Source organism: Lolium rigidum, chromosome 3 (assembly GCF_022539505.1).
Source record: "Lolium rigidum isolate FL_2022 chromosome 3, APGP_CSIRO_Lrig_0.1, whole genome shotgun sequence".
In the NCBI taxonomy this organism is placed as follows: Eukaryota; Viridiplantae; Streptophyta; class Magnoliopsida; order Poales; family Poaceae; genus Lolium; species Lolium rigidum.
Window position 1 is genome coordinate 295489355 of NC_061510.1, and position 72089 is coordinate 295561443.

The following is a 72089-nucleotide window of genomic DNA, read 5'->3' on the forward strand; positions in this document are numbered from 1 at the left end:
TGGGGGCAGATGCACAGGTCGGCCGTAAAAAATTCGAAAAATTCGAAAATTTTCGAACACAGCCGATGCAGCAGGCATCGACTTAAGGATATAACACCCGATGCATGGCCATCGACTCAAGGGGAGTAACTGTTACGATCAGAGGGTCAATAGAGCACAAAGGGAACTCCTCAATGGAGCAGTTTGGAAGCTCAGATCCTCTCTTCAAGAACAGTGTCAGGAGCAGCATGGGCGTGCGGATCAGGTCAAGGATGGATTGCATCAGGTCCACCAAAGGAAAGGAGCCTATCTGGCCGGCAGGAACTGAAGAAACTCGGGGGGCAGCTCACCTTGAGGGCTCTCTGCTTTGGGAAGCCGATTTATGTTTAAATCGGCTAGCTCGGCATAAGGAGTTCCCTCGGACATGATCGAGCCCAGGTCCATACGGCTCTGTTTTGCCTCGGCTAAGACTCGGGGGGCAACAAGCTTGGAAGATGCCCTGTTTTTAAGAGCCGATTAGAGTCACCTCGGCTGCGGCTGCATCATGGTCGTCTCAGGGAGGAACTGGGAAGGAAAAGCCGTCGTCTAGTACGGAGCCCGGACTATGCTCGTTGCTGCAAGAAAGGAAAGAAGTCCGACGCGTCGCTATCGGTCTTAGCATGACAAACGGAAGGAATGAAATTGGAGCGATTAAAAGATGAATGGAAAGAACAATTTCATTAATTCCAAGGAGCGGCTTTACAAGAAAGAGCCGATGGCTCTCAAAAGAGGGATCTGGGTGCCTAGTGCACCTGCTACTACTAGTCCTATACTACTAGTCGTCGTCTGTCCTCGTCATCGCCGCCGTCGACATCGTCGGCGCTGCTCCCGAGGAGCTCCTCGTCGCTGCTGCCCCAGCCCTTGGCCGGAGCCTCTTCCTCCTCGTCATCATCATCATCCTCGCTGTCCGCCCGGGAGCGGAAGCGCTTGGTCGGCGGATACCCGATGGAGGAGGAGGAGTCATCCTCCTCCTCTTCCTCTTCGTCATCATCTTCGTCCTCGCTGTCCGCCCACATGCGGGGGCGCTTCTTCGGCGGGAGCTTGGCGGAGGGGAGGCCTTGGCCTTCGCTGCTTCTCCTTCTTTCTCCTCCTTGTCGGAGGAGAAGGGATTCACTGCGGGGTGGAGGCTGTCCTCGTTCTTCTTCTTCGGCGAAGATTGGGGGAAGAGTTTTGAGAAGGAAGAGGAAGAGGAAGACATCGCTACAGGAGGAGAGGGTTTTTTGGTGCCGATAGCTGGGATGGAATAGGGGATAAAGAGAGCTAACCAGATCGGCACGGTTAAATAATGAGAAATCTGGTGAAGGTTTAATGCCATTACGGCTTCCAAGGGATCGATGCTAAAGGCGTCGAGATTTTTAGAGAAGCTGAGAAGACAGGGCATAATGATGACGGATGCTGTAACGGCTCTGCTCTGCCATGACATGACCCTTCGAAGGGAAAGAATAATGATTTTGGAAATGCTATTTCCAAAACCAGGGGGGCATGTGTTATCACCAGATTTTAGACAAATCCAGAGGTGGGCCGGGCTTGGAAGATTACATGTGGAAGATTTCTAAAGCGGCCTGGCACGAAGGGTTTTGGGCTGAATTGCCCGTGTATCTTTATTTAGTAGTTTATTATTTTAGATAAGAGATAGAGTCTTACTCGTGCACGGTTTAGTGCACGCCCTCATTAGAAAGTCCCCTGGACTATAAATATGTACCTAGGGTTTATGGAATAAACAACAACTCACGTTCAACCCCAAAAACAAACCAATCTCGGCGCATCGCCAACTCCTTCGTCTCGAGGGTTTCTATCGGGTAAGCGACATGCTTGCCTAGATCGCATCTTGCGATCTAGGCAGCACAAGCCCACGTTGTTCCATGCGTTGCTCGTACTTGAAGCGCTTTTGATGGCGAGCAACGTAGTTATCATTAGATGTGTTAGGGTTAGCATTGTTCTTCGTTTAAGCATGCTTACGTAGTGCAACCCTTGCATATCTAGCCGCCCTCACGCCTATCTCGGGTGTGGGGGCGGCACCCGCTTGATCATTATTTAGTAGATCCGATCCGTTACGATTGCTCCTTGTTCTACAAGGATTAGTTTAATATACTGCAATAGTTAGGCCTTACAAAGGGGGAGGATCCGGTGGCACGTAGGGTGGCGTTCGCAAGTCCTAAACGGGATGTTCCTAGGATCAACTTCATGTTGGTTTTTGGCCTTGTTTAGGATCGGCTTACGAGCACCGTGCGTGGCCGCAAGGCCCAACCTGGAGTAGGATGATCCGATTATGCGGTGAAAACCCTAAATCGTCGTAGATCTCATTAGCTTCATCTTGATCAAGCGGGACCACCAAGTATTCGTGCACCCCGTACGGATCATGGGTGGATCGGCTCTTTGAGCCGATTCACGGAGATAACTCGAGAGCCGATCGAGGCTCGTATTTAACGTTTACATGTATGCCCTGCGGGAAACTAAGCGAGGCATCCTCATCACCTTCTCGACCAGGTATAGGTCGGGTGGCACGCCCTTGCACTTCGCAACGCCGCGTGTGACCAGAAGAGCATTGCGGGCCGTCGCTCGGAGGGGTCTCAGCCAGCCGCAGCTCTAGGCTCTTCCCGGCTCTACGGTGTTGACAAGGCCGCTGCCCGCCGGTGGGTTTTGGAAGTCAACACCTTCTCGTGTTCAGCAATGAGTTCAGACACAATCTTGTGAAAGATATCCACTTCACGCTCGGCCATCTTCTTGTAATTGAAGACCTCTTGTTCTAGCTTCTCCATCCTGTCTTCCAAGCTTCCTTCTCCTTTGGGACCCTAAACATCTTTGATCCGCAGTTTTCCCTCGACGAGCATCAACTCCTTTGGGTGCATCCTCAGCTCCTCCATGTACAAGTTGCCAACATCCTTGCAGGAGCTGTCCTTCGGAGTTCCCGATGAAAACATGATGGCTCTAGATCTAAAACAAATCCTGGCAGAAACAGCTCGAAACAAAACACGTCGAGAGAACGATATACGGACCTCCAGGGGTCCGGGGGATTTTATAATAAAAATTTTCAGATCAAACGGAAAGTACCAGGTCGAACCAGAGTCGGAAAGGGGCAACGAGGTGGCCAGACCATAGGTCGGCGCGGCCAGGCTGGGGCCCGCGCCGGCCTGTGGTGTCACGCCCTCGTGTGTCTTTTCCACTCCGTTTCGCTCTCGTAATTTTTCATATTTTCCAAAAACAACAAAAATAATGTTCGGAAAGTAAATCGCGAACTTTTCATTACCAGTACTGTTACCTATTCAAAGTCGAGTTCTGGCGGACTGTCAATTTGTCCTTTGATGAAAGCCTCCGGTGTTTCCACTTGAATAATATCAACATCAACATTATAAGAATCACCTGAGATATAGTGCTTGAGTCTTTGTCCATTCACTACTTGCGTAGCATTGCCTTGGAGAGAGCTAATTTTAATTGCTCCTGAACGATACACCTCCTCAACAACATATGGTCCTTCCCATTTCGAGAGTAATTTCCCTGCAAAGAATGCGAGACGAGACCGATACAATAGGACTTTATCCCCAATATTAAACTCTCTTTTGATGATCCTTCTATCATGCCATTTTTTAACTTTTTCTTTAAAGAGTTTAGCATTTTCATAAGCTTCACTTCTCCATTCATCTAGAGAACTTAATTGTAGCAACCTCTTATCACCGGAAAGTTTAGGATCTTTATTCAATTCTCTAACAGCCCGATAAGCTTTGTGTTCTAGTTCTAAAGGTAAATGACAAGCTTTTCCGTAAACCATTTTATAAGGTGACATTCCCATGGGGTTTTTATAAGCGAGTTCTATAAGCCCATAGTGCGTCTTTCAATTTACTAGCCCAATTCTTTCTAGATTTATTAACAGTTTTCTGCAAGATAGATTTAATTTCTCTATTTGAAAGTTCTACTTGACCACTACTTTGAGGGTGATAAGCGGAAGCAATTCTATGATTAATACCATACTTAGCAAGAGTTTTTCTAAAACCTCCATGAATAAAATGAGAACCTCCATCAGTCATAATATATCTAGGTACTCCAAATCTAGGAAAAATAATATCTAAAAGCATTTTTAAAGAGGTCTCACCATCGGCACTTTTTGTAGGTATGGCTTCCACCCATTTAGTAACATAATCAACAGCAACAAGTATATGAGTGTTACCTTTTGAAGAGGGAAAAGGTCCCATGAAGTCAAATCCCCAACAATCAAACGGTTCAATAACAAGAGTATAATTCATAGGCATTTCATTGCGTACTGGAGATATTACCAACCCTTTGACATTCATCACAAGATAAAATAAACTTCCTTGCATCTTTGAAGAGAGTTGGCCAATAAAAACCTGATTGTAGAACCTTTTGTGCGGTTCTATCTCCGGCGTGATGTCCTCCATAAGCACTGCCATGACATTTACTCAATATCTCTTGTTGTTCATATTCGGGAACACACCTTCGCATAATACCATCCACTCCTTCTATATATAAGTGTGGGTCATCCCAGAAATAATGCCTCAAGTCATAAAAGAATTTCCTCCTCTGCTGAGCTGAAAAGGTTGGAGGCAAGTACTTGGAAACAATAAAGTTAGCATAATCAGCATACCAAGGACTGTCTCGCGAGCTCACCTTTATTACAGCCAATTGTTCATTTGGAAAACTATCATTAACGGGAACGGGATCATAAGCAATATTTTCCAATCTAGACAAATTATCAAGCAACGGGATTATCGGCACCTTTCCTATCTACAATATGTAAATCAAATTCTTGCAAAAGAAGTACCCATCTAATAAGCCTCGGCTTAGCATCTTTCTTTGTCATAAGGTATCTAATTGCAGCATGATCAGTATGAATTGTAACTTTTGAATCAACAATATAAGATCTAAATTTATCGCAAGCAAAGACTACAGCTAACAATTCTTTTTCAGTAGTAGCATAATTTCTTTGAGCAGCATCAAGAGTCTTGCTAGCATAATGAATAACATTTAATTTTTTATCTACTCGCTGTCCAAGAACAGCGCCTACAGCAAAATCACTAGCATCACACATAATTTCAAACGGTAAATTCCAATCAGGAGGTTCAACTATAGGAGCAGTTGTTAAGGCTTTCTTTAGAGTTTCAAAAGCTTCCTTACAATCATCATCAAAAACAAAAGGTACATCTTTTTGAAGAAGATTAGTAAGAGGCTTTGAAATCTTGGAGAAATCTTTAATAAATCTCCTATAAAACCCAGAATGACCAAGAACACTACGAATACCTTTAACATCCCTTGGATAGGGCATCTTCTCAATAGCTTCAACTTTAGCTCTATCAACTTCAATACCTCTCTCAGAAATTTTATGTCCCAATACAATTCCTTCATTAACCATAAAGTGGCATTTCTCCCAATTAAGAACAAGGTTAGTTTCTTCACATCTCTGTAAAACTTTATCAAGGTTTCGCAAGCAACTATCAAAAGAATTCCCATAGACGGAAAAATCATCCATGAATACTTCCACAATACTCTCACAAAAGCCATGAAAAATAGCAGACATGCATCTTTAAAAAGTAGCAGGAGCATTACATTAACCAAAAGGCATACGCCTATAAGCATAAGTTCCATAGGGACAAGTAAAAGTGGTTTTCTCTTGATCTTTAGCTTTAACGACAATTTGTGAAAACCCGAATAACCATCAAGAAAGCAAAAATGAGTATTTTTAGATAACCTTTCTAACATTTGATCAATAAATGGTAAAGGGTAATGATCTTTCTTAGTAACTTTATTAACTTTTCGATAATCAATGCACATTCTATACCCTACAACTACTCTTTGAGGTATGAGCTCATCATTATCATTAGGCACAATAGTCATTCCTCCTTTCTTAGGAACGCAATGCACAGGACTAACCCATCTACTATCGGCAATAGGATATATAATACCAGCTTCAAGAAGTCGTAATACCTCATTTCTTACCACATCCTTCATTTTAGGAATTAGAAGACGCTGAGGTTCAACAACTGGCTTCGCATCATCTTCCATATTAATGGCATGTTGGCAAATAGAGGGAGAAATCCCCTTCAAGTCATCAAGAGTATAGCCAATAGCACCTCGGTGTTTCTTCAATATTTGCAATAATCTTTCTTCTTCAAACTCCATAAGCTTAGAACTAATAATAACGGGATATATTTTCTTATCATCAATATGAGCATATTTAAGATTATCGAGGCAAAGGCTTTAAATCAAAAACAGGATCTTCCTTTGGTGGCGGTGTTGTACCCAAGTCTTCCACTAGGTAAATCATGCTTGAGAATAGGTTGGCGAAGAAAAATCTCCTCAAGCTCATCTCTTTCTTTCCTAAAAACTTCACTCTCGCTATCCTCCAAATGTTGCTGCAAAGGATTATTAGGAACAAGAACAATAGATGCACACCTGCTCCATTTTAAAATCATTACTAGGCAAATCAGCTTTATAAGGAGTTTTAGTAAATTTAGAGAAGTTAAACTCATAAGATTCACCAGCAAATTTAGTCAAAGTTTTCTCTTTCTTGCAATCTATAATAGCTCCACAAGTATTTAGAAAAGGTCTACCAAAAATGATAGGACAATAATCACTAGCAGCGAGAACCAAGTACCAAAAAGTCAGCAGGATATTTAATCTTACCACATAGAACTTCCACATCTCGAACAATACCAATTGGAGAAATAGTTTCTCTATTAGCTAGCTGAATAACCACATCAATATCTTCAAGTTCACAAGAATCAATTTCGTGCATAATCTCCGTGTAAAGCTCATAAGGTATAGCACTAACACTTGCACCAATATCACATAAACCATAATAGCAATGATCACCAATTCTAACGAGATAGCATAGGAACACTAGCTTGTTTGGGTTTATTAGGATGTGAAACAATATTAGAAGCATCTTCACGAGAAAATAATATGACCATCCTCAACATTTTCGGTCACAAGATCTTTAACTATTGCAACAGCGAGGTTCAACTTTTATTTGTTCTTCAGGTTCTCTAGGTTTCTTTTCACTTTTATGAACCGCACTATTTATAACAGAGTACTCTTTCATTTTAGCAGGAAAAGGAGTTTTTTCAATATAAGCTTCAGGAATAACACGATCAGCAGTTTCAATTACAACACACTTATTAATAGATGAATCAATTCTATCCTTGTATGGTTCATGATACTTATCAAAATTCTTCTTAGGCAATTCATAATGAGAGGCAAAAGCTTTATAAAGGTTTGCAGCAACTTGAGAATCAAGACCATATGTAGCACTCATATTACGAAATGTATCAGTATCCATAAAAGCTTCAATGCATTTATAATCATAAATTATACCTGATTCTCTATCTTTGTCGTTCTCCCAACCTTCGGTATTTTCTTGGATCCGATCAAGAAGGTCCCTTTTAAACTCTTCTTTGTTGCGTGTAAATGATCCAGAACAAGAAGTATCCAACAGGGTCTTGTCTTGAAATGAAAGTCTTGCATAGAAATTATCAATAATAATATTACCAGGAAGCTCATGAATGGGGCATTTGAGCATCAAAGACTTCAATCTCCCCCAAGCTTGGGCAATACTCTCTCCATCATGAGGCCAGAAATTATATATGCGGTTCCGATCTTTGTGAATTTCACTTGGAGGATAAAATTTGGAATAAAATAAAGGCACAATGTCCTCCCAATCAAGAGAATCACCATTCTTCGACAATTTATACCAATGCGCCGCTTTACCGGACAGCGATATAGAGAATAGTTTCTTCCTAACTTCATTCATAGCAATACCTGCACATTTGAATAACCCGCATAATTCATGCAAAAACGAGTAAATGATCACCGGGATGGACAGTTCCATCCCCTTCATAGCGGTTATCCATAACATGTTTAATAATTTTCGTAGGTATTTTATATGGTATTACCTCCTCACCTGGCGCCTCATCCACTACCGTTGCAGTAGTAGTAGATTTCCCAAATAGAAATTGAAGAGAAGATCTCTCCATAATGACTTATAGCAACGAGCGGAAATAAAATCAGCACAAACGAGTAAAGGTTTTCCTTACCAATTCCGCTTACCAATAGCGCTTCACTCCCCGAGCAACGGCGCCGGAAAATAGTCTTGATGACCCACAAGTATAGGGGGTGTATCGTAGTATCTTCGATAAGTAAGAATGTCGATCCCAACGAGGAGCGAGAAGGTGTTGACAGGCAGTTTTGATGAAGGATTCATCGTAAATGCTCACGGACAAGTATTCGGGGGGTTTTGATGTAACGGATGAATAAAGTACGAGTAGGTAAAATGCGAGAGAAATAATTGCAGCGAGTGGCCCAATCCTTTTTAGCACAAAGGACAAGCCGGTTTGTTTACTTATAATGACCAAACGTTCTCGAGGACACACGGGATTTTAGTCTAGTGCTTTCGCTACATACAGCTGATTAATCTTCATTGTTTTGATAAGTGTTGTGTGGGTGAACCTATGCTAATGTACCGCCCTTCCTAGGACTAATACATACTTGTGATTATACCCCTTGCAAGCATCCGCAACTACAAGAAAGTAATTAAGATAAATCTAACCACGGCCTTAAACTCTGAGATCCTGCGATCCCTCCCGCATCGATATACCAACGGGGGTTTAGGTTTCGTCACTCCGGTAACCCCGCGATTGGCAAACGAGTACAAGATGCATTCCCCTAGGCCCATAAATGGTGAAGTGTCGTGTAGTCGACGTTCACACGACACCACTAGAAGAATAACACCACAACTTAAATATCATAACATTGAATATTACTCAACCATAGTTCACTACTAACATTTAGACTTCACCCATGTCCTCAAGAACTAAACGAACTACTCACGAGACATCATATGGAACATGATCAGAGGTGATATGATGATGAATAACAATCTGAACATAAACCTTGGTTCAATGGTTTCACTCAATAGCATCAATAACAAGTAGAAATCAATACCGGGAGAGTTTCCCCTATCAAACAATCAAGATCAAACCCAAATTGCTACAGCGGTGACGATGTCCAGCGGTGGACATGGCGGTGATGATGGTGGAGATGATGATGATGGTGATGGAGATGATGTCCAGCTCGATGGCGGTGACGATGGCGTCGATTTCCCCCTCCGGGAGGGAATTTCCCCGGCGGATTCCTGCCCGCCGGAGAGCTCTTTCTCTCTCGGTGTTCTCCGCCCCGCGAGGCGGCTGTAACCCTTCGTGAGGATTCCTCTGTGGCTTAGGTCTTCGGGACGAAGGGTTTCGCGAAGAAAAGGAGGCGAAAGAGGCCAAGGGGGCCCCACACCACATGGTGGCGCGGCCAGGCCATGGGCCGCGCCACCCTATGGTGTGGGCCCACCCTGGGTCCAACCGGCTCCCCCTTCGGCTTCCTCCGTCATCCGGAAAAATAGGATCTTCTGTAAAACTTCCTTCCACAGTTGATCTTCCGAAATATTGCATCCTGACGGTGCTTTTTCCAGCGAGAATCCTGGCTCCGGTGCTCAATCTCCAAATAATCATGAAACATGCAAAATAGATGAAATAACATAAGTATTGTGTCCCAATATGAAATATATCAATGAATAACAGCAAATTATGATATAAAATAGTGATGCAAATTGGACGTATCACTCCGCGTCAAGGAGGAGGAGCCGCCGCGTCTTCCTCCTCCTCCACCCCTGCCATCATCGTCAACCTCCTCCTCCACCCCTACCCGGCCCCTCCCTCTTCCTCTACCCGGCCCCTCCTCCAACAGCATCGTCGGTGAGCTCCACCTCTCCCCTCCCCTCCCTCTTCCTCTCCCGTGCGGGCACAAAGTGCTCGATGAAATTACTTTGTCTCTTTGTCCCTGGTTGCCTCCTTAATTGATGCCTTATGATCCAAATTACTATATTATTGGATTGAGTCATATGGCTACTGCTTGTTTGCTCTCCAAATTACCAAGTGATGAATATATAATCCCTTTGGAGCATCTGCCCCATGCTATATATGTGTATTTGACCATGCTTATGATGGATTTCTTTTAAGGACTCTAGCTAGATTAGAGGGGAAAAAGTTGCTGCTTTGTTGTCTATGATAATGGATCATCAAATGTTTCCCTTTGTCCCTGGTTGCCTCCTTAATTGATGCCTTATGATCCAAATGACCCAAGTCCCTTGCATGATCCCATTTGTCCCTAATGTTGCTTACGATGAATAAATTCCCTCTAATCACCATTTGGAGATCAAGACTAGTTCTTGATTTCCATTAGCTAGACTCCAATATTAAAAATGTCTCCCAAATATGGAGATAAACATTTTAACATTACCCCAATGTTATTTCTCTCAAATGGACAGTTTCTGATGGTATGCTTGCTCCTCACCGTACTTTATCAATTCCCTACTGATCCTAAGTACCCATGAATATCTGGCGGTGTTCTTCTGCTGTTTAGTTACTGTCAACACATGTGTTTGCATGTGTGTGTGAGCTGCTTGCAGATGTTTATCCAATGTTGGCCTTTATTCTTGGTAGCTCAAAGTGTCATGCACTTACTGGATCATCAAATGTTTCCCTTTGTCCCTGGTTAATTGCCTCCTTAATTGATGCCTTATGATCCAAATTACTATATTATTGGATTGAGTGATATGGCTACTGCTTGTTTGCTCTCCAAATTACCAAGTGATGAATATATAATCCCTTTGGAGCATCTGCCCCATGCTATATATGTGTATTTGACCATGCTTATGATGGATTTCTTTTAAGGACTCTAGGAAGCATCACTTGGTTACTACCAAGTGATGAGTAATCCCTTATGGTACCCCAGCTTTGTTTTGAACTCAACTGAGTAATGATAAATTTCTATTTCTTGTTGGCTTTGATGAAAATAGAGATATCCACAGTAGGGGATCATGTAAATGAATGCCAATGTGGTATCCTTTGAAGAAAATGGACTATTTCTGATGGTTTTAAAAGGCTAGGTGGTGCTAGGTGATTAAGTTGGCTACCAAGACTTGTCTCATCTGGTTAGGCTGGGATATGCTATGTGTTGTTGCTTGTTTAGGCATATCTACCACTTACTGTATTTACTGGTTCTTGATTGGCCTCTCTTTTGCCAGCATCACTTGGTCTATATACCAAGTGATGAATAATCCCTTTGGAGCATCTGCTCCATGCATGGTATGTGTGTTTGAGCATCTTGACTTATGTCACCATGGTTGCTGGTTTGTTGGTGTTTTGTACTTGCCGATGATTAGATGGTTGGTCGATCACTCGTACACTCGGGGGTGGAGCAAGTGAGCCTGGTGTGATGGCACAAATATCAATATTTTGTGCATCCTACCTGGCCTCACTTACTCCATCCCTGGATGTTAATATTTGTTTCGACCAACAAAGTATGAGGCATTCCATTTAGTTCATACTAAATACTTCTTAATTTCATTGGCCTTTCTTCCATTTTAGTGCCGATGATTAAATTGTTTGGTCACTTCTACACTCTGGGGTGGGGCCAGTGAGCCTGGTGCGATGGCACAAATATCAATCTCTTGTGCATCCTACCTGGCCTCACTGACCCCATCCCGGAATGTTAATATTTCTTTCGACCAAAAAAGTATGAGGCATATGATATCTAGTTGAGATACCACTTGGCTCTTTCTTCCATTTTAGTACCGATGATTAGAATGTTTGGTCACCTATACGCCGCAATATACTTTGTAGACGGGCCCCCCTTTCCCCGGCCACCGTTCCGTGAACGAGTCCTTGACGAGTGATACGTCTCCGACGTATCGATAATTTCTTATGTTCCATGCCACATTATTGATGATATCTACATGTTTTATGCACACTTTATGTCATATTCGTGCATTTTCTGGAACTAACCTATTAACAAGATGCCGAAGAGCCGATTGCTTGTTTTCTCGCTGTTTTTGGTTTCAGAAATCCTAGTAACGAAATATTCTCGGAATTGGACGAAATCAACGCCCAGGGTCCTATTTTGCCACGAAGCTTCCAGAAGACCGAAGAGGAGTCGAAGTGGGGCCACGAGGTGCTGCCACCATAGGGCGGCGCGGCCCAGGCCCTGGCCGCGCCGACCTGTGGTGTGGGGCCCTCGTGTGGCCCCCCGCGTTGCGCTTCCGCCTACTTAAAGCCTCTGTCGCGAAACCCCCAGTACCGAGAGCCACGATACGGAAAACCTTCCAGAGATGCCGCCGCCGCCAATCCCATCTCGGGGGATTCTGGAGATCTCCTCCGGCACCCCGCCGGAGAGGGGATTCATCTCCCGGAGGACTCTTCACCGCCATGGTCGCCTCCGGAGTGATGAGTGAGTAGTTCACCCCTGGACTATGGGTCCATAGCAGTAGCTAGATGGTTGTCTTCTCCTCATTGTGCTTCATTGTTGGATCTTGTGAGCTGCTTAACATGATCAAGATCATCTATCTGTAATACTATATGTTGTGTTTGTCGGGATCCGATGGATAGAGAATACCATGTTATGTTAATTATCAAGTTATTACCTATGTGTTGTTTATGATCTTGCATGCTCTCCGTTATTAGTAGAGGCTCTGGCCAAGTTTTTGCTCTTAACTCCAAGAGGGAATATTTATGCTCGATAGTGGGTTCATGCCTCCATTGATATCTGGGACAGTGACAGAAAGTTCTAAGGTTGTGGATGTGTTGTTGCCACTAGGGATAAAACATTGATGCTATGTCTAAGGATGTAGTTGTTGATTACATTACACACCATACTTAATGCAATTGTCTGTTGTTTTACAACTTAATACTGGAAGGAGTTCGGATGATAACCTGAAGGTGGACTTTTTAGGCATAGATGCGGTTGGATGGCGGTCTATGTACTTTGTCGTAATGCCCAATTAAATCTCACTATACTTATCATGACATGTATGTGCATTGTTATGCTCTCTCTATTTGTCAATTGCCCGACTGTAATTTGTTCACCCAACATGCTTTTATCTTATGGGAGAGACACCTCTAGTGAACTGTGGACCCCGGTCCATTCTTTTATACTGAAATACAAATCTGCTGCAATACTTGTTCTTTACTGTTTTCTTGCAAACAATCATATTCCACACAATACGGTTAATCCTTTGTTACAGAAAGCCGGTGAGATTGACAACCTCACTGTTTCGTTGGGGCAAAGTACTTTGGTTGTGTTGTGCAGGTTCCACGTTGGCGCCGGAATCTCTGGTGTTGCGCCGCACTACATCCCGCCGCCATCAACCTTCAACGTGCTTCTTGACTCCTACTGGTTCGATTAAACCTTGGTTTCTTACGAGGAAACTTGCCGCTGTGCGCATCACACCTTCCTCTTGGGGTTCCCAACGGACGTGTCGACTACACGCATCAAGCAAATTTACGGCGCCGTTGCCGGGGAGATCAAGACACGCTGCAAGGGGAGTCTCCACTTCCCAATCTCTTTACTTTGTTTTTGTCTTGCTTTATTTTATTTACTACTTTGTTTGCTGCATTATATCAAAACAAAAAAAAATTAGTTGCTAGCTTTACTTTATTTACTATCTTGTTTGCTATATCAAAAACACAAAAAAAATTAGTTACTTGCATTTATTTTATCTAGTTTGTTTTATTTACTACCGCTAAAATGGCCACCCCTGAAAATACTAAGTTGTGTGACTTCACAACCACAAATAATAATGATTTCCTATGCACACCTATTGCTCACCCTGCTACTACAGCAGAATTCTTTGAAATTAAATCTGCTTTACTGAATCTTGTTATGCGAGAGCAATTTTCTGGTGTTAGTTCTGATGATGCTGCTGCCCATCTCAATAATTTTGTTGAATTGTGTGAAATGCAAAAGTATAAAGATGTAGATGGTGATATTATTAAACTAAAATTGTTTCCTTTCTCATTAAGAGGAAGAGCTAAAGATTGGTTGCTATCTCTGCCTAAGAATAGTATTGATTCCTGGACTAAATGCAAGGATGCTTTTATTGGTAGATATTATCCCCCTGCTAAAATTATATCTTTGAGGAGTAGCATAATGAATTTTAAACAATTGGACAATGAACATGTTGCTCAAGCTTGGGAAAGAATGAAATCTTTGGTTAAAAATTGCCCAACCCATGGACTCACTACTTGGATGATCATCCAAACCTTCTATGCAGGACTAAATTTTTCTTCTCGGAATTTATTGGATTCAGCTGCTGGAGGTACCTTTATGTCCATCACTCTTGGGGCGGCTACAAAGCTTCTTGATGATATGATGATTAATTACTCTGAATGGCACACGGAAAGAGCTCCACAAGGTAAGAAGGTAAATTCTGTTGAAGAATCCTCTTCCTTGAATGATAAGATTGATGCTATTATGTCTATGCTTGTGAATGGTAGGACTAATATTGATCCTAATAATGTTCCGTTAGCTTCATTGGTTGCTCAAAATCCTAGGCCATATCCTGCTAATAGTAACTCTTATGGTAGATATGTTTCACCTAATGAGGAAAAGATGTTAGAAATTGAAAGATCCACCAAGAACTTTATGCAATCACAATATGAGCAAAATAAGTTGTTTACTAAAACTATGAATGAACAATCTACCTTGTTGAAGAATATAGGAAATCAACTTGAAAATCTAAATATGGAGATTTCTGGGTTACAAACTAAACTTGCAAATGCTGAAAACCGAATCTCATACATGTCTGCGTCACAATCTTCTTTAATTAATAAAATGGCTGCTAAACCTGAGGATATTGAAAATAAAATTGTTACTACAGCAAATGCCATCCAAGTTAGAATTAATGAGAATATAAGATTAATGGCTGAACTGCGTGCTAGGTGGGATAGAGAAGAAAATGAAAAACTAGCTAAAGAGAAAAATGTAGCTAAAGTTTGGACTATTACCACCACTAGCAATGCTAATGATTCACATGTTGCTGCACCTCCTACTATCAATGGTAAAATAATTGGTGTTGGCAATGTTTCTACTCCTAGTGCAAAGCGCGCAAAATTACCCGAAACTCGCTAAAACTGCTGAAACCGCTCTGTGATAAAACTGCTGAAATTTTTTCCAACCTTGGGGATGATAATCCCATTGCTTTAGATTGTAATGATTTAGATTTTGATGATTGCCACATCTCTGAAGTTATAAAGTTCTTACAAAAACTTGCTAAAAGTCCTAATGCTAGCGCTGTAAACTTGGCTTTCACAAAACATATTACAAATGCTCTCATAAAAGCTAGAGAAGGGAAACTAAAACTTGAAACTTCTATTCCTAGAAAGCTAGAGGATGGTTGGGAGCCCATCATTAAAATGAGGGTCAAAGATTTTGATTGTAATGCTTTATGTGATCTTGGTGCAAGTATTTCTGTTATACCTAAGAAAGTCTATGATATGCTTGACTTGCCACTATTGAAAAACTGTTATCTGGATGTTAATCTCGCTGATAATGCTAAAAAGAAACCTTTGGGGAGAGTTGATAATGTTCATATTATGGTTAACAATAACCTTGTCCCCGTTGATTTTGTTGTCTTGGATATTGAATGCAATGCATCTTGCCCCATTATATTGGGAAGACCTTTTCTTCGAACCGTTGGTGCTACTATTGATATGAAGGAAGTGTTAAGAATGATTGTGTCACCTCTGAACATGTTAATTTTTATTGTGCACTAACCCTCTAATGAGTTGTTTCGAGTTTGGTGTGGAGGAAGTTTTCAAGGATCAAGAGAGGAGTATGATACAATATGATCAAGGAGAGTGAAAGCTCTAAGCTTGGGGATGCCCCGGTGGTTCACCCCTGCATATTCTAAGAAGACTCAAGCGTCTAAGCTTGGGGATGCCCAAGGCATCCCCTTCTTCATCGACAACATTATCGAGTTCCTCCCCTGAAACTATATTTTTATTCGGCCACATCTTATGTACTTTGCTTGGAGCGTCGGTTTGTTTTTGTTTTTTGTTTTGTTTGAATAAAATGGATCCTAGCATTCACTTCGTGGGAGAGAGACATGCTCCGCTGTAGCATATGGACAAGTATGTCCTTAGGCTCTACTCATAGTATTCATGGCGAAGTTTCTTCTTCGTTAAATTGTTATATGGTTGGAATTGGAAAATGCTACATGTAGTAATTCTAAAATGTCTTGGATAATTTGATACTTGGCAATTGTTGTGCTCATGTTTAAGCTCTTGCATCATATACTTTGCACCCATTAATGAAGAAACACTTAGAGCTTGCTAAAATTTGGTTTGCATATTTGGTTTCTCTAGAGTCTAGATAATTTCTAGTATTGAGTTTGAACAACGAGGAAGACGGTGTAGAGTCTTATAATGTTTACAATATGTCTTTTATGTGAGTTTTGCTGCACCGTTCATCCTTGTGTTTGTTTCAAATAACCTTGCTATCCTAAACCTTGTATCGAGAGGGAATACTTCTCATGCATCCAAAATCCTTGAGCCAACCACTATGCCATTTGTGTCCACCATACCTACCTACTACATGGTATTTCTCCGCCATTCCAAAGTAAATTGCTTGAGTGCTACCTTTAAAATTCCATCATTCACCTTTGCAATATATAGCTCATGGGACAAATAGCTTAAAAACTATTGTGGTATTGAATATGTACTTATGCACTTTATCTCTTATTAAGTTGCTTGTTGTGCGATAACCATGTTTCGGGGACGCCATCAACTATTCTTTGTTGAATATCATGTGAGTTGCTATGCATGTCCGTCTTGTCCGAAGTAAGAGAGATCTACCACCTTAATGGTTGGAGCATGCATATTGTTAGAGAAGAACATTGGGCCGCTAACTAAAGCCATGATTCATGGTGGAAGTTTCAGTTTTGGACATATATCCTCAATCTCTTATGAGAATAATAATTGTTGCCACATGCTTATGCATTAAAGAGGAGTCCATTATCTGTTGTCCATGTTGTCCCGGTATGGATGTCTAAGTTGATAATAATCAAAAGCGAGAAATCCAAAATGCGAGCTTTCTCCTTAGACCTTTGTACAGGCGGCATGGAGGTACACCATTGTGACACTTGGTTAAAACATGTGTATTGCAATGATCCGGTAGTCCAAGCTAATTAGGACAAGGTGCGGGCACTATTAGTATACTATGCATGAGGCTTGCAACTTGTAAGATATAATTTACATAACTCATATGCTTTATTACTACCGTTGACAAAATTGTTTCATGTTTTCAAAATAAAAGCTCTAGCACAAATATAGCAATCGATGCTTTCCTCTTTGAAGGACCATTCTTTTTACTTTTATGTTGAGTCAGTTCACCTATCTCTCTCCACCTCAAGAAGCAAACACTTGTGTGAATCGTGCATTGATTCCTACATACTTGCATATTGCACTTGTTATATTACTCTATGTTGACAATTATCCATGAGATATACATGTTACAAGTTGAAAGCAACCGCTGAAACTTAATCTTCCTTTGTGTTGCTTCAATACCTTTACTTTGATTTATTGCTTTATGAGTTAACTCTTATGCAAGACTTATTGATGCTTGTCTTGAAGTACTATTCATGAAAAGTCTTTGCTTTATGATTCACTTGTTTACTCATGTCATTACCATTGTTTTGATCGCTGCATTCATTACATATGTTTACAAATAGTATGATCAAGGTTATGATGGCATGTCACTTCAGAAATTATCTTTGTTATCGTTTTACCTGCTCGGGACGAGCGTAACTAAGCTTGGGGATGCTGATACGTCTCCGACGTATCGATAATTTCTTATGTTCCATGCCACATTATTGATGATATCTACATGTTTTATGCACACTTTATGTCATATTCGTGCATTTTCCGGAACTAACCTATTAACAAGATGCCGAAGAGCCGATTCTGTTTTTCTGCTGTTTTTGGTTTCAGAAATCCTAGTAACGAAATATTCTCCGAATTGGACGAAATCAACGCCCAGGGTCCTATTTTTCCACGAAGCTTCCAGAAGACCGAAGAGGGGTCGAAGTGGGGCCACGAGGCGCCGCTACCATAGGGCGGCGCGGCCCAGGCCCTGGCCGCGCCGACCTGTGGTGTGGGGCCCTCGTGTGGCCCCCCGCGTTGCCCTTCCGCCTACTTAAAGCCTCCGTCGCGAAACCCCCAGTACCGAGAGCCACGATACGGAAAACCTTCCAGAGACGCCGCCGCCGCCAATCCCATCTCGGGGGATTCTGGAGATCTCCTCCGGCACCTCGCCGGAGAGGGGATTCATCTCCCGGAGCACTCTTCACCGCCATGGTCGCCTCCGGAGTGATGAGTGAGTAGTTCACCCCTGGACTATGGGTCCATAGCAGTAGCTAGATGGTTGTCTTCTCCTCATTGTGCTTCATTGTTGGATCTTGTGAGCTGCTTAACATGACCAAGATCATCTATCTGTAATACTATATGTTGTGTTTGTCGGGATCCGATGGATAGAGAATACCATGTTTTGTTAATTATCAAGTTATTACCTATGTGTTGTTTATGATCTTGCATGCTCTCCGTTATTAGTAGAGGCTCTGGCCAAGTTTTTGCTCTTAACTCCAAGAGGGAATATTTATGCTCGATAGTGGGTTCATGCCTCCATTGATATCTGGGACGGTGACGAGAAAGTTCTAAGGTTGTGGATGTGCTTGTTGCCACTAGGGATAAAACATTGATGCTATGTCTAAGGATGTAGTTGTTGATTACATTACGCACCATACTTAATGCAATTGTCCGTTGTTTTACAACTTAATACTGGAAGGGGTTCGGATGATAACTCTGAAGGTGGACTTTTTAGGCATAGATGCGGTTGGATGGCGGTCTATGTACTTTGTCATAATGCCCAATTAAATCTCACTATACTTATCATGACATGTATGTGCATTGTTATGCTCTCTCTATTTGTCAATTGCCCGACTGTAATTTGTTCACCCAACATGCTTTTATCTTATGGGAGAGACACCTCTAGTGAACTGTGGACCCTGGTCCATTCTTTTATACTTAAATACAAATCTGCTGCAATACTTGTTCTTTACTTGTTTTCTTGCAAACAATCATCTTCCACACAATACGGTTAATCCTTTGTTACAGCAAGCCGGTGAGATTGACAACCTCACTTGTTTCGTTGGGGCAAAGTACTTTGGTTGTGTTGTGCGGGTTCCACGTTGGCGCCGGAATCTCCGGTGTTGCGCCGCACTACATCCCGCCGCCATCAACCTTCAACGTGCTTCTTGACTCCTACTGGTTCGATTAAACCTTGGTTTCTTACTGAGGGAAACTTGCCGCTGTGCGCATCACACCTTCCTCTTGGGGTTCCCAACGGACGTGTCAGCTACACGCATCAACGAGACAACAACGCCGACCTGCCTCTCCGGCGCAGAACCACGCTAATCCCAGCCGCCTCCCTTGTGGCCGCGTCTCCTGCGCTCTGCGCTTTTCTCCATGGCCGGACTACGATTGGACACACGGAGGGAATAATGATAATAGCCATCACCACTATCGTCAGACTCCACAGGTGTAGAGTACTTTGCAGCAGATGCCACTTTTCTTCTCTCGTCGTCCAGTACGTGAACGAGTCCTTAATGGAAAGACGGTGCCGGCCTCCCTAGCATCATGCCGACCCCTGTTGCCGTGCTTCAGGCCGTGTCTCACGCGCCCTGCACTCTTCGCCTTCTTGCCCGGTGAACGAATAGACTAATCGTTGGAATAAGGAAGCCGATGACGGCCGATCGCAATCTAATCTTGCGACCGGCCGTCATCGGTTTCCTTATTCCAACGATCAGTCTATTGGTTCACCGAGCAAGAAGGCGAACAGTGCAGGGCGCGGGACACACGTCCTGAAGCGCGGCAACACGGGCCGGCATAATGCTGGGCAGGCCGGCACGGTCTTTACATCAAGGACTCGTTCACTGGACGGCGAGGGAAGAAAAATGGCATCCGCTGCAAACTGCTATGCACCTGTGGTGATGGCGATTATCATTATTCCCCCGGTGAGTCCAATCGTGGTCCGGCCATGGAGAAGAGCGCAGGAGACGCGGCCACAAGGGAGGCGGCTGGGACTACCGTGGTTCTGCACCGGAGAGGCAGATCGGCGTTGTTGTGTCGTCAAGAACCCGTTCACGGAACGACGGCCGGGGAAAGAGGGCCCTTCGGCAAAGTATACTGCGGTGTATACTGCAACTATGGTTTCTGACCATAGTATTTGTGTTGATCAACAATGTATGAGGCACTTATTCCATTTTGTCATTCCATTTGCTTTGAGATTTTCAAAATGCCGATGATTAAAATGTTTGGTCACCGTACACTCGGGGGTGGCGTAAGTGAGCTCGGTAAGATAGCACAAATATCAATCTCTTGTGCATCGGACTTGGTCTCACTTAGGCCATCCCTGAATGTTAATATTTGTGTTGACCAACAATGTATGAGGCATTTATTCCATTTCTCTTGTGCATCGGACTTGTTGGTCTCACTTTCTTCCATTTTCATCATAGTAGGAACTGGATGAAGACCCCGATGCAAGCGAGCCTGGTGGGTAGATATGAGGGAGCAAAGGAGTAATCGGATGAAGACTACTTTGTATCTCGAAATTGTGAATTTTGTATGAATTAAGAGTTGTATGCAAAACATTTGACACTTGCCACTATATATGTATCTCGATCGGGCTCTAAGTACTGTGATGATGATGTATAATGTTGCTATGTTATATGTATCCATATTATATCTGTCTATTTGTCTATATTATACATGTATACTGTGTACAAAACCTGTATAAAACCTGTATAATACACCAGGGAGCACAAAATCGAGTATACCTGTACATTGTTCAGTGGCGCACCAAAATAGAATTCAGTGGCGCACCTATTTCTGTGGCGCAGCTGGACCGTATGCGCCACAGAACACCTTAATTCTGTGGCGCATGGTACGATGCGCCACAGAAACCCTATTTTTGCGGCGAAGTTTCTGTGGCGCACCGCCCGTGCGCCACAGAATCATGTTTTTGTGCGCCACTGATGAAGCTTTTCCTACTAGTGCATGCTATAAATTCTGCATACATCGTGGATAATGCAACTATCGTCTGTTTGGAGCTTCTCCACGAAATAGCTCCCCCTGCAAGGGTGAATACAAATCCAGATGTGGATTTTTTATCATCTTTATCCCCCGCAAAATCTGCATCTGAATACCCTCTTATTTCTAGGGAATCAGGTCTTCTGTATGTTAGCATGTAACTCTTTGTGCCTTTCACATAACGCAATGCCTTCTTTACCATTTTCCAGGTGTTCAAAACCTGGATTTTCTTGATATCTACCGAGTACTCCGGTGATAAATGCTAAGTCGTGGCGAGTGCACACTTGTGCATACTCGTAGGCTTCCAATAGCCGAAGCATATGGAACCGCTTTCATTTGATCGAGCTCGTATTGATTTTGGGGACTTTGATGTTTCCCAAAACTGTCGCCCTTGACTATAGGGGCAGGTGTGGCACTGCACTTATGCATATTATACTTACTTAGAATCTTTTCTAAATAAGTCTTTTGCGATAGTCCTAATACTCCATTGTTCCTATCTCGGTGAATTTCTATGCCCAAAACACACTACAAGAAATGTGTTGACTTGTGACCTTCTCTCAGTGACCCTGGGTAAAATTGTCATGATTATATGACGATTTCTCAACAGATGGTCGTAAGCCGTTTGAGAGGGTCAAAACCCTAGAAACTTACGACGATTTAGCTGAAAAACGACGTAGTTTTAGTAGGTGAAATCGTCATAATTTAGAAGACACAACTTAGGACCTTCTTTTTAGACGATGATGACCAATTTAGATCGTCGTAATTGCTAATACGTGATCCGTTCAAATGATAGGATGGCCACCTCACCAATTTCACCTACATGTCATGTCCATGTGTCAATTTCCACTTATGTGTCTAGATATCACTAGTTTGGAACCTAACACTGACGTGTGGGACCTATAGGTCAATAGGATATTCTATTAGGAATACTATATGGGCCCTCGAAGCTGGGTCCCGGAGACAGTTACACTCGTTTGGGTAGGTACTGTTGACTGCCAAAACCCACCGGCGGGCAGCGGCCTTGTCAACACTGTAGAGCCGGGAAGAGCCTAGAGCTGCGGCTGGCTGAGACCCCTCCGAGCGACGGCCCGCAATGCTCTTCCGGTCACACGCGGCGTTGCGAAGTGCAAGGGCGTGCCACCTGACCTATACCTGGTCGAGAAGGTGATGGGGATGCCTCGCTTAGTTTCTGCAGGGCATACATGTAAACATTAAATACGAGCCTCGATCGGCTCTCGGGTTATCCCGTGAATCGGCTCAAAGAGCCGATCCACCCATGATCCGTGCGGGGTGCACGAATACTTGGTGGTCCCGCTTGATCAAGATAGAGCTAATGAGATCTACGACGATTTAGGGTTTTCACCGCATAATCGGATCATCCTACTCCAGGTTGGGCCTCGCGGCCACGCACGGTGCTCGTAAGCCGATCCTAAACAAGGCCTAAAAACCAACATGATGTTGATCCTCGGAACATCCCGTTTAGGACTTGCGAACGCCACCCTACGTGCCACCGGATCCTCCCCCTTTGTAAGGCCTAACTATTGCGGATATTAAACTAATCCTTGTAGAACAAGGAGCAATCGTAACGGATCAGATCTACTAAATAATGATCCAGCGGGTGCCGCCCCCACACCCGAGATAGGCGTGAGGGCGGCTAGATATGCAAGGGCTGCACTACGTAAGCATGCTTAAACGAAGAACAATGCTAACCCTAACATATCTAATGATAACTACGTTGCTCGCCATCAAAAGCGCTTCAAGTACGAGCAACGCATGAACAACGTGGGCTTGTGCTGCCTAGATCGCAAGATGCGATCTAGGCAAGCATGTCGCTTACCTGATAGAAACCCTCGAGACGAAGGAGTTGGCGATGCGCCGAGATTGGTTTGTTTTGGGGTTGAACGTGAGTTGTTGTTTATTCCATAAACCCTAGGTACATATTTATAGTCCAGCGGACTTTCTAATGTGAGCGTGCACTAAACCGTGCACGAGATAAACTCTAACTTCTAAACCGATACACAATCTATTATGCTAAGATACACGGGCTAACTAGCCCAAATTCTCCGTGCAAGGCCGCTTCATAGACCTTCCATATGTAATCTTTCAAGCCCATCTTGATCGCGGCCCACCTCCTGATCGCGGTTAAATCCCGGTGATAACACATGCCCCCCGGTTTTGGAAATGGTATTTCCAAAATCATTACGCTTCCGTCGGGTCATGTCGTGGCAGTAACCGTCGCAATATCCGTCACCATGATGACTTGCCTTCTCAACTTCTCCGCGTGATTTGGCAGTCTTTTCTCTTTCTTTCAAACACCACTTCCTCGGAAACTGCTCGTGGCATTGAATTTTCACCATATCCCCTTTTATTTAACCGCTATGAACAGTTCCGCTCTCGCATCCTCGCATTAGCAGTCCAAAAGTCCTCCTGCACCATCATGTCTTCTTCCTCCTCTGCCCCTATCGGACCCCTCCAGCCCAGTCCTCCATGTCCCGCGAGCCGACGCCGGAGCACAACCCGGCCGGCGGTCCATGCGGCCAACACCCGCCGCGCCATTGCGGCCGGGGAGGAGTCAGACCATGACTTCTCCATCTGGTCCGAGGACGACCGGTCCTCGACGGACGGGGAGAGCGACCTCCGTTTCCTCGCCGACGGGGAACCGGAGGAGGAGAGCGATGACGATCGCTTCTCCTGGGACGACTTCACCTCCTCCGAGGGGGTGATGGAGGAAGAAGAGGAGGAGGAGGACGACGACGACGACGACTCCCTCGAGGGCTACCCACCAGCGAAGCGCCTTCGCATGTGGTGGGACGACGACAGCAGTGACGACGAAGACGGAGACGAAGCCCCCGTGGAGGGCTACGGGAGTAGCGACGAGGAGTCCATCGGCAGCAGTGCCGATGAGAGCTCTGAGGATGACGGCGAGGGCGATGACGGCCCGTAGATAGGACCCCTAGCATAGGGTCAGTAGTAGCAGATGGGGCAATGTATCCCCTAGTATTTCCTTTTGAGAGCAATTAGCTCTTTATGTAAGAAATCTCGCCTATCAATGAAGAACTGTTCCCCAATCTGATTTTGCCGATTTCCTCTGAGTTTGATTGAGCCGATTTACCTCTCCTACTGACCTTGCCGATTCGCCCCCTTTGCCAATGTGTAATGAGCCGATAACAACGCATCGGTCCTTCGACATTCATCCTTCCATTCTTCAACTCCTTAGCGAGCGTTCATCGCTTTGTGAAGAAGGTTGCAACGAGGATCAGCCGATGGTACTTCAATCGGTCCTTCAATAGAGCACCTACCGGGCCTGTTGCCCCCGAGTCTCAGCCAAGGCAAAACAGAGACGAGGATACACAAATGAGCTGCATAGACCTGGGCTTGATCGTGCGTGGGGAAGTTCCTTATGTAGCGTCAGCCGATTTGAACACAAATCGGCTTCTCTGAGCGGAAAGCCTTCAAGGTGAGCTGCCCCTCACGCTTCTTTAGTCCTTGCTGGCTAGATCGGCTCCTTTCCCTTGGTGAATCTAATGTCATCCATCCTTGACCTGATCCATCCGCCCATGCTGCTCCCGATATTGTTCTTTGAAGAGAGGATCCGAGCTTCCAAACTGCTCCATTGAGGAGTTCCTTCATAAAAAATCTCCCTTTGTGCTCCATTGACCCTCTGATCGTAACAGTTACTCCTCTTGAGTCGATGGCCATGCATCGGCTTTCATGTCCTCAAGTCGATGCCTGCTGCATCGGCTGTGCTCGAAAATTTTCGAATTTTCACTTTTTATTACGGCCGACCTGTGCATCGGCCCCCATATTCCAATACCCATCACCAGAAGATGAGATGCTTCTTATCTACCTGGGTGCCCCCCCGAGCCGATTCTGTCAAGAGAATTGAGGGTATCGGCTCTGTTGGACAACATGTTGAACCCAGGCAGAATGGTGGGTGAGGATAATTTTGGCCGATTGCTGGAATCGGCCTCCACGTTGCTTGCTCGTTGAAGGTTTTGTAAGTTCCCTTCATAAATTTTTGGGGCCGATCACAAGGATCAGCCTCTCCTGGTTTTCTCATTGGTTTGATCTTGCTACTTGGTCAGGCTGGATAAAACCAACCCAACCTCGGACTTGATGCGCTTGCTGTCGTCCACCTTGAGTGCTCCGTAGAGTCGTGGAGCGCTAAGCTCTGTCGGCAAGACAAGTACCATGTTTGTGCCAGCCGATGTCTCATCATCGGCTTTCCTCTGTTTGGGGCGCCACTCCATTTTCCGTGGACGACCCTCTTCATCCAGGGTTCGCTGAACTTTTGCAGCCAGATCAGGCCGTGCTTTCCTTAGCGTATGCAGGTACAACCTTTCGGCTTCCTCCAGGCCGCGCAATCGCTGAACCCTGCGCTTTTGGGAACGGCTGAGTCCGTCAGGGCACCACCTTGGCCGGTGGTACCTATCTTCTTCCACTTCTCCCTCGTCTTCTGAATCCTCAAGATCTGCCCAACGAGGTGACTCAGCGCATTTGCCTTGTGGCGGGAGAGGCCCTAGGCGCTCGAACACAGACACATTGGCTGCCTCCTTCTTTTTCCGATTGCATTCTGGGCAATTGCCGATTGTGGGCAATCGGCTCATTCCTGAATCCCAGCAGTGTCTGAAGAAAGGGCAGTCCCAGTGCCTGGCGTTGTCATCTTGCTCCCTTGATGCTTCCATGGCACAGCGCTCGTGCTCCTCCTCATCGCGATTCTGCCGACGATGTCTTCTGGCTTCCCTAGCCAGACGATCTCCTCTATCATCATAATTGGACCGTCGGCGTTGGTCATACTGACTCACATATTTGTTGAGGAGGTGACCAGAGAGGGGTCGCTGATACCTTATATTCTTCACCTCTCCCTCGGTGACATAGCGCTTGCCATCATGACGGAGCCGATCGCGTGGAGCGGCCTCCTCTGTATCCTTGCTATGAGAGCAGCTGCCCTCATCTCCATCTTTGCCGCAGTGGTTTCCGGGTCCTACCATGTTGATGCTCGAATGAGGGACCCGGCTGGCAACCTTCGTGGTAGGTGATTTCTACCATGTTAACGGCGGGGAAGGGTTGGGTGTCGACCTTCATGGCGTACTGGCTGAAAATTAGCCGCCCCTTCTCTATCGCCGCTTGGATGTGCTGACGCCACACCCGGCAGTCGTTGGTGGCATGGGAAAGCGAGTTGTGGAATTTGCAGTACGGCTTTCCGTTTAGCTCTTTCGCCGTGGGGAACTTGAGACCTTCGAGAATCGTCAACTGTTTCTCCTTGAGCAGGAGGTCGAAGATTTGTTCGGTCTTGGTCACGTCAAAATCAAATCCCCCGGGCGGCCCCGGTGGCTTTACCCATTTGCGAGCCACGGGGTTCCCCACGAGTCCACTCAGCTACTGCTATCTCTTGGCCTCCCGCAGGCACTTCGTCTTCCTTCGTATCGACCATAACTACTGCACGCTTGAACTTGTCTTGGTACAGGTCGGGGTGGCGCTGTTCATATGCTGATAGTTTCTGAACCATGTGCGCCAACGAGGGATAATCTGCTTGGGAGGCCATGTCCTTGAGCTGTGTTGCAAGGCCTGCTATCGCCAACTCGATCGCTTCCTTTTCAGCTTATACGAACCGAATAACATCGGTTCCTAAGATTCCCGAAGCGCTGGATGTATTCTGTCACCGTTTCCCCGCGCTTCGACGTAGTTGTGCTAGATCGGCAATGCCGGACTCGGAAGCTTCGAATGGTATTGCATATGGAACTGTTCTTCCAATTGCTTCCAAGACCGGATGGAGTTTGCTGGCAAAGAGGTGTACCATCCAAAAGCCGATCCCGTGAGGGACCGTGGAAAGAGCCTCACGCGTAGCTGATCCGACACCGAAGCCGGTCCTAATTGAGCCAAATATCGGCCGACGTGCTCGATGGAGCTGGAGCCATCCGATCCACTAAATTTGGAGAAGTCGTGGAGCCGATATTTAGGTGGCAGCGGGATCATCTCGTAATCGTCGGGTACGGCTTGGAATAGCCGATCGCCCTTCTTTTCGGCATCATGCCGAACCGGTCTCTCGCATGGTACCGATCCGATCCGCCGTGCTGGCCGTAGGAGTTGCGCTCCGAAGATTCGCCGGGGTGGCGTACTTGGCCTGCCATGTTTGCTTTTCCAGCTCTCGAGCCAGCTCGCAGGAGCTGGGCTCGGGAGTTTCGTCGGTGTGGCGTATTTAGTTAGCCACGTCCGCTCCGTCGCCGACGTTCCTCCCGTCTTCGCCGGAGTCCCCGATGTTGTGGCCTGGTTTGTGAGTGCCCGAGTCACCACAATCCGGCACATACATGCACGCGTATCCATGAGGGATCTCCTTAGGCGCCTCCATTAAGAACCGGTAGTCACTAGGGTCGCCACCAATCCCGTAGACGAGGAATGCCGGTGTAGTCGGCACTTCAGCAGGTGCTGCCAACGCATATGGCAGCGGTGGACGGGACCGGAATGGCAACTCTCCTTGATGAGTCCCGAGAGCTGGTCCCGACGGCGAGTACCGGTGGCTCATGATCTCCTGGATCACGCGCGAGCGACACGCTCCAACGCGTTGACCAAGTTCTCGGAGTGGCGGTGTAGCGAGTGAGCCACCAGGTAGTTGATCTCCTGCCGCAGACCCCTGGTGCGTTCCTCCGACGGGGTAGAGAGGTCTATCCCATCGAGCGCACCTTGCGGTGAGAACCCCTTCCATCTGATGCCACGGGAACGGGTTCTCTGAAAAGAGCCGATGAGGTCGGCTTCGAGGGTGGCCTTGATCTCGTTGTATTGCTTCTTGAGGTCATCGGGCGGATCCTCGTAGGTGATCGGCGTGCCGTCCGCCATCTCGGATGTAGATGGCGATGTGGTTGATGTAGACGATAGTCCCACCGGGCGTGCCGAATGTGTTGATCGCCAAAACCCACCGGCGGGCAGCGGCCTTGTCAACACCGTAGAGCCGGGAAGAGCCTAGAGCTGCGGCTGGCCGAGACCCCTCCGAGCGACGGCCCGCAATGCTCTTCTGGTCACACGCGACGTTGCGAAGTGCAAGGGCGTGCCACCTGACCTATACCTGGTCAGGAAGGTGATGGGGATGCCTCGCTTAGTTTCCTGCAGGGCATACATGTAAACATTAAATACGAGCCTCGATCGGCTCTCAGGTTATCTTGTGAATCGGCTCAAAGAGCCGATCCACCCATGATCCGTGCGGGGTGCACGAATACTTGGTGGTCCTGCTTGATCAAGATAGAGCTAATGAGATCTACGACGATTTAGGGTTTTCACCGCATAATCGGATCATCCTACTCCAGGTTGGGCCTCGCGGCCACGCACGGTGCTCGTAAGCCGATCCTAAACAAGGCCTAAAAACCAACATGATGTTGATCCTCGGAACATCCCGTTTAGGACTTGCGAACGCCACCCTACGTGCCACCGGATCCTCCCCACCTTTGTAAGGCCTAACTATTGCAGATATTAAACTAATCCTTGTAGAACAAGGAGCAATCGTAACGGATCAGATCTACTAAATAATGATCAAGCGGGTGCCGCCCCACACCCGAGATAGGCGTGAGGGCGGCTAGATATGCAAGGGCTGCACTACGTAAGCATGCTTAAACGAAGAACAATGCTAACCCTAACATATCTAATGATAACTACGTTGCTCGCCATCAAAAGCGCTTCGAGACGAGCAACGCATGAACAACGTGGGCTTGTGCTGCCTAGATCGCAAGATGCGATCTAGGCAGCATGTCGCTACCCGATAGAAACCCTCGAGACGAAGGAGTTGGCGATGCGCCGAGATTGGTTTGTTTTGGGGTTGAACGTGAGTTGTTGTTTATTCCATAAACCCTAGGTACATATTTATAGTCCAAGCGGACTTTCTAATGTGGGCGTGCACTAAACCGTGCACGAGATAAACTCTAACTTCTAAACCGATACACAATCTATTATGCTAAGATACACGGGCTAACTAGCCCAAATTCTCCGTGCAAGGCCGCTTCATAGACCTTCCATATGTAATCTTTCAAGCCCATCTTGATCGCGGCCCACCTCCTGATCGCGGTTAAATCCTGGTGATAACAGGTACGAAGTGAAATTCGTGATGGAAAACACCCGCGGAATCGAAAGCCGAAAGAGCCACCGGCCGCCTATCCGCGCGCCGTGGCGAAATGAAAATTTCCCTAAGTGCCCGCGCACATCTCCCCCTCGCGCCATCCACCCTCCTCTTCTATAACCCTAACCCATCTGGACAGCTGCCCCCGCCGCCACCCACCCTTCACCCATTCGATTTCATTCGCGTACTTCTTTCTACCGCAGCTAACCCGCCAAGGCCGCCACCGCCGCGTCAGATCCGGAGGCCATCGTGACCCGCGACCCCAAGCTCTCTGCCGCTGGATCAGGCCGCCCCTGTCCTCTCTATTTCCCTTCTCCCCTCTCTTTCTCTCCCATTAATTTCGATATCTCAATCTCTCTTTCTGCAGGCAGCCCAAGACCTGATGGAGGGCCATTCACGGGCGGAAGCTCGACTTGCAGATCATCAGCCAACAGCCTGTTCACCCATCGCCCCTGGAGTACCTCAAGAACTGGACACCGAGCTTGTAATGGCTACCGGGCTACCTACCCTCTTCGGCCACATCTGCCTGCTCGAGATCCGCGTCCCAAGCGGCTTCGCTGTCGAAGACGACTTCTCCACTGCCGAGGTGACCACGTATGACCTGCTGTTCTCACTACAAGAAATATGGTGACTCGCGACCCTCCATATTGGTCACTGAAAGGTCATTGTGCACCATCTATGACCACGTCATGACCAATAACTGTTAGTCGCCAGTTGAGCGTCACTAACGGCGCACAACGACCTTTTTATTTAATTGGTCGTAGAGGACTACGACCAAAATTGATGGTCATAGATTCCATGACCAAAATGTTGGTCACCGGCTGTTTGGCCTATCCACGTCAGATCCAACGTGGCAAATCCTACGTGTCATATGCATGACCAAATCAAATGGTTGTGGATCAAAATCAGCGCCCAATCCAGCTTGCCATCAACATGGGCCAAACCCAAAAAAACAAGCCTTTTCTTTTCTTCATCTCACCCTTTTAGAAGACGTTTCTTTTTGGGCCACTGACGTTTTACTATTTTAAGCTTCGGCATGTGTAGAGTCCATTTATTTTTGGGCCTTCCCATTTTGGATTCTTTTTCTTTTTGGGCCACCGCTTTTTTACAATTTATTTCTTATTTGAGCCTCAACCATTATCAATAGATCAGTCCCACTCTTCAGGTTCTTATTTCTCACAGTTTACCAACAACAAAATTTTCAAACAAAATAAGAGAACATACAAAATTCTAGAAATAGTAGCCAAAATCACGATTGTAGTCTTTTACACATTGTTCACAGAACCAGATTTGCTTATTACAATATAACTGGCACTATTATAACTTGCTTTGTGGGGCTTCAGGCTTCATCTTTGTTCGACCTAGAGCTGACATGGAGCTCCTGTAAAAGAGAGAAAATGTCACACTTATAGAGCTTGATGAACATAATATTTACTAACATGCGTATGATTAATTTAGCAAGGCAAAGATGGCAAGAATTAATCCAGATACAAGATACAATTAATTGCATGTAGTAAAAGCGAAACCAATCTTAGGCAACTTCAAAGTAATTTAGCCTGTAGCTAAAGTGGCCCCATGTCTAGTGCACAAGTCTGATAACAGAGTGCAAGAAACTAACTGGATACATATAAATATCTGCCCAGGGGATCTACCTTCACTACACCACAGCACTAGAACCCCAACTGTTAAGTTGGTCGGGAAAGCAGCTTACGCCAACAGAAAGTCGGTCGGGGATTAGTTTTGCCGACCGATGTTGTCGGTCACCGTAAGTCCGGTCGGCAAAGGCCTTTCCCGACCGACGGTTCGACACCATTCCTAAGGCTTTCCCGACCGACGTTTTCTTTGCCGACCGTCAATTTTTTCCCGACCAACATTTCTTTGCCAACCAAACTTCGGACGAGGTAAGTTTTACCAACCAACTTTCCGTTGGCACGTACCAGAGAATGCTTCTTTCTAACAGTTGGTCGGTGTTTCTTTTGCCGACCAACACTTCAGTAATTTAGATATATGAATGGCAAAATTCACTATATTCTTATATTCGACACAATCATAAATGCATACCAAATAAATAATAGCACACATGACTCTGATATGGATTAAACTCTTACAATACCAATTGTTCATATGTTCTCATCTGATTACAACATAGTCAACATAACATAGATAAGTTGTCACCGCATATAAGCAGGTTTTACAAAATGGAAACCAATGACTACCATATGACCAAGTTTGCTCCATTACACAATTCATTCTATTGATGGGAAACATCCAGGTACTTGGTGGCTTGGTGGCTCGCGGGAAATGTTTAGCATGATAATTCATATTTAGAGGGGACACCTGCACAAACAAGTACAAACATATAAGATTACGTTGTTACATACATTCTCAGTTTGGACGAACTAGTACAAATAGATAGAGTGAAAAAACAAATACAAGCAGGCACCCGACTCTTAGCCATATGTTCGACCCAAAATTAGCAGGCACTAAACAGACAGACGATGGACGGCATCACAGAACATCTACATGGCCAGCGGCCAACGGCGGAGGCAGGAAAATTGTTTACGGGGGAAAACAGGGACTCATTCTCATCAGGTATACGCAAAACAGGGACTCATTGTCATCAGGTATACAGCAATACCACCAAACAATATCCATTACAAGGTATAATCGCTGGCGAGTAACGGAGACTCAGCTTTCTCTAAAGAATAAGGAGGCTGATCTACTCACAATGGTCCCATCGCTACTTGATACATGATAAATTGCGAGTTACAAAGCAAAGAGGTGAAATACTGTACGCATGTTTTCTTACATTAAAGAAAAGGATAGTAGTATGTTTCCTTTAATCTTCGTCTCTTCTTCCTTTGAATTGAAAATAAAAAACGAAAGGCTCAGCATGAAAATACTATTGCACCCACCTGTGCATTAGTTTTGTTCAAAGTACATATCTGTTTAAGATTCAGGTATTGGGTTTACCAAGTAGTACTTTTACTTGGTACAGAGACTTAATTTTCTTCATGCATTAGTAATGGCAGCGGTTGAATGGAAAAATAAAGTAATACCAGTATAGATTAGATGTGACGGTAGAGGTTGAATGGAAAAATAAAGTAATACCAGTATAGATTAGATGTGATGGCAGCTTAGGCTGCAACTTCAGTTTTCAGCAGTGTATCTTCATTTTTTAAAATGCTATGTTGTTAAACTAATACTACAGGCAGGATGAGAATAAAGAACACAAGTATAGAAGTTTTACTCACATCATCTTCAGTTGATGTCTTCGAAACTGATTTTGAACTGAAAAATCTCAGTGGCGAGATGAGCCAGACACAGCTGGTTTGTAGGGCTTCATCTACCAAAACTATCACAAGTGAGCATAACAGAAACAACTAAGGATGTGCATAAAACACACAGGCATGCATGGTGATTACCTTGCTAGATGGCCATGCAATGGACCTTGTGACAGCATCCCTAATGTAAAGTAAGTCCTCGTACTGATATGGCAGAATAGTATCCCTTTTAATGGCAACATTCACAATAACCTCATAAGTACCAGGTCCAAGGGGCTCCCCACCCACAGTTGTGTCTGGATCGACTGAGAGAACTGTTGCCTTAGCAACAGGAGTTTCAGGACCAGTCCATGCATAGAGAAGCACATCCATCCCAATCTGAAAAGAATGATATATATATGCAACAAGGATGCATGAGAAAATTACAAAAACATGGAAGCAAAGAAATTTAAATATGCAGTAAGGATGCATGTGAAGCTTACAAGGCTTTCATCTTGCTGGGTTGAAGAGTTTCTTGGATTTGCAACAAATTTCCTTCTCTCGAACATTGTCATCTTCACCGTCCTCTTCATCGCCATCTTCGCCATCAATTTCTTCCTCAATTTCATCTATTGAGTTCTGCCAAAAATAATATGTAACTTACTGCATGCATGATGAATATTTAAGGCAATGAACAAATTAGGTATGTGCAAAATTGTTTATTACTTGTCGAGAACTAAAACCATGTTGCGAGCTAGGAGCCTCCAAATTATGCCCTCCTTGTGAAGCTGCCATCATTTCTTGCATTTTGATCATTTGTTGCTGCATTTGTTGCATCTGCTCCTCCAAAGTGCTCATGCGGTGTTCAGCTTCTCGACGTGCTACCATTTCAACTAGAACCCTTGTGCTCACTTTACCCCGTGTATCCGGTGTGCCCACATCTTGAGGTGTTGGCCCTAGACCTAACACACGAACACGACCCCTTGGCTCTTTCATTCCAACAACTCGTGCAAACAGATCACCTTCTTTCAAACTCTTTTCCTTCCGAGTCGGGGTGGACATTAGCTGCCCGTAGGAGTTCACTCTGCATAGTGAATTGCATTTACTATAACATATTTTCTAAATGATAGAAAATATAGAAGGCAAAAGAGACATACAATAACTGGAGCTGCCTCTGGCACGTGTTGTCCTTTGTTTGGTCCTTTCTTGAGCGTGTGTGTTCTGATGAACACTTCGTCTCTCCGAGGGGCATACCCAAGTTCATCAGCCTACAAACATTTTTTGTTTCTCACTATTTATTAGTTCTTGAAACACAGCGTCACCTTCTTTTCTAACTGGGTCAATATTCTTACCATTTCTTGGGCAACACGGGCATGACTCTTGCTGCCAGCTGTATGAGGCACGGTTGACTTGGCGCGATTTTCTTTGGCTGTAGAACTGCGAGCCTGCAAGGATTTGCATTTGCATTCAAATGTACTGACTATTTGCATTTACATTTGATCCTGCAAGAAAATGGGAAGGCTAACTTACTTCGAATTCAGGAGATCTCCAATATTTAAGAAGGTCCTTCCAATCGGCTTCGCTAATTCTATCATCACATCTAGGCATAAGCTCTTCGTCGGTCAATTCAGGATCAAACTTTGTCTTCTTTAAATCTGCCTTCCATTCCTTCCATTTTCTCCGTGAAGTGTTAATGACATATTTGAGAGCGATTGAGTCCAGCTCATAAAATCCCTGTTCAAGTGAAGTGTTAATGACATGTTTCAGAAGACACTCGGCTAGATGGCTTTAAGTAGAACATGTAAGTTGTAAATTATGTAATACCTGTAAGTGATCCCACACTAGCAACTTTGTTTCTTCATCAACATCTCTCCAATCTATAGCTTTTGGTGGTATATGCTTCCTGACCGAGTGCCAATGAAATTGGCAAATTCGGTTGCATCCGGCCCAATTGGTTGGCCATACTCATTGAATGGAATTTTGATTTTCGTCTTATTCATCCTTGCATATATGTTAGCCTTTTTAGTTATCGTTCGCCCACCTTTCTCACCATCAACAAGCTTGGTAGTGATCTCTGCACATTAAGAAAATTAACTGAGATAACTGAGATATTCTAGCTAGTTAGAATAGGCTATAGTCTGAAACAATTATAACCTACTATACCTTTGGAAGGTTGGTCTGTATGATTTGCATTACCACTTTCATTTGCTCCCCTGGACCTCAAAACACGTCTTTCAGTTGTATTTTCAAGTGTTGAGGAGGGTGTCTGCATAGATATGTCACAATTATAAGCTACATTTGCAAGAAAATGAACTCAGATAGATATGTCACAATTAAACCTTTTTTTTTCTGTTTTGGGGGTCGGCTTCCTTCGCAGGCATCTTTAAATGCAACACTTGCCCGGTGTATACCTAGGCGTGCCATCCTTTCCTCATTTTCTTCCACCATCCTGTTTCTAGCTAGTTCATACTCAACTTGTGCTAGCTGTTCATCGGTGACCATCACATCTTTAGTCTTTCCTCTTCCGCTTGCCATTTTTCCTGCAAAAGGAACAATATATGAATACATTGCTGAAACTAGAAAGCATAAAAGAAAATTTGTACACATGGCTTACTTTTTCTTAACAACTAGTCCATCAATATCTGTCCTACTAGAACCAATACCTCCATCGGCAACACTAACACGTATAGAAGTGCATGGATCAAGCAATGTTGCACGCAAAGCATTATCAGGCTCACTTAATTACTACCGGATAAACAGAAACTCCTAATACAATAATATCAGATCAGGCGACATAAAAGAGACGGCATGCACCCAGTGTACACATAATAAAACTGATACACACCCATAAACAAAAAAGATTGAAGAGAACGGACAAAGAATTAGTAAGTTCACTCACCAACCGCTCGTGGTGGGACACCGACGAGCCAGGGAGAAGGATTGTTGCGCCGCCGCCACAAAGTCGTGAGTCAGCTGGGATCAAGAATCCTAATAATAAACAATTATACAATATAAATTAGGCTCAAGTAATATTAATAAATTAGTGCCAAACAAAAATATTCTAGTAAGCAACGACCAACAATAGACTACTGGCTGCTTATAAATTAGAGAGATGAGAAACTACCTAACCATACTTTCATTCTCACACTTTTCTGTTCAAGAAGTGTTAAGTTGTATTGCAGTCAAGCTAGAGCCGATGGATAAATTAAGCACAACTTACTAGTACTAGCACATGTACAGCCGACTACTCAAACATCAAAAATGTTGTGTCTCAATCTTGGATCTAGCAGTAATACAAGAAAACTTAGTACAACCTGTAGCTTTCATCCCTTCCATGTATAACTCGTAAGCTAATGAACTAGCAAAATAAACAGATACAAAATAGAAATCGATGGATTCATCAAACCCATGTACACAGAAGTAGCTAATCGTCTCTAGTACTACTTAGAAGTTATCTGATTTGAGCAGCTGCAATGTTGTATGAGCATTCCGACTGAAAGTGGTCAATCACAGAAGTTAACTAATCCTCTGAACTTCACCTACCGCTCTGACCCACCTGTGCATATACGTATTCCTCTCAAATGGACTAGAAACAGATCTGGCGAAAATAATTTGTTGTGCTGCGGCCACTAGCTAGCTAGGCAAGGTCCTCTCTGTTTGCTAAAAGCGGCTCAATACTGCCACGCGAGGGCGGGAGAGCGCTGGCCGTCAGCATCAATACATCACGCAGAGAGAGAGAGAGAGAGAGAGAGAGAGAGAGAGAGAGAGAGAGAGAGAGAGAGAGAGAGAGAGAGAGAGAGGGGAGGGAGGTCACCTCACTCGAATACGAAAATCCCCACGGGTTGCAGCTGGGTGAGGGCTGTAATGGCGATGGCTTGGGAACGGAGATCTCACGGTTGGCCACCAGATGGGAGCGCGTGGGGCAGGTCGTGCTCGCCGGATGGGTGCGCCACCGCAGCGGAGACAACACTTCGAGCGGCCAGGAGAGCTTGAGGAGAGCTTGAGCGTGTGGGGGCGGCAGGAAGATGTTGCGGCGGAGAGGCTGGCCGGAGCTCAGAGCCGCACTCGTGGATGGATTTGGGGATTTAGGGTTCACTATAAGCGGCCGCCGCGGAGGAGATTTTGGTGTGGTGGGGGCAATGAAAGTTTTCGCGCCGTTGGGCCAAATGTTGGCGCTAATATTTTCACCCCCCGCGGACCGGCCCACTTAACGACTGACAGTTGGTCGGGATTCTTTGCCGACCGACGATCCGACGTGTATGGCAGAAATGCCGACCAACTGTCGGACACCAAAGTTTGACACATTGCCGACCGAAAGTCAGACGTTATCTGAAGACATTGCCGACCAACAGTTCGACATAAACTATGCCGACCAACGTTCTGTTGGCCATGTCGACTTTTACCGACCAACATCAGTCGGGAATCAAGTGTTGTGGTGTAGTGCTTCTCTTTCACCAGACTAAGCACAACCTGCATCCAGATATTAGAAAAAGTTAGACAATATCCCTTCAACTTACCGACTGCAGCTATTGCAACTGAACACAAAGACAAAATCGACACTTTTTGTTTTTTATCGATTGCATCTACATGTATTACAACCATACAAATGCTGAAATGCCAAACATGCAAGGTGGTACATCCAGTGAGCATTTTGGGGTTCGAGTACAAGGAAACATGAACTGGTCCGGTTCCAAAATTATTTCTTATCAACACAAGGATAGTTGATAGAGCAACATTTCTTGAGTCATGCAACAAATCAGCACGGTTTAGGGGATATCTTTCCATAAACAGCAGCAGCCCACTCGCTGTCTTCTGGTTTAAGAGAGGAACCAGAAACTCACCTAAACTTGGCTCCCTTCTCCTTGGCACAAGGGTGGTACGCTGGAGATGATCAGCCACTGCTGGTCCCATCAGTTGCAGGTCCAGGTGCTGATCCCCATCATCGAGAATCAACACGTTACCCCTGTTCACATTCAAGGCAACCATGTAAGATAAGTGCGTCTAGACATCAACTCATTTACCACAGATACAGGCTACACATGATCTTGCATACGACGAATCAAGGACAACCAACAGCAAGCAAGCATAAGCACGTTTCAGTCTCATATCTCAAATTATAAACTAACAGAAACAGGTAGACTTATAAATTATGGTACATAAGTATGTAAAGGCAGGTACCTAGTTCATTGTGTGTACATAGCTAGCTAGATATGATATAAATATTCCCAGCTAAAGCCAAAATATAATAGAGCAAAATAAAATGGAGACCCTGGATATTCCAGGACCTCAGTTTCTGTCTAGATAATGCTATTCAGGACCTCAATGCTACTACTCCCTCCGTTCTGAAATGTAAGACGTTGGGGGATGTTCCGGCCAGGTGAAAAAGCAGTAAAAAGTCCTTCCTACCCTTGATTCGTATCAGATCACACATCGCGATTCGCCTCGTGATCGCTTCCTCCTCGCGCATCTTCTTCCTCGACTCGCCTTCGTCCAGGTCCTCGACCACGATCTCACCACCCAGGTGCCCTGGGATCTGCCTCCACCACGATCCCTCACCCAGGAGCACCTGGGAGCTGCTTCCCCTCCGCCCGATCACGTGGGATCAACTTCCCCTTCGCCCAGCGACCATCAGCTGCTCATCCAAGAGCCGGCTCTGCCTCGATGTTCAACTGCTCGCCCGGATGCTCCCGATCTCGGCATCTACTCCACCTCCGGCTGCTTCTCCTCCGCCCAACTACTCCACTTCCATCCCCCAGCAACACCTGGCCCTGATCTCCCTGAAGCACCTGCAAATAGCAGCAAATAGCCAGTAGATTTTGACAGAGGAAATAGCAGCAGATTTTCAAGTTCAGTTCAGTGCAGTCAAGTCAGGACAAACAAACGTAAAAGAAATTTCTAGTTCAGATGTGAGAGCGAATTAATCTTTCACATAAGTAATAAAATTTCCACTTCATATGTGAGAAATATTAAGAGATACACCACTAGCAGGTTGGGGATAAGTTAAAGAACACACATGGCTTGCTTGGAGCTGTCATTCAAATAAGTGAAGCAGTACTAGGCGCATATATGGAATGGAGAGTTTTGATTACTTTAACAATTTCATTCCCTATAACCAGAACTAGGCCAAGACATAAGGGAACCGATTTTCCATCAGAAAATAACAGAAACCTGGTCGCAAATGACTGTTCTTTATCAGCAATTGTAGAGTGTCAGATTGAATATGGCCATTACTAGATGTACTGAAGTAAACAAAGTTCAACGCTGGTTTGTCAGTCAGACCTCTGAGATAATAGGCTGGTTGGTCAATCAGATCTCTGAGATAAAACATGGAATCGTGGCCGTGGCATGGAACATATTCAGAGAAGAACTAGAGTTACCTGGAAAATATTCAGAGCCATGGAACATATTCAGAGAAGAACTAGAGTGAAACTACACTAGAGTAAGTTCAGGGAAGATGGACTTACTGGTCGCGGTAGTGGTGGTGGTCATCGTGCTGCTCCAATAAGAAGTTGAAGTTGACGGCGGCCCGGTGCTCCCATGCGCAAGCAGCGTCCTCCCGCTGCTCCGGTGCTGTAGGAGCCATCATGAGTTACTTTCAGTTTAAAGCACAGTATCAAAGTCGGGAAGTTGATGGAGGTTCATAGTCCCCAATAACATGAATAATTATGCACAAGGGTCAACAAGTTTGAATAATAAATTTTGAAAAATCAAGACATGAGTAAATAAACAAAAATTCCCATGCATAGATCACAGATCAAAGACAAGAGGTTTATTCAGGCCATGCTAATGGATCTCTAAACTGAATATGGATGAATCAAATAGTGGTACTCCCCAATACAGTTTGATACCTTCATGTCTTCAATTAGTCCATTAAAAACAAGCTACTCCTTTATCCATCAGACTACACGTGCTAGCAGACTGAAATCAGTTTCAGCTTTCCCTACCAAATGAATAACAAAGTTCAATCAGAAACCAATGAAAGAAGAAGAGATCGGGTACAAAGCTAGGGAAAGAATTGGACATCACACAGACTGATTGTTGGATTATTTTAACATTACATAAGATACTAATATACTACATGTCAAGTAAGCAAGCAGCATCAAAAATATGTTGATGTCGACCTGCCCGTGATGCTGATGAGTACAACATTATGGTCCAAGACTTTAAGTAAAATTGCTGAGAAGATGGTTGCTGCTTAGTATAGCATAGTGAGGTCAGAACATCATAGAACGCAAAGCCAACAATGTCTGTTTTATTAAATATTATTCATGCCGACAATTTTATTGTTGAAGCTAGGTGTTTATCCAAAAAAAAAAAAATGCAATGATCGGAACATCTCATTGAAGTTGATCTGTGAGTAACATATGCACATGATTCCTTCAAGTTCCATCGTTGTAAAGCCTAGAGGCCATTCACAAATAGACCAAAGGGTAACAGGATAACTTCTATCCAACAATCTACCACTTTGAAGATCAATTATCCGGATCGAACTCACTAGATGTGAACAGCACAGCCCAGATCGAACGTCAACGCATCAATCCATAACAGAAATGAGATACAATCGAGACGGGAAGGTAATATTACCCCGGAGGCAGTCGCAGTTCTCGGCCTCCTTGCTGACAACGTCAAGACGGTGTCCATGAGCTCAACACCCTTGATGTAGTGGCCCGTGGTCTAGTTGTTCCGGGTACCGGAGTGGTCGAAGACGAAGTTGTCGGGGCAGAAGACCTGACCGAGCGCACCGAGTCCATGGTACCCGGCTCGAGGTCCGTGAGCACGGAGCGGGGCACGAACCGGCTCACCACTGCCCGCTGCCGACATGGTCCTCCTGCAGATCCTTCGGGATCCCGGGCTGGGGTTTTTTTTAGGGCGGACGATTTGGAGGTTGGATGGGTTGAAATAGAGAGAAGGGGGGAGGGGGTTCAAGGGCGGGGGTAAGCAGGGCAGGGCCTCGCCGGAGTTGGGCGGGATCTTGGCTGGCGGCGCAGGTGGAGGAAGGGGGAGGGAGGAGGCGGTAGGAGAGGGACGTCCGTAGGAGAGTGTAGGTCGTGGTGGGGGGTTAGGTCGTGGCGGACTGAGCGGCTGAAGGGGATTTCGCCTCAGGCTCAACATTTCTGTCTCCCGCGTGTGGGCTCAATTTTTGGTCTCCCCGCCCTACTGAGCCCAACTTTAGATTTTATTGGGCGCGCAAACCAAAATCCAGAACAGGTGGTGAGTTATATTTTGAAATGATTCCGGGCGTTGATGGAGCTCTTCTGGATGGCTGTCACTTTGGTGGGTCCCTATGTGTTGGTGGTGGGTCTCTGTTTTCATTTGAGTGTGGCTCACAGTTCTAACATGGTAGGTAGGTCCAAGATGTCATTGGATAGGTTGTGTACTTGGACCTACCAGTCAACATGTCAATGTGTGGGTCCCACATGTCAATTGTAGATTTAAATCTAGTTCTATTCAGACACCAAAGTAAAAGTTGACACATGGACATGACAAATAGATGAAATTGCTGAGGTGGCTGACAAGTCATTTTAAAGCATCATCTGTGGGCAGTCATGACCATTTAAATTAGTCGTAATCGGCTAAGGATGAGGTCCTAAGTCATACCATCTTCTATATGACCAATTCATGAGACCGAGTTAAGACCTTTCTGACTAGGATGGTCATAGAAAATTAAGGTTTGGACCCTCCGAAACGGCAAACGACCATTTGTTGCGAAAAGGTCATAGAGTTATGACCAGTTTATTCGCGGTCACTGTGATAAGGTCACTAGTTAACACATTTCTTGTAGTGTCTTCCTCTATTATCGTCTGTTTCGGTAGATCTTTCCTGCTAGTGCGTTCATTTCACATACCTAGATCTCAGTAACAATGGGCCTGATCTTGTTCCCGTTTTACCATCCTAGAACTCAGATGCCTAGATCCCATCTGCATAGTGCGAGTGAACTTTTTCTGAGTGATAATTTACAACACTAGATCTCATGATTTCCCAGTTAGGAGATATGAAACTAAGTAGCTTTTCGTTTGTTTGGGTTGCTCCCATTTTTGTCTGAATGCTAAATGGAATGGTCTTGTCCAGGCCCAAACTCTGTTACTGAACCAAACTACCTCAGAATCCTAAATAATAATCCATTTGATTCATATGAGACTAAAACAAACTACTTCAGAATCAGAGACCTGCCAATTGTTGTTTTAATTATCAGTTATTAGTACCTCCACCACTAAGAAACTAAACGATCTTACTGGTACTCCTTTCTACTTATTAAACATTATAGAACCTTGCTGAACCAGATTGTCAGTAGTTAATCCTAATGGACCATGCACTTACTCCTTAGTTAGCTTTCCATCTTGATTGCTATTTTCATAAAGTAGCTCAAGTCTAGTTTTGATTTTGATTTTAGTCAGCACATCACATTCTGAAATTGCAGATCTTATATAAGAGAATAGGTTCTCCGAAGTGCCTCTTGTTTCGTATTACATGAATGTTCAACTTGTAGAGTGAGCAGTATTTGAATATAAAAGTGCAGAATTTCTTGCCTTATCTTTGCTATTATTTTTAGGACTAACTTTGTTTGCATACCCTTTTGCTCTTGAAGCAGTCTATTTTCTATGGTGGTGTCGAGATTCATGATAGACACAGGGATATGCATCTCGACATAGAAAACAGGTCTTATGAGGTCTGTTTTCTTTAGCGAGGCATTACCTGTATCTTCATCCAAGCCAAAATTTATTCAAGATAGTTGCGGTCTGCTCTAATTTCTTGTGCTTGCCGCAACCTTCAAGTAGTGTATGAAATATCTAGACAATGCCCATCAGTAGGTTATATGTGGAGAGTATCTACTTTGTGTTGTACATAATAATGTGGCTGCTTTAAACAATGATGTCCGTGGTCTTGATTACTGTCTAGAACATTCTATGTTTTTTGAAGTTACTGAGCTTAATATGCCTAGTTTTTTGAAGCTAGTTTGCTACTGTTATTTCTACTCTGTAATTACTTTGTTGTTTCAATTGGAATTTTGCAATCGTGTCCCCTTGTTCAAATTCCCGCATATCTGTAGCTTTAGATTGAATAGATGATGCACCTGTACATACACATTTTGGTGATTTGCTCTTTGTGCTCTTTGTCCTTTTGATGTCCTGTACTTAACTTTGCTGTTTGCATTGTAGGAGAAACCTCCCTGCGTCACTAAGGTTGAGAAGCTTTGTTCAAGTTCCACCAAGTGGTAAGCGTTGTTTTCTCCGCCTTTGCTTCTATACACGCTCGTTTTGTTTGAACTGCTATGGTCTTGTCATGTGAATCCTCTTGTTTGTGACTCCATCTGTTTCTGTTTAAAATGAAGTGTTTGATGTTGTATTGTGTTCCTTTTATGCTAATTTGGCTGGTATTGTAACGTGCAAGTCATGCATTTTCTGTACTGGTACATGTGTATATTTGAGGGCCGGTTAAAAGTGATGTAGCGTCTGTAACTTGGTGTTTCTACACTTAATTTGTATCTCTTATGTGGCAATATTATTGAAACCGAAGACCCCTACCAAGCAAGAATCTAGTATAAAACTGCAGTTTATCTTATGTAGCATGTGAAATCTGAAATGTGGACTCAGTTTGTTAAAATCGTGCATTGAGATGCTGTGCTGGTGTTAGCGAAGCATTGAGTGCAGCCACATGAGCTCGCCAATGTCATAAATGAGATCATATGCTCCCTCGCCTCTCCCCTTCCTCTCTCTTTGTAGTTAATTCTAAAAAAAAATCTGTGGTGTTTCCCTATATGATTCTAGATAGATCTTCATTTGACTAAATTGCACATTTCTAGCTACTGGCTTTTATTCACGAGATGAACTGATACTAGTTGCTGGCAGTCATGTAAACTGGATCTCTATCAGACTAACTGATGTGGTAACTTGTTGAGAGCATATAATGTTTGTCCTCGTAAATAATAAGCATGTACTATCTACTATGCACATGCACGTTGCAAACACTTGGTGCAATGGAGTTTGCTGTATGTTAGAATGTTGTCTGTTTTAGCAAAAACTGAGAACACATCCTAGTAGCAGGATCTAAGAGCACCTTCCTTTTACTTTGTTAAGTCATAATGATCTGTGTGAATGGAAAATATTGTACTTCAGTTCTCTTTTTTCGAATTTATTGGTTGCCTGATGTTATCTGGCTATACTATGTACATGGGTGCCACTCTTTTATTGCACTTGTGGTCATATTCTCATTTCACTTGTAGTAGATAGAGGCAGATATGTATTGCAATCTGATGCATTTTTTTGTTTGGAAGCATTAATGTTGTGAACTGTGAAACTGTGATTGCGGCCAGTTTGTTTCCTAAATGGTTTTGATTGTTGGCTTCACCTTTGGTTGGTCGTCGTCTTGCAGGATGATGAAATAGCCTACGGTGGAAGCTTTCTTGGACTGGTGTTGGTAAGTAGCCACCTGTTGCGATGTGATGCCGGACGGAACGGTGCACATGGGGAGAAGTCTGGCATGTTGCCATGGCGCTGGTGGACGGAAGAGGTCGTGATGATGTAGCAGCATAAAGGAGACCTGGAGGTTTGGAGCTGAGTTCTAGCCGGCCGGAAGGACATCCTTTGTCTTCTGCCGATGATGGATGTTGCCTGCTGTAGGATTGTGGTTGCGGTGGGTTTACATTTCGTTCTACATTTGGCTTGTACATGTGATATGAACTGTGTTAATTATGTCTCTTTTCAAAACAATTTTGTGTATTTTTCAGTTTGATTAAATTATCTGTTGTTTAGTTACTGTCAAATTGTTGGAAAATAAAATGGTAGCATTATGAAAATGGATAATGGCAAATGGGATTGAATTATTGAGCAGATGACTGATGCGACCAGCCCAATAAAAATGAATCGTACGCTGTAAAATTGCTAAGGCCCGAAAGGCAAATTGACCAGAAAAGTTTGTAAAAAGGCTTAACTCTCAAAATACAAATGGATTGAAAAAGGCCAAAACCCAAGCAACAAAGGCTAGAATGAATGGGCTTGGCCCGTGTAGACCACCTAAATGGACCGGGCTGATTTTAATCTATGACGATTGGATTTCGTCATAATTTTGCCACGTCGGATGGGCCACGTAGGATCTGATGTGGCGTGGCCAGATCGCCCATGACGATATTGGATCGTCATAGCCTATATGACGATCCAATATCGTCATAGACGAATATGACGATCTCAAATAAAAGGTCATGGTAGTTGATTCCTGACGCTCTGTTTTTGACGATCATTTTTTCGTCATAGAATCGTCATAGATGAAAAATAATGACGATTTAGTGACAAAAATGGAGGGTCGCAAGTCAACACATTTCTTGTAGTGACATATGACGCTTCACCAAGATCTTTCATATCAAAATTTGAGGACAAGAACTTCTTTGTCTCTTGCAGTAGACTAACATCAACTGTGTGGTAGCGAATATCATCCACATACAAGAATAGGAAACTATATTTCCCACTTTTAAACTTTGCATAAACGCAATTATCCTCAATATTTTTTTTAAATCCAAATCTCTTAATTATCTCATTAAACTTTAGATACCACTGTCTGGAGGCTTGCTTTAATCCATAAATGGATTTCTTTAGGCGGCATCCCATTTCTTCCTTGCCTTTCATGATAAAACCCTTGGGTTGTTTCATGTAGACATTTTCTTCTAAATCCCCGTTTAGAAATGCTATCTTTACATCCATTTGATGCAACTCTAAATTAAAATGTGCAACTAGTGCCATGATGATTCTCAAGGAAACCTTACATGAGACCGAAGAAAATGTCTCATTGTAATCTATCCCTTCTCTTTGTGTAAATCCTTTTTCCACAAGTCGTGTTTTGTACTTTTCAGGAGGTGGCTGTTGTTGCTCCCTTTCATGCTCAACAAATGGTTCATTCGGCTCCTGACGGACAGATTCCGAATTTTCACTCATCGTTGTCATGGGTGGAGTCACAACAGGCGCTTGCACCACAATCGCAGGGATCGTTGGTACAGGTGCACATGGTAGCGCAAAAAATGGCTCCTGAGTCATCAGATTAGGTGCATGCACCCTCTTCTCCTCAAGATCAATTTTCCGAGCTACCATGCTCCCCCTCATCATTTCGTCCTCTAAGAACACAACATGTCTCGTTTTCACAAATTTTGTGTATTTCTCTGGACAGTAGAAACGATAACCTTTTGACTTTTTTCAGGATAACCAATAAAATGGCAGCTGACTGTTTTGGTATCTAACTTTGCGATATTTGGATTGAATACTTTGGCCTCAGCATGGCTCCCCCACACTTTCAGGTGGTTTAGAGAAGGCACTCTCCCTGTCCATAGCTCATACGGCGTTTTGGACACCGATTTGCTTGGTACTCTGTTTAGAATGTGAATAGCGGTTTTTAGCGCCTCAATCCACAATCCCAATGGTAGGGTGGAATAGCTCATCATACTGCGCACCATATCCATAAGGGTACGGTTGCGCCTTTCGACTACCCCATTCTGCGAGGTTCGCCCGCATCGAGTCTTGGGCGACTATTCCGGTCTCTGTAGAAACCTTGCAAAGGTCCGGGGACTTGGCCATATGGAGTATGTCGGCCAGTAGTACTCCCCTCCACGATCAGACCTAACTATCTTTATTCTTTTATCATGCTGATTTTCAACTTCAGCTTTGAATATTTTGAATTTATCCAACGCTTCTGTTCTTTCTTTTATTGGACAAATATAATCATATCGGGAGTAATCATTCGTGAATGTTATGAACGAATCATAGCCATCCACACTTTTCACAGGAAATGATCCACATATCTCGGTGTGAATTATTTCTAGTGTTGCTGTGCGATTTGCACCCTTTTTAATTTGCTTTACAAATTTTTCTTTAATGCAATCGATGCGCTGTTCTATGTCTGAGGATTCTAATGGAGGAAGAATACCATTTTTAACAAGTCTTTCTATTCTCCCCCTCGAAATATGGCCTAAGCCACAATGCCATATTTCGACGATTCATCAGTTTTTTTTCTTCTTTTGTTCTTTGTCCAACACGGACAACACTTTTTCACTCACATTACACACAGACAACACCCAAATAAGCATTATTACACCATATGACACACTTGCCATGTCCTTCCTGTCCATGTGTACTTTTACATCACCGGTTGCTACATGCATTTGGGTCGCACATATCTTTGAAGAACCGATGAAGCTGACTCTTTATTCTTTCAAGATACTTCCCTACGGAAGCACACTTCTGCAATTGAGCCCACAATAGCTATCTCAATTGTATTCTTTATAAATGGCACTTAGCCACCTTTTATTACGTCATGCGGCATCATTATCCTTGTCATTTCGATTTGGATCTTTTGGTCAGACCGGTTGTGGGAACCCAGTCCACCTCAGCACAAATCGACCTTCTTTCTCCATTCAGTGTAGTTGTCACCTCTGAGGGTTGGAACATCCTTGATGTAGCTCATCAAGTAGTACCCTCCTTTAAACCACAATGAAATGAGATCGTAACAATAATTGCATGCAGTAATTCAACGTTGGTCAAAATTAGAACATACAACTGTTTGTACAATTAAAACTATATCACCGTTGGGCAGAAAATAGAGATAAATGCACACCTTATTGCAACAAATTATGATCATGTCATTAATAACGTTGGTTAAAAAATAACATAATCATAATTGTCACAATAATCACTTTGATTATCACTTTTGCACATGTTATTACAACAAAAAATGATCATGCCATCAATAACGTTGGTCATAAAATGACATATCATAATTTTTCAACAATCACTTTTAAGCAACTTTTTAAATTTTAATCATCACTTTTGCATTTTTCCAAATTGAAAATGCATCTTAACTATTTGCAGCGGAAATTTTGAAGTCAAACTTTAAACTTTAAACTTTTCAGAAGCATCTCTGTTACTTTTTAATTTTTTAGAACAAATATCTCGTTGGTTCAATTTGCTCAGGAAAAAACTTGACAAAAATGCTTCTTTTACTATTGCAGCGGAAACTTTAACTTTAAAATATTAACTTTTCACTTTTTAGAGGCATTACTGTTACTTTTTATTTCCTAAAATAAATATCTCGTTGGTTCAATTTGTTAGGAAAAAACTAGACAAAAACTGGCTAAAAAATAGCCCAAAATGTCTAAAATATGCCTTGGAATTATTAAAACAGAAAAAATTGTTAAATACTGTGCAGGGCACAGAAACGCTGCGCGGCCCACGCCCCACGCGAGCGAAAAAATGTTCTGCGCCGCTCGGAAGCGTCACCTTGCGGCCTGCCAACGCGGCCCAAAAGGTGGCCCGCGGCCTGCAACGGCCCGCACCGGCAGCCACTCGCGAGGAGCGACGCCAGCTGTTCGATCTGATCGGACGGCCACCCACCCGAAAACGGCCCGAAACCCTAACCCTAGGCCATTTCTTTTCTCCTCTCTCTGGCGGCACGGAGAGGACCAGCGCACGCCCCTGGCAGCTCGCCGGCGGCTGCGACGGCGCCGCCCGGCGGCTCCTCGCGCTCGCTCGGCAGCCCCACCGCCCCTTTCTGTCTCTCCCGCTCGCCCTCTGGCGGCGGATGGAGGAGCCCGTGGCCGGCACCACGCCGTCGACGACGAACTCACGGCGAGCTCTCCTCGGCGCGGCTACGCCCTCCTCCCTTTCTTTCTTTTCCTCTCCATTCTTTGTCCTCCCAACCCGAGATCCTTCTTGTCACAATACATGGAGGGCCGACGGCGAGCCGCGCTCCCAGCACTCGGCCGGGACGAGCTCCTCCCCCCTTTTTATCTCTTTTTGCTTTGCCTCTTCCACCACCAGTAACACGACGGCCACGGTGCAGAGAAGATGCGGCGCCCTTTGCCGGCGATGCGAGCAGCAGCAGCTCCCGCAACCGGTGACTATCTTTTCGCTTTGGAAAAAGGGTTAGGGTTTCGGATCCGGTTGGGATGAACTAGGGTTTGCATGTTCTTTCTTTTCTACCCGAAAAAAGCACAAGATCTACACACTAGCGGCTCTGATACCAATGATAGATGCACTAGATCGTCTAGAGTAGATCTTAGCCGGGTAGGATTGGAATACTGCGGGTGATGTGAGTTTACCTTGTCACTTGGAGGAGGAAGGCGAGGTGGTGGTGGTGCTTCCCGTCGGCACTGCACTACCCTGATTGGTGGGTTGTCTGGTGGGGCGAGTGGCATCTCAGGGCAACCTCGTACGGAGTGCCACTGGCCCCCACCACTCTATATAGTGCAGGCGACAGGGGCCCACCAACCAGCGAACGGTTGGGCGCCCCCGATCAGGGCGCGGACAAGGTCAAGGGGTCGTGCCAGAACCGTTGGGCTCTGGTGTGGTGGAGATCAAACCTAACATCGATTAGTCAGCTAGTTGCCGGTACAGTCCACTCCACTTGTTTCTACTGCCCAAATGACCCTGTAATATGGGAGCTGTGTTCGATGTCATATACTTCCTCCTGCCTATAATTAATAAGTGTCGTGGTAGATAAACACGATACTTATTATAAGGCGGTAACATCAACAAGAATTGCAAAGCTAAAGATTCGACATGTACCTTAATTTCTTGTTTATACTATTGAAACACATGTCTATATTTGATTGTTGTTGTTGTTGTTGCGAGGACTACATCTCGTTAACATGCATTTTGCTACATAACCTAGATCACGACACACTGTTTGCCATACTATTTTTTCCACTAAAACCATTGTGCGCAATATGCCATGCCGAAGAACAATTCTATAGCAATCCAAATACAGCTAGCTAGTTAAGCGAGATGTTGGGTGATCTGATCCTTTGGTTCTAGATTTGACATTTGGACATGACAGATGTATACTGATGGACACAACCAGACGCATATCTATCCGATGAGCTGCTTTTGGCCTTGTCGTGTATATTATCATGATACCGCACGTGTGCTCCACTCGTTTCTTGGGGCTAATTATGTACAGTGGATTATAACAAGAACCAGACACCCCAATTTACCAACTGCAAACACCCCAATTTCCTTGAGTAAGAAGAGCGATCACTTAACTAAGTGTAACTCTCTAGAAAAATCAAGTGCGCTGACTGCAATATTTTATTTTATATGAGAGCCCTTTATTTTGAAAATTAATTAGGGTGCTGAAATTTCTTTTCTTGAGGATGAAACGGGTTGCGCTCTCACAGGTCTGATTGAATATACCAAACCATCCAAAAACACTCTAAAATCTGCCTAATATTTGGAACTATGCAATAAATGAAACATATGTGTGCATCTATTGATACAGAGGCCGTGGGCAGCGACGGAGTCATTTGACTACACTGGTTTTTGGTAATACTAGCTTAAAATGTGTAGAAAATAACTAAAAATTTATAAAAAATATATGTATTTGACCACACAACTTTAACATGACTACATTAAGATTAATGTCCTGGCTCCGCCACTGGCCGAGGGATCCCCCATATCAAAAAAAAAAAAATCTGAAAACACAATAGCCATATTAGGCAGATTTGTTTAGATCGGCAGGTATAAACACGTCTAGATAGGGCATGCTCGTTGATAAATTAATTTGGAATAGAGGAATGATGAAGCAACGGTAGCGCCCTGCAAACAGCTGAAATAGATTGGGCAGTGGAACGGATTACAATCTCGACTCCTGGCATGCACGCATCTTAGGTGAGGTGCATACCCGATCGAGTGACGAATGCATATGTCTGGCTAGTTTGCGCGACACGGTACCATGCATGGCGTGGCGTGGTGGATGGTCACGGGCTCCGATCGGAAATGAACCTCTCGTTTGGGTAAGTAGCTAGGAGTGTGTGACCCTCAAGTTGACATGGGAGCCCGTCTTAGCCACGCACGGTACGTTTTCAGGTAGCTTAGTAGCTAGTTACGTGACATGCATGTAGTGGCAGCAATAAGTTATCAGATTGCACGTTACATCTAATAAGTCATACGTAATCTGCGTTGGCTGACGAGACATTGGATCGACTTGTTGCTAGGCAGGGGATACCACTGGCTCAGATTAATTGAAGTGATTGGCACTGGCCAAACCCACGACGAGATCAAAACTTCAAAAAGCAAAACCCCACCCAAAAAAGGGTGGACGTAGTACGTAGACACTCTGCACCAATCGGGACTCCTCGTTGTACCTGTGTCGCGTCTTAGAGCATGTCTAGCAGGCCCCTCAAAACGCTCGTACCCCGTATTATTCCGGCGGGATAGCAGGTGAGGGCGAAATGAGCCGTCTAGCAGGTCCCGTATTCGGGCCGGCCCGTATCGGTAGAATACGGGGGCCGTCAAACCCACTCCGCCGCCTCCTACAAATAGAGGGTGAAGGTGCGAGTGGGGGTCCAACCCCTCACTCGCAACCCTAGCCCCGCCATGCCCCGCCACCACTCCGGTGAGCAATTCCCACACGCACGCCGCCACATTTCCACCGCCGCCAGCCATGAGCGCACAACGTAGGAGCAGCCTCTCGCCCGCCGCAGGATCAAAACGTTCCCGCGAGCCGGCCACGGTGGAGGAGGCGTGGCGCCGCCACTGCAAATTCTCCGCCGCCGGGAGTCAGCGTGCGGCGTGCAAGTACGTCGGGTCCGGGTGGATGTCGCCGATGCTCCGGGACTTCGCGGAGGGCGGCCGCTACCACAAGGTCGACTCGCCGTTGAAGCCGATGAGCGGCGGCGGATTCGAGAAGTGGCATGAGCGCGTGGGAGCAGGAGCGTGCGTGGAAGGCCGCGTGGGAGGGGAGCTCCAGCGGAGGAGCGGCGCGAGCCGGCGACGAGGAAGAGGAGGCGGAGGAGGGGGAGGACCCCTTCTTCCTGGAGGCGGTGGCCGCGTCGAAGAAGGACGCCGCCGACAAGGCGCAGGCGGACGCGGAGGAGGTGGCACAGGCCATCGCCGCCGTCAAGGAGCTGATGGCTCGGGAGGCCGCGGCTGATACGTCCCAAACGTATCTATAATTTCTTATGTTCCATGCTACTTTTATGATGATACTCACATGTTTTATACACACTTTACATCGTTTTGATGCGTTTTCCGGAACTAACCTATTAACGAGATGCCGAAGGGCCAGTTGCTGTTTTCTGCTGTTTTTGGTTTCAGAAATCCTAGTAAGGAAATATTCTCGGAATCGGACGAAATCAATGCCCGACATCTTAGAAATCCACGAAGCTTCCAGAACACCGGGAAGGACCATAGGTGGGCCACAGGGGCCACCGGATGACAGGCCGGCGCGGCCGAGAGGGCGCACCGCCTCGTCAGCCCCTCCGACTCCGCCTCTTCGCCTATTTAAGCCTCCTCGACCTAAAACCTCGATACGGAAAAACCACGGTACGAGAAACCTTCCAGAGCCGCCGCCATCGTGAAGACAAGATCCGGGGACAGGAGTCTCGTTCCAGGCACGCCGCCGGGACGGGGAAGTGCCCCCGGAAGGCTTCTCCATCAATACCACCGCCATCTTCATCAACGCTGCTGTCTCCCATGAGGAGGGAGTAGTTCTCCATCGAGGCTAAGGGCTGTACCGGTAGCTATGTGGTTAATCTCTCTCTCCCATGTACTTCAATACAATGATCTCATGAGTTGCCTTACATGATTGAGATCCATATGATGAGTTTGTAATCTAGATGTCGTTATGCTATTCAAGTGGATTTTACTTATGTGATCTCCGGAGACTCCTTGTCCCACGTGTGTAAAGGTGACAGTGTGTGCACCGTGTGGGTCTCTTAGGCTATATTTCACAGAATACTTATTCACTGAGTTATGATTTGAGTTGGATGTCTCTATGAAATTGTGGTGTGTTAGTACCTCCTATGAATACTCACAGTGACAGCGTGGGGTGTTTATTAGTACTTGGGAATACATCTTTAAGGTTTGCCTACATGATGAATTAGTGTTCGTTATCTTGCCGTAGAGTAATTCAGAATAGCATAGTGAAGTGCTTATTTATATTCCTTTATGATTGCAATGTTGAGAGTGTCCACTAGTGAAAGTATGATCCCTAGGCCTTGTTTCCAAATACTGCAATCATCGCTTATTTGCTGTTTTACTGCATCTTTACTTCCTGCAATATTAATACCATCAACTGCACGTCAGCAAGCTATTTTCTGGCGCCGTTACTACTTCTCATATTCATTCATACCACTTGTATTTCACTATCTCTTCGCCGAACTAGTGCACCTACACATCTGACAAGTGTATTAGGTGTGTTGGGGACACAAGAGACTTCTTGTATCGTGATTGCAGGGTTGCTTGAGTGGGATATCTTTGACCTCTTCCTCCCTGAGTTCGATAAACCTTGGGTGATCCACTTAAGGGAAACGTGCTCTGCTGTTCTACAAACCTCTTGCTCTTGGAGGCCCAACACTGTCTACAAGAATAGAAGCACCCGTAGACATCAAGCACTTTTCTGGCGCCGTTGCCGGGGAGGAAAGGTAAAAGGCACTCATACTCCGGTCCCAGGTAACTAAGTACTTTTCTGTTGCCGTTGTGTGTGTGTGCTCGAAGCTATTTCCTTTAGATCTGATACGCGTACAGCACGCGTCCGTTGGGAACCCCAAGAGGAAGGTGTGATGCGTACGGCGGCAAGTTTTCCCTCAGAAAGAAACCAAGGTTTATCGAACCAGGAGGAGCCAAGAAGCACGTTGAAGGTTGATGGCGGCGAGATGTAGTGCGGCGCAACACCAGGGATTCCGGCGCCAACGTGGAACCTGCACAACACAACCAAAGTACTTTGCCCCAACGAAACAGTGAGGTTGTCAATCTCACCGGCTTGCTGTAACAAAGGATTAGATGTATAGTGTGGATGATGATTGTTTGCAGAGAATAGTAAAGAACAATAGCAACAGATTTGTATTCGATATAAAAGAATGGACCGGGGTCCACAGTTCACTAGAGGTGTCTCTCCCATAAGATAAATAGCATGTTGGGTGAACAAATTATAGTCGGGCAATTGAAAAATAGAGAGGGCATGACCATGCACGTACATGATATGATGAGTATTGTGAGATTTAATTGGGCATTACGACAAAGTACATAGACCGCTATCCAGCATGCATCTATGCCTAAAAAGTCCACCTTCAGGTTATCATCCGAACCCCTTCCAGTATTAAGTTGCAAAACAACAGACAATTGCATTAAGTATGGTGCATAATGTAATCAATAACTACATCCTCGGACATAGCATCAATGTTTTATCCCTAGTGGCAACAGCACATCCACAACCTTAGAACTTTCTGTCACTGTCCCAGATTTAATGGAGGCATGAACCCACTATCGAGCATAAGTACTCCCTCTTGAAGTTAAGAGTAAAAACTTGGCCAGAGCCTCTACTAATAACGGAGAGCATGCAAGATCATAAACAACACATAGGTAATAGATTGATAATCAACATAACATAGTATTCTCTATCCATCGGATCCCGACAAACACAACATATAGAATTACGGATAGATGATCTTGATCATGTTAGGCAGCTCACAAGATCCGACAATGAAGCACATGAGGAGAAGACAACCATCTAGCTACTGCTATGGACCCATAGTCCGGGGGTGAACTACTCACTCATCACTCCGAGAGCGACCATGGCGGTGAAGAGTCCTCCGGGAGATGATTCCCCTCTCCGGCGAGGTGCCGGAGGTGATCTCCAGAATCCCCGAGATGGGATTGGCGGCGGCGGCGTCTCGATAAGGTTTTCCGTATCGTGGCTCTCGGTGCTTGGGGGTTTCGCGACGAAGGCTTTAAGTAGGCGGAAGGGCAACGCGGGGGGCCACACGAGGGCCCCACACGCCAGGGCCGCGCGGCCAAGGGCCAGGCCGCGCCGCCATGTTGTGTCGGCGCCTCGTGGCCCCACTTCCTTTCCCCCTCGGTCTTGTGAAAGCTTCGTGCGAAAATAGGACCCTGGGCGTTGATTTCGTCCAATTCCGAGAATATTTCCTTTGTAGGATTTCTGAAACCAAAAACAGTGAAAAACAACAATCGGCTCTTCGGCATCTCGTTAATAGGTTAGTGCCGGAAAATGCATAAATACGACATATAATGTGTATAAAACATGTAGATATCATCAATAATGTGGCATGGAACATAAGAAATTATCGATACGTCGGAGACGTATCAAGCATCCCCAAGCTTAGTTCCTGCTCGTCCGAGCGAGGTAAGCGATAACAAAGATAATTTCGGAGTGACATGCCATCATAACCTTGATCATACTATTGTAAACATATGTAATGAATGCAGCGATCAAAACAATGGTAATGACATGAGTAAACAAATGAATCATAAAGCAAAGACTTTTCATGAATAGTACTTCAAGACAAGCATCAATAAGTCTTGCATAAGAGTTAACTCATAAAGCAATAAATCAAAGTAAAGGTATTGAAGCAACACAAAGGAAGATTAAGTTTCAGCGGTTGCTTTCAACTTGTAACATGTATATCTCATGGATAATTGTCAACATAGAGTAATATAACAAGTGCAATATGCAAGTATGTAGGAATCAATGCACAGTTCACACAAGTGTTTGCTTCTTGAGGTGGAGAGAGATAGGTGAACTGACTCAACATTAAAAGTAAAAGAAAGGTCCTTCAAAGAGGAAAGCATCGATTGCTATATTTGTGCTAGAGCTTTTATTTTGAAAACAAGAAACAATTTTGTCAACGGTAGTAATAAAGCATATGTATCATGTAAATTATATCTTACAAGTTGCAAGCCTCATGCATAGTATACTAATAGTGCCCGCACCTTGTCCTAATTAGCTTGGACTACCGGGATCATCGCAATACACATGTTTTAACCAAGTGTCACAAAGGGTACCTCCATGCCGCCTGTACAAAGGTCTAAGGAGAAAGCTCGCATTTTGGATTTCTCGCTTTTGATTATTCTCAACTTAGACATCCATACCGGGACAACATGGACAACAGATAATGGACTCCTCTTTAATGCATAAGCATGTAGCAACAATTAGTGTTCTCATATGAGATTGAGGATATATGTCCAAAGCTGAAACTTCCACCATGATTCATGGCTTTAGTTAGCGGCCCAATGTTCTTCTCTAACAATATGCATGCTCTAACCATTAAAGTGGTAGATCTCCTTACTTCGAGACAAGACGGACATGCATAGCAACTCACATGATATTCAACAAAGAGTAGTTGATGGCGTCCCCGAAAACATGGTTATCGCACAACAAGCAACTTAATAAGAGATAAAGTGCATAAGTACATATTCAATACCACAATAGTTTTTAAGCTATTTGTCCCATGAGCTATATATTGCAAAGGTAAAGAATGGAAATTTTAAAGGTAGCACTCAAGCAATTTACTTTGGAATGGCGGAGAAATACCATGTAGTAGGTAGGTATGGTGGACACAAATGGCATAGTGGTTGGCTCAAGGATTTTGGATGCATGAGAAGTATTCCCTCTCGATACAAGGTTTAGGCTAGCAAGGTTATTTGAAACAAACACAAGGATGAACCGGTGCAGCAAAACTCACATAAAAGACATATTGTAAACATTATAAGACTCTACACCGTCTTCCTTGTTGTTCAAAACTCAATACTAGAAATTATCTAGACTTTAGAGAGACCAAATATGCAAACCAAATTTAGCAAGCTCTAGGTGTTTCTTCATTAATGGGTGCAAAGTATATGATGCAAGAGCTTAAACATGAGCACAACAATTGCCAAGTATCAAATTATTCAAGACATTTTAGAATTACTACATGTAGCATTTCCCGATTCCAACCATATAACAATTTAACGAAGAAGATTCAACCTTCGCCATGAATACTATGAGTAAAGCCTAAGGACATATTTGTCCATATGCAACAGCGGAGCGTGTCTCTCTCCCACACAATGAATGCTAGGATCCATTTTATTCAAACAAAACAAAAACAAAAACAAACCGACGCTCCAAGCAAAGTACATAAGATGTGATGGAATAAAAATATAGTTTCGGGGAGGAACTCGATAATGTTGTCGATGAAGAAGGGGATGCCTTGGGCATCCCCAAGCTTAGATGCTTGAGTCTTCTTAAAATATGCAGGGGTGAACCACCGGGCATCCCCAAGCTTAGAGCTTTCACTCTCCTTGATCATATTGCATCATTCTCCTCTCTTGATCCTTGAAAACTTCCTCCACACCAAACTCGAAACAACTCATTAGAGGGTTAGTGTACAATAAAAATTAACATGTTCAGAGGTGACACAATCATTCTTAACACTTCTGGACATTGCATAAAGCTACTGGACATTAATGGAACAAAGAAATTCATCCATCATAGCAAAAGAGGCAATGCGAAATAAAAGGCAGAATCTGTCAAAACAGAACAGTCTGTAAAGATGGATTTTATTGAGGCACCAGACTTGCTCAAATGAAAATGCCCAAATTGAATGAAAGTTGCGTACATATCTGAGGATCACGCACGTAAATTGGCATATTTTTCTGAGCTACCTACGAGAGGCAGGTCGAAATTCGTGACAGCAAAGAAATCTGTTTCTGCGCAGTAATCCAAATCTAGTATGAACCTTACTATCAAAGACTTTACTTGGCACAACAATGCACAAAACTAAGATAAGGAGAGGTTGCTACAGTAGTAAACAACTTCCAAGACTCAAATATAAAACAAAAATACTGTAGTAAAAACATGGGTTGTCTCCCATAAGCGCTTTTCTTTAACGCCTTTCAGCTAGGCGCGAAAGTGTATATCAAGTATTATCAAGAGACGAAGTATCAACATCATAACTTGTTCTAATAATAGAATCAAAAGGTAACTTCATTCTCTTTCTAGGGAAGTGTTCCATACCTTTCTTGAGAGGAAATTGATATTTAATATTACCTTCCTTCATATCAATGGTAGCACCAACAGTTCGAAGAAAAGGTCTTCCCAATATAATGGGACAAGATGCATTGCATTCAATATCCAAGACAACAAAATCAACGGGGACAAGGTTATTGTTAACGGTAATGCGAACATTATCAACTCTCCCCAAAGGTTTCTTTATAGCATTATCAACAAGATTAACATCCAAATAACAATTTTTCAATGGTGGCAAGTCAAGCATATTATAAATTTTCTTAGGCATAACGGAAATACTTGCACCAAGATCACATAAAGCATTACAATCAAAGTTATTGACCTTCATCTTAATGATGGGCTCCCAACCATCCTCTAGCTTTCTAGGAATAGAAGTTTCAAGCTTTAGTTTCTCTTCTCTAGCTTTTATGAGAGCATTTGTAATATGTTTTGTGAAAGCCAAGTTTATAGCACTAGCATTGGGACTCTTAGCAAGTTTTTGTAAGAACTTTATAACTTCAGAGATGTGGCAATCATCAAAATCCAAACCATTACAATCTAAAGCAATGGGATCATCATCCCCAATGTTGGAAAAAATTTCAGCGGTTTTATCACGGGCAGTTTCAGCGAGTTTTAGCGAGTTTCGGGCAATTTTGCACGCTTTGCACTAGGAGTAGTAACATTGCCAACACCAATTATTTTACCATTGATAGTAGGAGGTGCAGCAACATGTGAATCATTAACATTACTAGTGGTGGTAATAGTCCAAACTTTAGCTACATTATTCTCTTTAGCTAGTTTTTCATTTTCTTCTCTTTCCCACCTAGCATGCAATTCGGCCATCAATCTTATATTCTCATTAATTCTAACTTGGATGGCATTTGCTGTAGTAACAATTTTATTTTCAATATCCTTATTAGGCATAACTTTCGATTTCAAAAGATCAACATCGGAGGCAAGACTATCAACCTTAGAAGCGAGAATATCAATTTTATTGAGCTTTTCCTCAACAGATTTGTTAAAAGCAGTTTGTGTACTAATAAATTCTTTAAGCATAGCTTCAAGTCCAGGGGTGTGTTCCTATTATTGTTGTAAGAATTCCCATAAGAATTAGCATAACCGTTACCATTATTATAAGGATATGGCCTATAGTTATTACTAGAATTGTTCCGATAAGCATTGTTGTTGAAATTATTATTTTTAATGAAGTTTACATCAACATGTTCTTCTTGGGCAACCAATGAAGCTAACGGAACATTATTAGGATCAACATTAGTCCTATCATTCACAAGCATAGACATAATAGCATCAATCTTATCACTCAAGGAAGAGGTTTCTTCGACAGAATTTACCTTCTTACCTTGTGGAGCTCTTTCCGTGTGCCATTCAGAGTAATTAATCATCATATTATCAAGAAGCTTTGTTGCTTCACCAAGAGTGATGGACATAAAGGTACCTCCAGTAGCTGAATCCAATAGGTTCCGCGAAGAAAAGTTCAGTCTTGCATAAAAGGTTTGGATGATCATCCAAGTAGTCAGTCCATGGGTTGGGCAATTTTTAACCAAAGATTTCATTCTTTCCCAAGCTTGAGCAACATGTTCATTATCTAATTGCTTGAAATTCATTATGCTACTTCTCAAAGATATAATTTTAGCGAGGGGATAATATCTACCAATAAAAGCATCCTTGCATTTAGTCCATGAATCAATACTATTCTTAGGCGAGAGATAGCAACCAATCTTTAGCTCTTCCTCTTAATGAGAAAGGAAACAATTTTAATTTTATAATGTCACCATCTACATCTTTATACTTTTGCATTTCACACAATTCAACAAAATTATTGAGATGGGCAGCAGCATCATCGGAACTAACACCGAGAAAATTGCTCTCGCATAACAAGATTCGATAAAGCGGGTTTAATTTCAAAGAATTCTGCTGTAGTAGCAGGTGGAGCAATAGGTGTGCATAAGAAATCATTATTATTTGTGGTTGTGAAGTCACACAACTTAGTATTTTCAGGGGTAGCCATTTTAGCAGTAGTAAATAAAGCAAACTAGATAAAGTAAATGCAAGTAACTAATTTTTTTGTGTTTTTGATATAGAGTGCAAGACGAGTAAATAAAGTAAAGCTAGCAACTAATTTTTTGTGTTTTGATATAATGCAGCAAACAAAGTAGTAAATAAAATAAAGCAAGACAAAAACAAAGTAAAGAGATTGGATTGTGGAGACTCCCCTTGCAGCGTGTCTTGATCTCCCCGGCAACGGCGCCAGAAAACAGTTGCTGGCGCAAAGTTGACGTGGGAGTTAGAAATCTCCGTGGTGTAACTTTTCTTCAGTTCCGACAACGGCGCCAGAAAATAGCTTGATACGCGTACAGCACGCGTCCGTTGGGAACCCCAAGAGGAAGGTGTGATGCGTACGGCGGCAAGTTTTCCCTCGGAAAGAAACCAAGGTTTATCGAACCGGGAGGAGCCAAGAAGCACGTTGAAGGTTGATGGCGGCGAGATGTAGTGCGGCGCAACACCGGGGATTCGGCGCCAACGTGGAACTCTGCACAACACAACCAAAGTACTTTGCCCCAACGAAACGGTGAGGTTGTCAATCTCACCGGCTTGCTCGTAACAAAGGATTAGATGTATAGTGTGGATGATGATTGTTTGCAGAGAACAGTAAAGAACAAGTATTGCGACAGATTTGTATTCGATATAAAAGAATGGACCGGGGTCCACGAGTTCACTAGAGGTGTCTCTCCCATAAGATAAATAGCATGTTGGGTGAACAAATTACGGTCGGGCAATTGACAAATAGAGAGGGCATGACAATGCACATACATGATATGATGAATATTGTGAGATTTAATTGGGCATTACGACAAAGTACATAGACCGCTATCCAGCATGCATCTATGCCTAAAAAGTCCACCTTCGAGGTTATCATCCGAACCCCTTCCGGTATTAAGTTGCAAAACAACGAGACAATTGCATTAAGTATGGTGCGTAATGTAATCAATAACTACATCCTCGGACATAGCATCAATGTTTTATCCCTAGTGGCAACAACACATCCACAACCTTAGAACTTTATCATCCTTGTCCCAGATTTAATGGAGGCATGAACCCACTATCGAGCATAAATACTCCCTCTTGGAGTTAAGAGTAAAAACTTGGCCGAGCCTCTACTAATAACGGAGAGCATGCAAGATCATAAACAACACATAGGTAATAGATTGATAATCAACATAACATAGTATTCTCTATCCATCGGATCCCGACAAACACAACATATAGAATTACGAGATAGATGATCTTGATCATGTTAGGCAGCTCACAAGATCCGACAATGAAGCACATGAGGAGAAGACAACCATCTAGCTACTGCTATGGACCCATAGTCCAGGGGTGAACTACTCACTCATCACTCCGGAGGCGACCATGGCGGTGAAGAGTCCTCCGGGAGATGATTCCCCTCTCCGGCAGGGTGCGGGAGGTGATCTCCAGAATCCCCGAGATGGGATTGGCGGCGGCGGCGTCTCAGTAAGGTTTTCCGTATCGTGGCTCTCGGTACTAGTGGTTTCGCGACGAAGGCTTTAAGTAGGCGGAAGGGCAACCTCGGTGGGGTCACGGGGGCCCCACACGCCAGGGCCGCGCGGCCATGGGCCAGGCCGCGCCGCCCTGTTGTGTCGGCGCCTCGTGGCCCCACTTCCTTTCCCCCTCGGTCTTCTGGAAGCTTCGTGCAAAAAATAGGACCCCGGGCGTTGATTTCGTCCAATTCCGAGAATATTTCCTTTGTAGGATTTCGAAACCAAAAACAGCGGAAAACAGACAATCGGCTCTTCGGCATCTCGTTAATAGGTTAGTGCCGGAAAATGCATAAATACGACATATAATGTGTATAAAACATGTAGATATCATCAATAATGTGGCATGGAACATAAGAAATTATCGATACGTCGGAGACGTATCAAGATCCTGCAATTGCATTTTTTTGTTTCTTGTTTACACTAGTTAGGCATAATGGACAACAATGAGCTTCTTATTCTATTTCCTGAGTTAAGACATGGATTGTTTGATGCGAAAATTAAAAAACCTATGGAATCTTATTTGCATGCTAGTAGCAATGATATTAGTATGAACGCTTTGAACACCATTGTTGCTAATGATATGGAAAATTCTAAGCTTGGGGAAGCTGGTTTTGATGAGCATGATATTTTTAGTCCCCCAGGCATTGAGGAGAAAATTTTCTTTGATGATACTTTGCCTGCTATTTATGATGATTATAATGATAGTGGTCTTTTGGTGCCGCCTACTATGGAGAGTAAATTTGATTATGATTACAATATGCCTCCTATATTTGATGATAGCCACTTTGATGTATTTGCTCCCACTATTACTAATAAAATTGATTATGCTTATGTGGAGAGTAGTAATTTTATGCATGAGACTCACGATAAGAATGTTTCATTTGATAGTTATATTGTTGATTTTGCTCATGATGCTACTGGATATTATTATGAGAGAGGAAAATATGGTTGTAGAAATTTTCATGTTACTAAAACACCTCTCTATATGCTGAAATTTTTGAAGTTACACTTGTTTTATCTTTCTGTGCTTGTTGCATTATGCTTCATGAATTTGTTTATTTACAAGATTCCTATGCATAGGAAGTGGGTTAGGCTTAAAATTGTTTTGAATTTGCTTCTTGATGCTCTCTTTTGCTTCAACTACTATTTCTTGGGAGTGCATCATTAAAACTGTTGAGCCCATCTTAATGGCTATAAAGAAAGAACTTCTTGGGAGATAACCCATGTGTTTATTTTACTACAGTACTTTTGTTTTATATTTGAGTCTTGGAAGTTGTTACTACTGTAGCAACCTCTCCTTATCATTATTTTATTGCATTGTTGTGCCAAGTAAAGTCTTTGATAGTAAAGTCAATACTAGATTTGGATTACTGCGCAGAAATAGATTTCTTGCTGTCATGAATTTGGGTATGATTCTCTGTAGGTAACTCAGAAAACTCTGCCAATTTACGTGAGTGATCCTCAGATATGTACGCAACTTTCATTCAATTTGGGCATTTTCATCTGAGCAAGTCTGGTGCCTCTTTAAAATTCGTCTTTACTGGATCGTTCTGTTTTGACAGATTCTCGCCTTTTATTTCGCATTGCCTCTTTTGCTATGTTGGATGGATTTCTTTGTTCCATTAACTTCCGGTAGCTTTGAGAAATATCAGAAGTGTTAAGAATGATTGTGTCACCTCTGAACATGTGAATTTTTGATTATGCACTAACCCTCTAATGAGTTTGTTTTGAGTTTGGTGTGGAGGAAGTTTTGAAGGGTCAAGAGAGGAGGATGATACAATATGATCAAGAAGAGTGAAAAGCCTAAGCTTGGGGATGCCCCCGTGGTTCATTCCTGCATATTTTAAGAAGACTCAAGCGTTTAAGCTTGGGGATGCCCAAGGCATCCCCTTCTTCATCGACAACTTATCAGGTCATCTTCCCTTGAAACTATATTTTTATTCGGTCACATCTTATGTACTTTACTTGGAGCGTCTGTGTGCTTTTATTTTCGTTTGTTATTTTCATTCTCTGAATAAATTCATGCTTGTGTGGGAGAGAGACACGCTCCGCTGTTTGATGGCGTGTAATTCACACGTTCGTTGGGAACCCCAAGAGGAAGGTATGATGCGCACATCAGCAAGTTTTCCCTCAGAAAGAAACCAAGGTTTATCGAACCAGGAGGAGCTAAGAAGCACGTTGAAGATTGATGGCGGCGGTATGTAGTGCGGCGCAACACCAGGGATTCCGGCGCCAACGTGGAACCTGCACAACACAACCAAAGTACTTTGCCCCAACGAAACAGTGAGGTTGTCAATCTCACCGGCTTGCTGTAACAAAGGATTAACCGTATTGTGTGGAAGATGATTGTTTGCAAGAAAACGAGTAAAGAACAAGTATTGCGACAGATTTGTATTTCGAGTATTAAAGAATGGACCGGGGTCCACGAGTTCACTATAGGTGTCTCTCCCATAAGATAAAAGCATGTTGGGTGAACAAATTACAGTCGGGCAATTGACAAATAGAGAGGGCATAACAATGCACATACATGTCATGATAAGTATAGTGAGATTTAATTGGGCATTACGACAAAGTACATAGACCGCCATCCAACCGCATCTATGCCTAAAAAGTCCACCTTCGAGGTTATCATCCGAACCCCTTCCGGTATTAAGTTGCAAAGCAACGAGACAATTGCATTAAGTATGGTGCGTAATGTAATCAACAACTACATCCTTAGACATAGCATCAATGTTTTATCCCTAGTGGCAACAGCACAACACAACCTTAGAACTTTCGTCAACTGTCCCAGGTATCAATGCGGGCATGAACCCACTATCGAGCATAAATACTCCCTCTTGGAGTTAAGAGCAAAAACTTGGCCAGAGCCTCTACTAATAACGGAGAGCATGCAAGATCATAAACAACACATAGGTAATAACTTGATAATTAACATAACATGGTATTCTCTATCCATCGGATCCCGACAAACACAACATATAGTATTACAGATAGATGATCTTGATCATGTTAGGCAGCTCACAAGATCCAACAATGAAGCATAATAAGGAGAAGACAACCATCTAGCTACTGCTATGGACCCATAGTCCAGGGGTGAACTACTCACTCATCACTCGGAGGCGACCATGGCGGTGAAGAGTCCTCCGGGAGATGAATCCCCTCTCCGGCGGGGTGCCGGAGGAGATCTCGAGAATCCCCGAGATGGGATTGGCGGCGGCGGCGTCTCAGTAAGGTTTTCCGTATCGTGGTTCTTCGCATCAGGGGTTTCGCGACGGAGGCTTTAAGTAGGCGGAAGGGCAACGTGGGGGGCCACACGAGGGCCCCACACCATAGGTCGGCGCGGCCAGGGCCTGGGCCGCGCCGCCCTATGGTGGCTCACGATGGCAATTTTATCCACGGATCCGGGTACCCACGGATATTCGACCCGCCGGACACGGGTATGGAGGGTTGGTTGTGCCCACGGATTTCATGGGGCGGATATCCGATAATTCATGGAGCGGGCACGGGCAGAGCTTTTACTCCATGGATATTCGATGGATATCCAACTAACATGTGGGACCCACATGTCAGTGACACATGCGATTTTACCTACAATTGGATGTCCTTTTTAGGCCCAAATCACCAAACCCTTAATTTAATCCTTAATGATATATTGTTGCTTTGATATTCCTATGAATTGTCGACATAACTACGGTTGAAATGCTACCGAAATAATGTCGAAATGCTGCCAAAATATTCATGTTAGCTTATTATTGATGAAATGCAAGTGAAATATTGCTGAAATGGTACTCAAATTTTTTATGGGCATGGATATCCATGGATATCCAGGTATCCATCGGATTTGGATTTGGGGTGACATCCATGCCCATGGATACTTTCGTGGGCGGGGCAGAGCGAGGCTGGTGGATTTTGGCATGGATCTGGTTTTCCTATATCCATCCAAACCCGCTCCATTGCCATCCTTAATGGTGGCGGGCCCTCGTGGCCCCACTTCGACTCCTCTTCGGTCTTCCGGAAGCTTCGTGACAAAATAGGACCCCGGGTTTTGATTTCATCCAATTCCGAGAATATTTCGTTACTAGGATTTCTGAAACCAAAAACAGCAGAAAACAGCAACTGGCTCTTCGGCATCTTGTTAATAGGTTAGTTCGAGAAAATGCACGAATATGACATAAAGTGTGCATAAAACATGTAGGTATCATCAATAATATGGCATGGAACATAAGAAATTATCGATACGTCGGAGACGTATCAGCATCCCCAAGCTTAGTTCTGCTCGTCCCGAGCAGGTAAAACGATAACAAAGATAATTTCTGAAGTAACATGCCATCATAACCTTGATCATACTATTTGTAAACATATTTAATGAATGAAGCGATCAAAACAATGGTAATGACATGAGTAAACAAGTGAATCATAAAGCAAAGAATTTTCATGAATAGTACTTCAAGACAAGCATCAATAAGTCTTGCATAAGAGTTAACTCATAAAGCAATAAATCAAAGTAAAGGTATTGAAGCAACACAAAGGAAGATTAAGTTTCAGCGGTTGCTTTCAACTTGTAACATGTATATCTCATGGATAATTGTCAACATAGAGTAATATAACAAGTGCAATATGCAAGTATGTAGGAATCAATGCACGAGTTCACACAAGTGTTTGCTTCTTGAGATGGAGAGAGATAGGTGAACTGACTCAACATAAAAGTAAAAGAATGGTCCTTCAAGGAGGAAAGCATCGATTGCTATATTTGTGCTAGAGCTTTTATTTTGAAAACATGAAACAATTTTGTCAACGGTAGTAATAAAGCATATGAGTTATGTAAATTATATCTTACAAGTTGCAAGTCTCATGCATAGTATACTAATAGTGCCCGCACCTTGTCCTAATTAGCTTGGACTACCGGGATCATCACAATACACATGTTTTAACCAAGTGTCACAATGGGGTACCTCCATGCCGCCTGTACAAAGGTCTAAGGAGAAAGCTCGCATTTTGGATTTCTCGCTTTTGATTATTCTCAACTTAGACATCCATACCGGGACAACATGGACAACAGATAATGGACTCCTCTTTAATGCATAAGCATGTGGAAACAATTATTATTATCATATGAGATTGAGGATATATGTCCAAAACTGAAACTTCCACCATGAATCATGGCTTTAGTTAGCGGCCCAATGTTCTTCTCTAACAATATGTATGCTCCAACCATAAAGGTGGTAGATCTCTCTTACTTCAGACAAGACGGACATGCATAGCAACTCACATGATATTCAACAAAGAATAGTTGATGGCGTCCCCGGAAGCATGGTTATCGCACAACAAGCAACTTAATAAGAGATAAAGTGCATAAGTACATATTCAATACCACAATAGTTTTTAAGCTATTTGTCCCATGAGCTATATATTGCAAAGGTGAATGATGGAATTTTAAAGGTAGCACTCAAGCAATTTACTTTGGAATGGCGGATAAATACCATGTAGTAGGTAGGTATGGTGGACACAAATGGCATAGTGGTTGGCTCAAGTATTTTGGATGCATGAGAAGTATTCCCTCTCGATACAAGGTTTAGGCTAGCAAGGTTATTTGAATCAAACACAAGGATGAACGGTGCGAGAAAAACTCACATAAAAGACATATTGTAAACATTATAAGACTCTACACCGTCTTCCTTGTTGTTCAAAACTCAATACTAGATATTATCTAGACTCTAGAGAAACCAAATATGCAAACCAAATTAGCAAGCTCTTCGTATTTCTTCATTAATGGGTGCAAAGTATGTGATGCAAGAGCTTAAACATGAGCACAACAATTGCCAAGTATCAAATTAACTAAGACATTTTAGAGTTACTACATGTAGCATTTTCCAATTCCAACCATATAACAATTTAACGAAGAAGAAACTTGTAATATCCCAGGTATTGGGGTTACAAAAATAGAGGAAACCGATGTGTGCATTGCATTCATGCATAGAAAATCCGGGGAATTTTCGCGCTTTAAAGAAAACAGATCACGATGAATCGAAGTTTCACTTGACCTTGGTGGAATTGAAGTAGCTCATCAAGTCAAGCGCTATAAACCTCAATGTGACTTTGTTTAGAACCTTGTTTTGGGTAGAGATGATTTGATCTAAGGGTTTATACCAAATGGAACTAACACCACAAGACTTTAAACAATGATCAATTGCTTAATCTTATAAAAGATCATAACATGGTATTCCTTGCCATAACATAAGAACATCTATTAAATTGGAAATCAAGTAATAATAAATGGAGAACCCATTCTTCACTTATCTTCTCCATGTCTTAAAACTAACCCATGTTCTTACTATGAACCTCATGGTAATTCTTGAACTTAACACCAACATAAGCTTATCATTAAACCCTAGAGATGAGAGATGCCTATAACCATCAAATAGATAATAATCAAACTCTAAGTTATTAACACTTAAAAGTTAAGAAACTACACTTGGGTTATAATTGAATTCACTTTAAAACTAATTACCAAATATGGTAAAACACAAGGACCTAAGTGCATAAAAGCCCCACATTCTTATTTTAAGCATAACTATTTAAATATGTGGAATATCACAAAACTAAATTCATTTACATTACGAATTATAGTTCAAACTATTTGAATAAAATAAACTATGAGTACTTTGAAACTCATATGATCATGCCTTGGTGAAATCAAACATCATCACTCAAAATTGGGGTATAATTCTTATTCTTGACATTTTGATCCCAATTATAATATAAATACAATCACATATGATATAGTGACTCACCCATAAGCATAAGATCATTCATAAGACAATTAGTAACAAAAGCCACTTGGCTCTCCAAAAATAAATCACAAGAGAGGATAATACCCATGCCACATAGGATGAAAATATCTACATAGCTTGCATCCTAAGCAATGCCACCTCATGCTTAAAGGATTACTATGGATAAGAGCATGACAACCAAGCACCTTACTCATCAAATTAAAACAAGAGTCATCCACCTATGTGTCATGATATTAGAGCATGCCCAAGCCTATAAAAGGAACCCTCTACTTCATCCATTTATTCATCTTGCACCTTGATGCAAGAAGACCAACACATTGAGCCACTCCATAAAATAGTTAGGATCAAGATGAAGAAGCTAGGAGGTGGAGGCATGCCACAAGATGCATGTTTATCAGATTTCCTGAAGAACAAGCTACAGAAGCCAGCAAGGTAGAATTCTTAGGCAAACCACATATTTAGTTAACCACATCATCATTCCTAGTAGAAACCTAGAATAATCCATTCCAAAATAAGAAGTGGGAGTAGAAGATAAACATTAAGAATAAGTTGCTCATGATGATGCCATGACCATGCTTTGGGGAAATAGAAGAATAAGCCATAAGATAAACTCTATATTTAAGGTAGTGTGAGAAACCATTCATCCTTATAACCAAAGTTAACTATAAAAAGAACCATAAACATTTTAGTTACTCTAAATGATAAATTAAGGATAATAATAGAAGATAAATTGGTAGAAGATAAAACCAATTCTCAAATCCTTAGTAATTAGGGAAGCTCATGAAATATTAAGCAAATAACCATCTTATCATGGTTAGGGGAGATTAACCCTAGCACATGCAATATGGTGTCATTTCAACCTTATAACCTAGAAATATAACTCAAACCTAGTTTGTGCATCACTTGGATAATCACAACTAAAACCTGAGTCATAATTGAGATCCAAACCAAGTACCATTAGGTGAATATAATTAGAACCCTAGAATTGCCATTAGCTAAATTCTATGCTTCACTAATTAAACCTCAGAAACATCTAGTGCTTAAAATCACAATTGAAACCCATGTGTGGTAATCAACCACCTATTCTTAATTAAGACCAACCCATAATGAGAGTAATACCTACTCTAAGTAATTCAAGGTGTTATTAAATATGATCCTAGTGCCAACTCGAAATATGGTTGTAATAGAAAATATAAAACCCTAATGGATTGGAGCTCACATAAAATCATATGCAAGAGACAAAATCCTCAAATAGAAACCAAGTCCTAATAACTAACTCGAAATACTTTGAGTTGAGATTATCAACTCCATTAACTCCAAATAGAGTTGATTCATATAAAAAAGGAATTAAAATGAGAATACAAACTCATGTTTAATTGCTTTATTGAATAAGCCACACATGTGAAAGTTAATCAACTATAAAATGCTTTTCTCAATTGGGAGAGTGGTGTAATGGTCATTGCACTAAATACTCAGCAAACTCCAATTATTTAACACCTGCAAAATTAGAAGATTCAAATTTGAATTATAAAAACCAGGTTTGAAAACGAGAAAATAAAACGAGAAAAAGAAGAGAGGAGGGAAAAACTTACTCCGGACTCACCTGGCCGCAGAAGCCCAGCAACACAGCCCAGCAGCAGCCAGCCTAGCAGCCCAACACCACGGCCCATTGGCAGCCCGTTACCCCTTCGTCCCAAAATATCGGGACGAGCTCGTCCTCATCCTCTCCAGCACGATGGAGGACAGCGCGACGCCGTGGCCGTCTTTCCCTCGCCGCTGGCAGCTCCTCCGCGACCGTAGACGTGACGAGGCAGGCCATGGAGCTCTATAAAAGCCCCAGGACGAACCCTAGCTCGCTTTCTTCTCCCTCTGTTCGATTTCCCCAAAATCCCGAAACCCTAGCACGCCCAGACCTTGAACATCGCCGTCGTTCAGAGCATCCCCAGACCTTGCGGTGGACACCATCGTGATCAGCGGCCTCGACTTGCTCTGTCTGCTAGAGGAATCGACCTCCATCAAGCCGTAGCGCCGCCATCGACATCGTCTTCTCCGACGACGGGAGCAGGCAATCCCGGCGAACCAGACCTCCTCTTGCTCCACCGCCAAGCTCTGCGTGCTCCTGGTGAGCTCCTGATCCCCCTGGCATGCCTAGCCCGTCCGATTGCTTCCCAAATCATCGCCGCGCCATTAACCCGTGAGCACCACCATGCGGCATCGCCGGCGAGCTTGCTCCGGCGACCAAATAGGGGCGGCGATGGTACCTGCGTGTTCACCTCGGCGCGCTGAGTCTCGCGGTATGGGTAGATTGCCCGCGCGAGCGCCGTACCGCCGGCGATCACCGTCACTGGCCGCTGGTGGTGGCCATAGTTGCCACCTCGACGCCACCGTGGCAGCTGACTCAGCCAGGCCCACCTGTCGGTGTCTGTGAGTAGCACAGGCACGGGTGTGTCTAGTGTTTTAGTTTAATTTCATTTACAGAAAATGTCAGAAACTTCAAATAAATGTAGAAAATTCATAAACGCTCAGAAAAATACAAATGAGATATCAAAATTCTTATAATAATTAAATCTATCCAAATAAAATATAATATGAAATTTTTATTTTTAATAAAAATTTAATTATTTAATACTTGTTAATTAAGCCTTTTCTTTAATTCTAAATTGAATTAAAACTCAATAAATAGTAAGACCTTCTAAAATAAATAAAAACCATTAAGAAAAATAAAGAAAACATTAAAGCTATTTTCTTTATTTGTTATTTTGTTAAATCTTTATTAGTGGAAATTTAAACCCTAATTAATAATTACCTTAATTATTAATTGTTTAAAAATAATAAAATGCCAAATTCAGTATTATTTTTATTTCAAAGTTATTAATAACTTCAACTTTAAAAATGAAGTTATTAATCTTAGAACTATGTGGTAAATAGAAAACCCTAAATTTCTTATTAAATGGTATTACAACATTATCATTGCTTGTGAAACCCTAAAACCCTAACACCATTAGGAACCCTAGCTCCATTAAATCATATGAACCCTAATTTGCTTCTAACCTAAACCCAAGGTTAGAACAGGTGATCATGGTACTTTAATTCAAATCATAGAGCCACCATTAGCAACTAAAAGACATACCTAGGTCCACATATAATGTAGAACCCTATCACTAGCAATTTAGTATTCCATGTATGCATATCACTAAACCTAGTTGATCAAGTAAGATCAACCAAGTTTAAACCCTAGCTTCTACTGTCAAAACCATCATCCTTATTCATCCATGCTTAGCATCACACCATAGTGATGAATCCAAATAGCAGCTAGGCTCAATATTTATCATTACATAACCAAGTCCACTGAACACTACAAATGCTTCATAATTATGAACCATCCTATTTAGGAGCCAATCATTCCTTACTTAGTGGATCAAATAGCAAAACCTAGACAACCTCAACCCTAATTGATATACTTCCTAATATTTAAGAAGTATGTTCTTCGAAAGTTATTCTTTTGAAGAAAATAAGGAATCATCATCAACCCTGCATATAAGGACCTAGAAACCCTAGCCAGCTATCACTAGCAAGATAAACCAAACTCGACAACAACCATGTATAATGAATTGCTTAGGATACCTAAGCTTATCTTAACCTTACAAGCCCTAGGTGTTGATGAATCCAACTTTATAGGGATCCATCTAATACCTATCCTAGCAACTACATGAAGCCATAGTCAATCATAGAAAACCACCCACTTAATTACCATACTTGTTCTTTATTAAAGAACATGTTCTTCAAAAGTTATTCTTTTAAAGTATATGATAATTAATCATTAACCATGCCATATAATACTAAAATGACCACTGTTCTTTACTTGTTAACCTTATGCCAATTATCATTCTTTGTGTGCTCAATTGATTATTATGCTTTATTATCTACCTGTTTATAATACCAAGTAATCACACCCGAATAAGAACCTTGTATGTGAATCACTCTAAAAGTGCAACACACCCTGAACCAATCATTACAACTCACTGATCCTAAATCATCGGGGTTGGGTCACGCTTAGAGCGATTGCATCTCATACTTATGCATTATTGCATCCTTGCCAATCTTTTAAACATCGTCCTTACTGGACGATGGTGCTATTTCAGAATTTGGAGTTATTGCGCACCGAAGACCTTGCCTGCATAATCTTGCAGTCAAGAAAGGCAAGTTCATCACTTGCTCATGTCATTTGAGTATTTTTATCAAATTACTTGCAAAGTATTATGGTTATCACTATTGCACAAAAATCAAAACCACTACTTTCATAACTATGAATATGACTATGTGGTGGGCAATGGAACCATGGATTGTGTTGATATGGTGGAGGTTCCATTGCACGGGCTTATATCCATCTAGGATTAAACAACAAATGTCGCCGATGATTCTTGTGCCGTAATATCCGTGTTAACCATAAGATCCGGAGTGGGACGGAGTAGTCAAAAGTGTTTCCACCTCTCGTTCATCAACGGATGCGCTTTACCGTAGACACTTGTATCCGTCGGGGCAAGCGGTGGGCTGGGGAAGCCTTAAGTCCCCACGGCATAGTCCGTAGACACTTGTCGCTCGAAGTG

The 72089-nt window shown here is 43.4% G+C and overlaps 2 long non-coding RNA genes across 2 annotated transcripts; both read right to left on the bottom strand.

Annotated features, from left to right (window-relative positions):
* Positions 1–31359: 31359 nt before the first annotated feature.
* On the bottom strand, positions 31360–32916 carry LOC124699697. The gene is made up of 4 exons (XR_007001487.1): positions 32858–32916; positions 32517–32753; positions 32346–32437; positions 31360–31428 (listed from the first exon to the last, which is right to left on the bottom strand). It is a non-coding gene; the product is annotated as an uncharacterized LOC124699697 (long non-coding RNA).
* A 577-nt stretch (positions 32917–33493) lies between these two features.
* LOC124699698 lies at positions 33494–33929 on the bottom strand. The gene is made up of 3 exons (XR_007001488.1): positions 33885–33929; positions 33707–33799; positions 33494–33622 (listed from the first exon to the last, which is right to left on the bottom strand). It is a non-coding gene; the product is annotated as an uncharacterized LOC124699698 (long non-coding RNA).
* Positions 33930–72089: the final 38160 nt, after the last annotated feature.